Genomic DNA, 71470 nt, shown 5'->3' on the forward strand with positions numbered 1-71470 from the left:
CCAATGAATTAGTGAATTTATTGAGTCCTACAGAGTTTACTATAACAATGGCTGTGATAATGGCTTCTTTGGCTATCATCAACTTGGCTGTGGCAAGGTTAAAAGTGGTTAAGCCTTACTGCACAGGAATGGGAAGCCCATTTCCCTCCAGATGTTGTTAGAGGCCAACTCCCAGCAGCCCCAGCTAGCATGGCCAAGGGACCTAGGGATGATGGGAGTTGGGAGTCCAGAACTATTTAGAGGGGCACAAGTTCCCCATTCCTGTTCTGTAGGCTCAAAGCCCTTCCTCTCCAGGGCTCCAAAGTGCTGGGAGCTGAACTGACGTATGAGGGGAGGGGAGAAGGATTTGTCCTCTCATCAGTTAAGTTGGAGGGGACAAAATAGACCTACACAAATATAAAACTAGCATCTGAGATAAGTGAAAACAAAGTATGCATCAACTAAGATATACAAGACAGCATCTTAAAAAGCAGAGACATCACCTTGCCAACAAAGGTCCGTATAGTTAAAGCTATGGTTTTCCCAGTAGTGATGTATGGAAGTGAGAGCTGGACCATAAAGAAGGCTGATCGCCAAAGAATGGATGCTTTTGAATTATGGTGCTGGAGGAGACTCTTGAGAGTCCCATGGACTGCAAGAAGATCAAACCTCTCCATTCTGAAGGAAATCAGCCCTGAGTGCTCACTGGAAGGACAGATTGTGAAGCTGAGGCTTCAATACTTTGGCCACCTCAGGAGAAGAGAAGACTCCCTGGAAAAGACCCTGATGTTGGGAAAGATGGAGGGCACAAGGAGAAGGGGACGACAGAGGACGAGATGGTTGGACAGTGTTCTTGAAGCTACCAGCATGAGTTTGACCAAACTGCGGGAGGCAGTGGAAGACAGGAGTACCTGGCGTGCTCTGGTCCATGGGGTCACGAAGAGTCGGACACGACTAAACGACTAAACAACAACAAGAAGATATACAAATGTCACCACTTTATTTAGTAGAACCATTACATAAAAATACAAAAATTCCAGCATTTGGAAGAAAAACATTTGCTATGCAGAACTCAGATATACCCGATGATGCTCACATGCCTAAGGCAGGAGTATTTAATTTGATGCCCTCCAGAAGTTGTTGGACTACAACACCCATCATCCCCGATCACTGGCTAGGCTGGATGGAGCCAATGGGGAGTCCAGCAACATTTTGAGGGCACTGCGCTAGCTACCCCGGCCTAAGAGACAAGTCTCTCCTACATTCCTTTCCTACGTAGATCAGGGGGAAAGTTACACAAACCAGATGGGTGTGGGGTGAATGATTCTTCTTCAACATGGCTGGGTGGGAAATGGGGTTGCATGATGGCTCCACTGTTCTCCGCTCACCTATCAGCACACGGTGAGTCAAGTCAAAAGCTCACAAGGCTGTCGTTGCAGGACAGGCAAACCCCCAAAGTGCCAGAGCCTAACAAAGGCTTTCACACATTCTGTAACTTAAAAAGGAAAAGCGACAAAGAAGTAGTGGAAAACAGAAGGTCAGAAGAACAGTGTCAAGCAGGAACAGTGGGCATCTATGGAACGGACTCTCTGCCTTTTCTCCTTGGCCATAGCCGCTTTCTACTGCCATGGTGCAGTCCCAAAGGAAACACGGTGCACTATTGAAATAACAGGTCTCATGCCAGGAATATTTGGATTTGGCTTACTGGGACCAACTAAATGTGTGGCATGACATAAAAAGGGCAACACCTGTTTGGAGGCTGGTTCAAACAATAGGTTAAAGTTAACCCACAAGGTACCCTTAGAAAAGCACAAGCTGGTTTATCTCTGCTTAAAGGCAAATGCTGATAGCTTTGCGATGGCAGACTCCTGAATGGAACTGGGTTTTGTGACCGAGCTTGTGTCCTCCTTTGATTTTTTCCCTTGGCCTTCTTGCCCATCACTGTTAACAACTTCCAAGCGCTTCCGCTTTTTCCCTTCCGACGAATCGCCAGCTTCTTTTCCTTTGGCTTTCTCGGTCCAAACCTAGGGCAGGGGAGGAAACCAATTAACTAATGTAGCAGGGATTTGCCATTATTCAGCTATTCAGAGGTAAAGTGCAGTGTCACTGAATTCTGTGGAATGGGATACTTCTTCACCAGCACTGAATCCTAACAAAATAAGATCAGAAGAGCCTGGCTGCTGCATCCTGGCTTCTCTCAAGGCATCACCCCTAGACCAGATTTCCAACTGCAGCAAAGATGGGGAGATGTTGATCAGGGGGTGCAGTGCAAATATTATAGTTAGCATGTTGTAGTGATTAGCACTGAACTAGACCTGGAGAGACACAGGTTCAGATCTCTACTATGAAAGCTCACTGGGTGATTTCACACTGTTGACTCATGTTAAGCTTGTGGTCTGCCAAGACCCCAATATCTTTTTCACATTTACTAGTGGCAAGCCAGGTGTCCCCCATCTTTTATTTGTGTAGCTGGTTCTTCATGCCTTACAGTTGTTCCTACTGAAATTCATTTGGTTAGCTTAGGCCCAGTTCTCCATTCTGCTAAAGTCACATTGAATCCCGATTACGTCTTCTGCGACATTAGCTACCCCACCCCCATGCCTGCAGGGGCTGATGGGAGTTGTAGTTCAGCAACATCTGAAGGGTCTGAGCTTCTACACACCTGGCATGGCACAACATAGGCCATACTGTGCCAAACATGCAGATTAATGCTTCACGCAGCTACCTCCGAGTTCATTCATTCTGGGGCATGGTAACAATGCTGGAGCAGGCAATGGAAAAGCCGCAGAACCCAGGAATGGGGAAAGGAAACAGGGGGGCGGGGGAAGGATTTCTATAGAAGAAGCAAATGAACATTCCATGGGGGAACTCCATTACCATCCTTTCTTCAGCAGACAGATTTCTGAATCGACTCATGCCTTCTTTTATTATCTCAGTTTCTTCAAAATGAGGATTATCTGCCCCAATGCAGCTTCTGTTCTCATCTAGCCACATCTGGAACCCAGTCTTTGGCCTTGAAAAAAGGAGGAAGAAGAAGAAGAAGAAGAAGAAGAAGAGGAGAAAGGGATTCTGAAATGTTCTGCAGTGGAACTTTTGGAACGCCCAGGGAGCTTTCTGGATTAGCCACCCCACAATGGCAACGGGAAAGACAGGGACTGCCTTCCTGGGACACTGACCTTTTATTGTCACTGCTCTCAGTCGGAGTTTGAGGTGGTTCAGGTGGGGGTACTTCAGTTCCCCCTCCTCTCTCATCTATGTTCTTCTTTTCAGTGCTAGGTTTTCGGGGTTGGAAAAATGCAGCTGCTGCAGCCTATACAATTAGATACAGATTCCTAAAATTCACAGTGAACATGTATTATTTATGCATTTCAGACTGTAAAATACTCTGGGCGCCCATCTCTTGATGTTAAAACATTTCCCTTGAAAGGGTGTCTTTATAGATAATTTTTTCTCCCAGTCAACAGTTTTAAATGCATTATTAACTACGACAGAAGAAGTTAGTGAGACAGCATTTCTTTTGCTTTGTGTGTGTGTGCATTTATTGTTTGTTTGTATGTATTTTATCTTCACCTACTTCCTGTTTCTTTGTATTGAAAAGCAAAACAATAGGCGTGCCAGGGTCTTAGCTTTTTGACCACGCAACTATAAGTCAACACGAAGCTCACCTGCTTTGACTTCGGCTTAGGAACCAGCGGTTTTATAACTGGACTCTTCTTGTTTGGAGCAACTCGGCTGTTTGGCATGGAATTTTTCTTGCCCTGTTTGGTCATGTTGTCTATGATATTAGCCAGCTGAACCAGTTGATCCTTTTGGCTACTGGATACCTAGTGGAGCAAAACATTAAAAAAAAACCCTTACTTTCCATCGCTCAGGATTTCTGACAATCTTCACACATTTTACTTAAAATTTGAAGTGAACTAAAACCACCAAATTCTCACCTTGAAGGGATTGACTCGCTTTTGACTGCTGGAAACAACTGCAGCTTTTGTTACTGGAGAGAGAAGCGATAGGGGAGAAGACCACCAATGAAAACCTTTAGGAAACACTGTGTATGCCTTTTGGGAAAAGGAACTACAGTAATTGTTTTCATTTACAATAGTTAATTGGGCCTGCTTATACAGAAGTGCTTTATTAATTAATGTTATGTGTTTTTTATTTTTAGGGTTGTATTCAATGCTGTATACATGCGATTCTATTTATAAGCACACCTCAGCGATATTGCAGGTTCGGTTCCAGACCATCGCAATAAAGCTAATATTGCAATAAAACCCAGCTCCAGCCATAGTCTAGTCCTATGGCCAGAAGAGGGGCAGCAGCGGGGAGCTTCCTTCCCCTGGCTGGGCTGCCTGAAGTGGCACCCATGTCCCGGTAAGGAGCAATATCCACAAAACACAATAAAACAAAACACAATAAAACGAGGTTTGCCTGAAGCCGCCTCTCCCCATGCTCCACACAACCCCCCAACTCCTCATAGCTGATTTGGGGTGCAAAGTGGGAGCTGGAGAGGAACTGTTCCAATTTATTACATCAGAATTAAGTGATGCAAGCATGCTGTTTGACAAAAGGAGAGGAATTGCAGTTGAGCAGCTGACACCAAAAGTTGCACAAACAGGCACAACCATGAATATCTTTTCCTTGCCTAGAAAATAATAATCCTTTTGACTCACCAGATTTGGGAGTAGACACCTTTTCAGAGATTGGCGGAGGTCCTTCAGAAAGATATGACAAATGGTGTATATGTAAGTGCAAACACGAGAAGAGGAGTGAAATTTGAGGCATCTTCCAGGTTAACCATGAATAAGTGCTGTACAGTGGTGCCCCGCAATACGAATGCCTCGCAAGACGAAAAACTCGCTAGACGAAAGGGTTTTGCGTTGAGTTGTTCCGCAAGACGAATTTCCCTATGGGCTTGCTTCACAAGACGAAACATCTTGCGAGTTTGTTTCCTTTTTCTTAAAGCCGCTAAGCCGTTAATAGCCGCTAAGCCGTTAATAGCTGCTAAGCCGCTAAGCCGCTAATAGCCGTGCTTCGCAAGACGAAAAAACCGCAAGACGAAGAGACTCGCGGAACGGATTAATTTCGTCTTGCGAAGCACCACTGTATTATAGTCCTAGTTAAGAACATCAGCTAAGCAAAATAGATGGTAAGTGAGCTACAAAATGCTAAAAGCTAGAAAACACAGAAGACAGACCCTACTTGCTACTTTGATTACTGAGGGAAAGGAGAAGCAAGCTTTTCCTTCCTTGAAAAGGAAAATGAATCAAGAAAAATAAGCCCCAGAAAATAGTTCTTCTTTGAGGAGCCTGTCATGCATTATTTGTCTGCTCTTATCAACAACCCATCCTCAGGACCTGGGAAATATGACAACTATACAGCCTTCTGCCCTGAATACTTGTGTGCATCTGTCAGTCTTACTAGGTTTTGTCACTTCAGATGTGCCTTCCTCCTCCTCCTCCTCCTTCTCCTGCTCCTCTTCCTCGTAGGTCTCCATACTTTGCTGACGTTGAAGGTTTCTGATCCGGGCCTGACCTGATTCTGTGGGGGTGCTACTGTAACTGAAAGCAGATAAATGAACTCAGCAGTCTACTCATTTAGCTAGATATTTAGATAAACAGATAGATAAGAGGCAGCTGCCACACATGTAACACACTGGGCCATTAGTAAGATTAAAACAACAACTGATTTAGGTCACATGCTAGAAAATATCTTAAAACTGCATACCTAGGTAAAAAGAAGAAGATAACTACACACCCTGCCACCAAAATAAAGGAATAGACAGTGCTGTACCACTGATGAATCTAAGTGTGTGTGGTTGGAAGAACATATCAATCACTCTGAGGTTTCTAAAAGGACGGAGAGGATACAGGGAAAATATAAAGAAGAGTAACATATGTTGCACAGCACCTTAATGGACTGTCCTAGAGCTAACAACAAGTCTCTGGTTAAAAGCACACTCTAGCGAAGGTCACTGCCAACACACAACCCTTATCTACTATTAAGGAAAATGGTGAATAGTGAAGAAAATTCATGTGAGAAAGGAGGAAAGAGTGCAGGCAATGGGTTAAGAGTGGTATATTCACACAGTCCCTTGGTAAATGTGTGTGTATGTGTGTGTGTCTGTGTGTGTTCAAACCTTTACACTCAAAATGCTATTCTGTCCTAGGAGAGAAAGATAAGCTTAACTCTTGCTTCCAGAACATCCCCAGTCTGTGAAACATCCCAGTCTCCGCAAGAATCAACTTCAAGCCATAAAAAGATGGCCGTATCTCACTTTATATAGAAAATTTGTTCCTCATAGAAGAAGAAGAAGAGTAGTAGTTTGGATTTGATATCCCGCTTTATCACTACCCTAAGAGTCTCAAAGAGGCTAACAATCTCCTTTCCCTTCCTCCCCCACAACAAACACTCTGTGAGGTGAGTGAGGCTGAGAGACTTCAGAGAAGTGTGACTAGCCCAAGGTCACCCAGCAGCTGCATGTGGAGGAGCGGGGAAGCGAACCCGGTTCACCAGATTACGAGTCCACTGCTCTTAACCAGTACAGCACACTGGCTCTCAAATGGTGCCTGTTCCCTTTTTAAGCATTGTTTCAGTCCAGGGGCTGAGGACCAGTATAAAGGCTCCCCATTATCCACGATACTGACAGGGAAGGAACACCACCAAACTTCAGGCACTGGCAGATAGAATATGGGACTGCAAGCCACACAAATGCCCACACTCACTATCTGTCACTAGTACATGCCTACGTGATGAATGAGGTCCCTGCAACTCCTTCACTGCAAAAGTCTGCCAACTGTAGTGTCACTCTGGAATTTCTTTTTACCCAGCATTCAGATGGTTTTGGAAATCTTCTTCCTCCTCCTCTTCCTCTTGAATGCCGTTCGCTTCAGCAGCTGCCAACTCAGCTGCTCTCTCTGCTGCCAGTTCACTGAGCCGCTGGGCGAGATTCAGCCTCCGAGAGCGAGAGGCGTACTTGATAGCTAAGCTCCTGGCATTCTGAGTCATAAGCTCTGCAAGTTCCATGCAGCGAAACTCGAGTTCCAGGGTACAGGAAAGCTATTCGTACGAAAGGGGAAAAGAGAAACAAAGTCCCGTGGTGTTTAGCAACGGAAGGTTCTCTTGTAAAATCAAGAGAACAAAAGCTATACAGTAGTACCTCCGGTTAAGTAACCCTCTGGTTACATAAACTTCGGGATGCGAAAGCGGCAAATCCGGAAGCATTTTATCGGGTTTTGCTGTGCGCGCATGCGCAGAAGCGGTCCTCAGGTTGTGGAAACCTCGGGATCCGACCAGACCTCCAGAACGGATCCCGTCCGCAACCGGAGGTACCACTGTACTCATATCCTCCTCCCTGTCACTGGGAAAGCCACCTGCCTGTGGTCATTCTTTTAAAAAGCAGTAACTTTGGTGGGAACCAGCCTGCTACTGGAGTTACACTGCCTTTGAAAACTGTTAATTTAGGAAGTAGAACTCAACATTTTAAAACTGTACAGGAGACAAGACAGTAATGGGCAGTGCAAAGTTCTGGTGCTATGACACTGCAGACCAAGGAACTATGGCGTATTGGGGTTAGTTTACTGAGGCTTCACCAGCAAAGGGTGGGGCAGTTGTCATGACACTTTCCTCTCTTGGCATAGCTTTCTCCTGGCTCAGCAAGGCTCCTCTCTTAAAAGCCTCCTGCTCTTAGGCATTAGCTACTCGCACTTTAGCCCCCAGGTACATTCTTCCTCTCTGATCCAGCCCCTCCTTACCCTTCTCCATTCTCCTCCCATTCCACATAGTTTGCGCTGTGCCTTGCCCCCATCCCTGACACCTCTGGTTCCACCCACTGCAGCAGCTGTGGCTACAGTCACAGCCAGCCCACCTGGGACTTCGCAGCAGCCTGGGAATAGCAGAGGTGTTGGCACTGCCCAGCCACAAGATTGGTGTGTTGATTAAGCAGATCTATCTGCGTTATCTACCCACGCTCAGACCACACAATGTGTGTTGGCAAGCTGTTGTTGTTGTTGTTGTTTAGTCATTTAGTCGTGTCTGACTCTTCGTGACTCCCTGGACTAGAGCACGCCAGGCACTCCTCTCTTCCACTGCCTCCCCGCAGTTTGGTCAAACTCATGCTGGTAGCTTCGAGAACACTGTCCCACCATCTCGTCCTCTGTCGTCCCCTTCTCCTTGTGCCCTCCATCTTTCCCAGCATCAGGGTCTTTTCCAGGAAGTCTTCTCTTCTCCTGAGGTGGCCAAAGTCTTGGAGCCTCAGCTTCAGGATCTGTCCTTCCAGTGAGCACTCAGGGCTGATTTCCTTCAGAATGGATCGGTTTGATCTTCTTGCAGTCCATGGGACTCTCAAGAGTCTCCTCCAGCACCATAATTCAAAAGCATCAATTCTTCAGCGATCAGCCTTCTTGGCAAGCTAGATCTTGAAATAGTGCGTGCTCAAGCCTAAACGCCCTTTGTATGTTTCAGGGGTTAATAAAGGGTCACAACCAAATTCCCAAGCTGCAAAGAAATAATGCTATTTTGCTAAGCAGCGTGACATCAAAATGCTTCGAGAGCTGTAGTTGCTTTTTGAATTGAGAACCTCCCTCACTTACTGCAAACATTTTCATCAAGAGATTCTGCTGTTCTTGGGTTGCCTGGCTTTTCACACTTTCATCGTGTTCATATCCATTTTGGGATAAGTAGTCCAGGTAGCGGTGAAACAAGACAGAGCGCCAAAATTGCTCCTGAAGCATGCAGGAAAAAGAAAGGGGGGGAAACACAGTTCAACACGTTGCTGTTTAATCAGGACCATTTGTAGGTCCTGATATTTGCAGGAATTTAACAAGGTCCTGAGATTGCTCTAGTACTTACAATAAACAAGCACACAAATGCATGGCCTCCACATGCGATGCATGTAAACCGCTTTGAGGGTTTTTACAACACAGTGGTGTATTAAATGAACGAATGAATGCAAACACACACATATACAACTACGGGCAGAGCTTCTGCACATTTTCTGGTCAATACATGCAATTTAAACATGAATTCAACAAATGTTTCTGACGAGCCCCACAGATAAGACCAAGGGGTTCTGCAGTGCTTTTCTTCACAACAGAGATAATTTGCATCAGAGGTGTTTTATATTAAACGACGTGTCAGATAAACTACTCAAGGAACTCACGTGCTCCACTTCCATGCAATACAGACAAAGCAAAAACCATACAAAATGGGTCTGAGAAAAGGAAGCAAACTGCAATCCCTTATTTAGGTCTTCAGTCTTCTGGCTCCAAATAAAGATGTATTGTTTTCCCTTCAGTTTTTGGTGCTTGGTATTATTTTGAGTCCAGCATTTGTTATGTGTGGCTGCTGCAAGGAATTTGTCTATGACCGCAATCGGTTTTTATGTTAATATTTATCATATGACGTATGTGTTTTATGCGGTTATTATTTTTCACCTGGGATCCAAACGTATGAAGGGTGAAAAGTGCAATAAATAACAACAACCATAATGTTGCTTTCATTAATAACACTGTCGTTGTTAACAAACCCCCTTTTCCAATATGGATCTATGGACCAAATCCCAAGTTCTGACTACATACACGCTGCAAAGGCTGCTTTAATAATCTGGACACACATGTCAAGAGGGCACAGACGCAGGACAGCCAGCAAACCAAACCAATGTTGACTTTCCCTACCTCCATCTGGCCCTTATCTGTTGCTGTCTGACAAAAAGGAAGCTTGAATGGCAGCACTGCTACTGCCGGACGGGGAAGGGTAGCGGGGAAACGGGCTCCTTTACAAGGGATGCACCTGCAAGGAGGGAAGCACAGAATTAAGATGCACACCTAAAAGCAGTGTCTCTCTCCCCACACCAGCAGGCTCTGTCTAAAGGAGCAATTCATGCACTCACAGCACAATAAATAAAAGGTACAGCTTTTCTTGCATTTTACCACTTCAGTCTACAGGTCAGGGAGGGACAGTTTCTGCACTCTCCCACATCAGAGGGGAGAAAAATGGCATGCATTAGTTTTTATTTTTAAAAAGTAACATATTACAAAGAGTAGAACAAAACTCCAAAAAAGCATTTGCTAAATCTAAAATTTTAGCCCCATTCAATTACACTAGTACAATCAAATCCTTCATACATCCATTCTCATATTTTAAAAATATAAATATAAAGAGAAACCCTGTATTTAAATAACACACTTTCTGTCTTTTTCTTTCTTGGAAGAGGAAGGAAAACCACAATGACTGTGACTTGCATTCATCAACCCAGACGTATCCTGGGGCTTTTCATTAGTTTCCCTAGAAATGAATGACTCGATGGGGGAAGCAGAAGAACGTGCCGTTTCTGTACAATTGGCCAAGTCCACAGATAACAGCAAGATGCCTCCCTGAGTGGCTGCAGTGAGCCCAAGCTTAGCTTTATCAGGGGGAAATAACGCAACCATTGGAAGAAAAAGATAAAAGTATCGAGACCATGTACGGCTGCGCTCTATATCTGCAGGGTGTCTGCAGTAAAAGAGGAGATTCAGGGCAGCCCTAAGGTGATGGTAGTTGTGGCAATACCATCACTGAAGGCAAGAGCAGCCTGGGGCAGTAAGATCTGCTTCTCCAGCAGCTGGAGCTTTGTTTATTAACTGTATTTCCACTTTGAAGGTACATAAGTCTGGATTATTTCTTCTGTAATAGTGAATTTATTCTGCCTACCAAACTGTTGAGGTTTTTGTTTTACTTAAATTTATTAACATACTTTGTTAGCTAGCTGCTGTTAGAAGGTCACTGCTGGGGACAGCTCACTGTGGAAAGGTAGCAAAAAATACAGTGGTACCTTGGGTTAAGTACTTAATTCGTTCCGGAGGTCCGTTCTTAACCTGAAACTGTTCTTAACCTGAAGAACCACTTTAGCTAATGAGGCCTCCCACTGCTGCCGCGCCGCCGGAGCACGATTTCTGTTCTCATCCTGAAGCAAAGTTCTTAACCCAAGGTACTATTTCTGGGTTAGCGGAGTCTGTAACGTGAAGCGTATGTAACCCGAGGTACCACTGTAAACCAAAGCAAGTCAATTAAGGGCAGCCTTAGTTGCACAGCTGGCTGTTTAAAGGGGAAGAGACGCTTTCATTGCTAGCAGCTCCACACAGAGCTCTTCCCACCTAAGAAATTTAAGCTGGAGGGGCCTGGACTAAACAGGCAGCAATGGAGAAGGTGTAGACAGAAAGCAGCAGAGGATAAACGAGCAGGTGGCTTTGGACAAAACCACCTGAATATTCACGTGCTTTTCTGTTGTATAGCCATGCAAACTCTAACTTCCTACCTGAGCTGCTGTGGGTTTTCATGAATGCCCACAATCCAGTAGTGATCTGACTTCCCTTTACAGTGCTCCCTTGTGTCACAGACTGGGGTCCAGGTATTACCAAGTCCTCGGTTCAGCATGCGCACGACACCCTCTGAATCCGCGTAACAAGGGGTACCTACAAAATCAGGAACACACACACACACAGTGTAGTTTTGAGGGTTCTCTCAGAAGCAGATGCATGAGCTACAGGTAGGATGTTAAGTACAGCACTCCTCTCTGCCTTACTGAATAAAAAAAGTGTGGCACATTTTGAAGATAATCAGGGGCTGTTAACTTTGGAAATGGCACCACCTTCTGGTAGTTTGTAGTAACTAAGTTGTTGAAATTCAGTTTTAACAGCCACGTCCCCTTGCAATCTTCAAGAGCAAGCAAGTGCACAAGTATCAGTGACCCTTTTAAGCTGGTAGACAGCGACAATGATGTTACTCTTGCAGGATAGCCACCTGTCATTCACAAAGGAGCAGTGCTTGGTCCCCTTCCCCACCCTGGTATCCTCCTCAAGTTTAGAGATGCTCTTGAAAAGCTCCTTGCCCAGATCCATCTCCACAGATCTGGGTGTTCACTAATAATGCTGAACTTCCCTGCCTAGGACGTTGCAGGCATCTCCACCTCTTAGGGCAGGCATAGGCAAACTCAGCCCTCCAAAAGTTTTGGGACTACAACTCCCATCATCCCTGACCACTGGGTCCTGCTAGCTAGGGATGATGGGAGTTGTAGTCCAAAACATCTGGTGGGCCGCGTTTGCCTATGCCTGTCTTAGGAGGCTGCAGGCATCTTCAACAACACCAGTGACCAATTTAGCTTGTAAACCAGCCCTTAGGGATAACAACTTGCACCCTAATTTCCCTTTCACTCATCAGTATCGTTATTTTATTCAGATTTTTGCCTGCCCTTCACCATCAGGTCCAAGGGCTGCAGTCATTCAAAACTCAATATTAAAAACTGCTATAACAAATTACAGTTGCAGAAATAGGGTCTGAACATTAAGGAGTTCACATTCATGGACCAGGGCTTTGGGCTTTCCCTCCCGCCCCCCTTCCCACTTGTCCTGGGGGCTGGGAAGCCTTTGGGAATGATTTGGAATATAGTACAGCTGGCTGCAGAGGAGGTGGTGGAAACTGGCTCCTCTCACTTTCATGAAGAGAAACTTAGGATCCAAACCGGTGAGCAGTGGTACCTCGGGTTACATACGCTTCAGGTTACATACGCTTCAGGTTACAGACTCCACTAACCCAGAAATAGTACCTCGGGTTAAGAACTTTGCTTCAGGATGAGAACAGAAATCGCACGGCGGCGGCAGTGGGAAGCCCCATTAGCTAAAGTGGTGCTTCAGGTTAAGAACCGTTTCAGGTTAAGAACGGACCTCCAGAACGAATTAAGTACGTAACCAGAGGTAACACTGTATCCTGTTATGTCTATCCACTAACAGAACAAACTTTCACTTGTGCAATGGGACTTCCTCTTCTGCTTGCAAACCCCCTTGTACCCACCCACCCCCTCAATATAAAGGATCATAGGAACTTCTAGAATAGAATTGATGGGGCGTGAGTAGAGGAATGGGAAGTCTGTCACACAATGCTGCACATCCCCTCCCCCCCGCCAGGAAAATGATATCAACACATCTCAGAATAAAGGAGAGAAGCGAACCATCCTACCTTCTGCTGAAAATCCTAGCCATGTGAGATAGGATTTCCTGGAAAGAGGAAGTGGGTCACCGTGCAAAAGCTGCCTCTTCTTCCTTCCCAGCTCTAGCAGCTGCACCCCAAGACACTGATCCCCATCAAAACCAGTACCTATAAAAGCAAGAGGGGTGGGGGGAATTAATTCTAGACCGAAGGAAGTTGCAGAAAAGGAGCTGCTGCTGGTGGGTGAAGATAGCTGGAAGTTGCTCTGTCGGTGTGCCATTTTCTGGGCACCTGAAGGATCTGGCTGAATTTCTATCCCCTGGATAATTTTTAAGCATTCACAGAAATATCTAAGTTCTTAAGTCTCGGTTATTCCTTTTATAATATTGAATTTATTCTGTCTGCTAAATTGTTGGTGTCAGGGAACTGCCATCAGCTCAGAGGCGAGAAATAGAAGGGCAGTTGTGTTACAGGGAGCCTCCGGAAATCTTGCCACGCAGTTCCTCTTCTGGGGAGGAGGAAAGCCCCACCTCCAGTGGGGAAGAGGTGCAAGGGGCAGAGGACGCTAGTGAGAGCCTAAACACTGCTTCTGGGCAGGCCGGACAGGAGGGAAACACGCCCTTGCCATCACCCATCCTGCGCAGTAGTTTGAGGCGCAGAGAGGGGAGGAGACATTTGGGGGTAATGAAATTCTTATGTTGGGGGAAGGTCCAAAAAGAGACCACTCCCGGATTCTGCTAGCGACTGAGCCAGACATGAGCTTTGGGGCTCTTCACTGTAAATAGTTTGCACCAAAATAAAGCCTGTAAAACACAGGTTGGGAGTCCTGCCTGGTTACTCTTGAGCAACCGCAACAGCCATCTGACATCTGGTTTTTGTCTTACTTAGAATCATAGAATCATAGAGTTGGAAGAGACCACAAGGGCCATCGAGTCCAACCCCCTGCCAAGCAGGAAACACCATCAGAGCACTCCTGACATATGGTTGTCAAGCCTCTGCTTAAAGACCTCCAAAGAAGGAGACTCCACCACACTCCTTGGCAGCAAATTCCACTGTCGAACAGCTCTTACTGTCAGGAAGTTCTTCCTAATGTTTAGGTGGAATCTTCTTTCTTGTAGTTTGGATCCATTGCTCCGTGTCCGCTTCTCTGGAGCAGCAGAAAACAACCTTTCTCCCTCCTCTATGTGACATCCTTTTATATATTTGAACATGGCTATCATATCACCCCTTAACCTCCTCTTCTCCAGGCTAAACATGCCCAGCTCCCTTAGCCGTTCCTCATAAGGCATCGTTTCCAGGCCTTTGACCATTTTGGTTGCCCTCCTCTGGACACGTTCCAGTTTGTCAGTGTCCTTCTTGAACTGTGGTGCCCAGAGTTAATTTAATTTACTTGAATTAAATGATATATTTTGTTAAGTGGCTGTTTGTGGCAGGACTTCTCTTTCCTCTCTCCTCTTCCCCCCAACACCACAGCCTTCCATCCTCCCACCCCATTCTCCCCCAAGTCTGCTAAGGAGGGTTCCCCAACCTGAAGGGTGGGGTCTGTGCAGGAGAAGAGAATTCATCCTGTCAACCGTGTCTGTTCAGCTAGCAGATGGATACTGTCAGCTTTCACCCTCATTATCCTAAAACAATTCCAATGAATCCTAAACTTCATTGTGGCAAGACAGGGGTGTCAAGAGAGACGGGTGGTGTAAAGCCGGTAGTAAAATTACAAACAAATGGAAGTCGTTGGGCATGTGATGACGGCTCACTTTAGAAATGCAACAAAATTAACATACTCAACATTTTCCCATCAAAATCAAAGCATGGTGCTTCTATGGCATTTTTTGAAACATTTTTTGCAGTGAAAAAGGAGGTGGGGAGGAAACAAACATATTTAAACAGGAAAAAGAAGCCTGCCAGGGAAATCACCTTTGTGAAAAGCCACCAACAGCTGCTCTCCGTGTCCCGCCACGGACACCACAGGGCCAGGGAGGCTGAAGATGTCTTTCTGAACTCCCCCATTCGTGAAGAGGCGGAGGAGAAGGGTGCTTGTGGCACACGCAGCCCAGCCCTGGCCCAAACAAACCGCTTCAATCTCTTCATTCTGCAGCATGTCAACTGTCCACTCCTTGTTGGAATCCCAGGAGTTAAAATGTATGCAGTGAAGCTTGCTGAAAATGGGAAAAAGCGAGGGGGGAATGGGGAAGAAAAAACAAGAAGTAATTAGGGATGTTCAGACTAGAGTCTTTCTGCTGAACATGTTTTTCAGGGTGGGGGGGACTTCACGCAATAGTAGCAGTTTTGTTGGAGACTAAATTAAACCAGAATGCTGTTTTTGTACTGTTTGTACGCTAGGAAAACTGATAACCAATTCATTAATTAGTAAGTCTTCTTTCATTTATCAGCTCCACCTTTTCTTCATTCCTCAGCTGTTTCCTTGAGGTTTTGCACGAAACGAACGGTAACAGTATCTCCAAGAGATGTTGCACTAACAACAGCTCTGAGATCCATTCATCCTGATCATGACCACTACAGGTAAACCCATGTCATGCCAAAAATAGGTTTGGTAATGGGTGTTTTTTTTTAACAAGTTGTGTTCTTCACAGAAACATTAAAATAAGTTTTACCTCGCTAGCTCCTCTGTGCTCTCGCAGGCTAGCAAAATAGCGTCACTGGAAAGGGCTGCCATTGTGTGATTCAAAGAATTTGGCAAGTGCATTGCGTGATGAATGGCCGTGTCATGGAATTCCACATCAATGGCGTTGTCCTGCTCATCATTATAGCAGCGAATAATACCAATAGAGTTCCACACCTATGGGAGGAACGTCAACAGTAACACTACTTTCAAAAAAGCAACATATAGCCTTCAACATATAGCCTGCTTTCTACTCTGAATGGATCCCAGGTCACTTGGTCTAACTCTAGCAGAGGCTACTACTCTATTCCGAACTTAAAAATGGAACACATAATGCTAGTGGTCAACACAAGAGGTTTAAAGACTGTCTCAAGGCAAATCTAAAAAAATGTAGTATAAACACTGACAACTGGGAAACACTGGCCTGAAAGTGTTCCAGTTGGAGAACAGCCTTTACCAAAGGTGTCATGAACTTTGAAGACGCTCAAACTCAGGACGCAACGGAGAAACGTGCTAAGAGGAAGGCACGCTTGGCAAACACTCACCATTATCAACTCCCGCCCGGAAACCAATGTCCCCACTATGGAAGGATGTGTGGATCCAGAATTGGCCTCCACAGTCACTTACGGACTCATTGTTAAAACCGTGTTTATGGAAGACAATCTTACTCGGCTACGAGGGATCGCCAAAGAAGAAGAAGAAGAATGTTCACACAAATATCAGGCAGGCAGGGTATAAATAATAAAATATTTCTGTTATTATTATTAAACATTATTGCTGGATTTTTGGAAACCGCTTTGCAATCCTTTTCTTGAAAGGCAGCATACAAAAACTTAAATAAAAATTATACTCTCTCCATTTCCCCCTTAATTAGATGGGGACAACTGGCTGATTATTTTGACATGTTTGGTTTAAAGGGCTGAGGGCAGAAGAAATTTCAAAAAGCAAAGGGGGATGACAATACCACATGCCCAAGAGAGGACTCCAATGTCTGCTGTGAAATGATCTGATAAATGCTGGCCAATATTATACACAGAGAGTTTAGGCTGCAGGTTTATTACTCCAAACAGCAAGACAGGGGCAATGTCTGAGAGACCAGGCAAGTTGCTTGCTGCTGTGACATTTCTTTTTTCATTTCTCTCCTTGTAAAGAGAGGCAATGGTACCTTATTTACTGAAATCTGTTTATTTACCTTCCCTCACTTCTCTGTGGAATAACACCCATCACCTTGTTTCATGGAAGAGGCAGGGAAGAGTCATTCCTACTCACAAAGAAATCTTAAGCCACATTTACACCCCCATTCAGGCATTGTGAGGTGCGCACACATACCCTTTCTGGGAGGTTTTTTTGTGCAACAGCAGCCTATGTAGATATACACTGCTTTCAAAAAGAAAAGAAAAAAGAACTCAGACCGCTCCCCCTCCTGCTCCCCCTTAAAAGGAGGCAACAATTGATCAAGGGACCAATTGATCTGGGAACTGGTACTGTTTTGGGTGGCATCACACTCCCTTGCAAGATCAGCTGCATAGCCTGGGGGTACTTCTCGGTTCAGTATCACTCTTGGATCCTGAGGTGGGACCGATGGCCAAGAGTGCCTTTTCCCAACTTTATTATTATTATTATTATTTTAAATCAGCCAAAGAAATGAAACTCACCATGAAGCGGTGAGTGAGGTGAACCGGAGTGGAGCCAGGCTGGAAGGGCTTTTGCTGAGGAGTTGGCACTGGCCCATCGTAGAAAGGCCTCTGGGTTGATGACAGCGGCAGCAGCGGCGCAAGGCTTTCCTGGTCGTCCTCTTCTTCCTCCTTATCAAGGGCAGAGTTAGCTTTCAGCAATCCAGTATCTATGCAAGATAGATAGCTTTGTATCAGTGGCTTAGGAAGGCAAGAGCTTTTAAAAAAAATCTTGCAACATCCACCCCCCCAACCAAAGGATATTGTGAGCCAAGTTGGCAGCATCCACAATGTGTCTGCAGTTCCTGCAGTGTTCGTCCCCTCTGGCCCCCACTCAATGCTTTGCGAAATTCAAACCTAGGGAGTTCTCATCATCCTCTATTATTGCCCCTCGGTTTCTGGGACGGCCTGATGCCATCATGGGGTTGTCGTCGTCATCTTCATCGTTCCTCGCTGCTTTGGAACCCCAGTCATCCCCAACCGAGTCTCTGTTCAGGAAGTCCTCGCCGTCATCCTCATCAAAAAGTTTGTCGTAATCTTTGACACCAGGCGCAGATGCCTAAAGCCATGGTTTAAAAGTTACTGTCATAAAATCCACATAGTGCCATCAAGAAAACATCATGTTTTATCCTGAAGCCTGCCAAACTCCAGGTTTACATGAGTGGATAAAGATTACCATCCATGATGGGAAAGGATACCGAAAAAGCCAAGAAAGCTTCCGGTTTGTATTACCTTGTGGTCTGATTTCTTTCCATCTACATCACAAACGTTCTCAAGTAGTCCCAGATTGCCTTCCATGTCCGTATAAGCAACCTGCCCGCCTTTTGGGTGCCAAGCCAGACCACAGATGGTATAACTTTTGTCATGCTTCACCCTAAAAAATAATGAAAAACCAGTGTTCTGTGCAGGTTTAAAATCACAATCTGTTAAACCCTCGCTACAGAAAAAAATTGTTTGGCTCACAGGACTTGGACAAATCATTCTTGGCTTAGCAAAGATCACTACAGCAGAACACAAGAACCCTGTGAAAAAACCCTGTGCCATGTATGAGTCCTAATACTGTAATTGTAATCAATTAAGTGAGAAACATACACACTAGTCCTCCTGAGCTCATCAAATCTTCTCAATGTGCTATGTCCTTCTGAATCATATGTAGTTAAGAACAATTCTAATTGGTTCTTACTAAGACAGATGAATCACATGTGGTCTGTGCAACTCACACCACTATGCCCAAGCAGGCCCAACACCCAGCTAAAAATTAATGTGGGCCGTTTGCAGTTTGCATGGCTGATATATACAGAGGAATGTCTTAGGTCCATGGGCCTGACATTCCACATTCCTGCTCTAGGGCATCGGGATTTTTCACCCAATGCAAGTTGCCCTAATTTACATAGGATTTTTTCTCCCAAAAGCAATCCCAGTTCAAAATTTTCCAGAAAATCCACACCACTGAGCACTGCAGTACAAAGAGACTAACAGTTATGGTTGCATGGAATGGACAGAGATGGCCCAACGAAAACAAGGCAGGCATCTGTCCTGTCATAAGCTGCTTCACCTCTAAATTAAACCAAAGGTAAGCAAAATAATAATAATAATAATAATAATAATAATAATAATAATTTTTATTTATACCCTGCCCTCCCCAGCCAAGGCCGGGCTCAGGGCAGCTAACAAGCAATAATAAAAACAAGTTGAATGAATACAACTTAAAAACAAGATTAAAATACAACAATTAAAATATTGAAACATTGAAATATTAAAATGCAGCCTCATCACAGGAGGACAAAGGAAAAAGAAAAAAGAAAGAGGGGGAGGGAATCAAATTGGCTCCAAGCCAAAGGCCAGGAAGAACAACTCTGTCTTACAGGCCCTGTGGAAAGAAATCAGATCCCGCAGGGCCCTGGTCTCATGAGGCAGAGCGTTCCACCAGACCGGAGCCAGTGTTGAAAAGGCCCTGGCTCTGGTTGAAGCCAATCTAACTTCCTTAGGGCCCGGTACCACTAGGGTGTTGCTATTTATGGACCTTGAGGCTCTCCGTGGGGCATACCGGGAGAGGCGGTCCCGTAGGTACGAGGGTCCTAGGCTATTAAGAGGGCCAAATGTTCATTTTATAGACCTGTGGCTCCCAATTGCTCTCTTAATAATTGTTCCGCTTTGTGGAAGCTCATCTGTACAAGACACATTATGAAAACTACAGGCACCTCTCTAAGCACTCCTGGGTCTCCACATTCCAAATGACTATCCAGCCACCAACACTTCCTGCTGCCAGATACTGTCCACACGGAGACCAGGCTACAACATTGAAGGGCTGGTAGGGGGTGGGGGTAGACAAAGGAAAAAATAAAGATGCGTCATTAACCGCAGAACACATTGAACAATCTCACTTTCATTTTGGGCACCAAGCAACTGTACTGATTGTTAATTCTTTGTGGGAAAAGAAAGCATCTATATTGGGATTTTCTAAGCAAACCGAAAGACAAAACAGATGTATGAAGATACTGGGCACTCGTTTCAACTTTACATTTATCATCCTTGCGAGGGATGAGGAGCCTTGTATTTAAGGGAAAAAACCACCCTGTATCTTATATAAATATGAAAGTTGAGAAACTATTTCCAGTTGCCACAGCCACTGCCCAGTCCTATGAAATGTCAGGTCCTATTTTACAATTCTAACATTTGGAAAGAAAATTAATATCCCAGAGTAATAATAATAATTATTTATTATTTATACCCCACCCATCTGGCTGGGTCCCCCCAGCCACTCTGGGCGGCTTCCAACAAAACACTAAAATACAATAACCTATTAAACATTAAAAGCTTCCCTAAACAGGGCTGCCTTTAGATGTCTTCTAAAAGTTTGGTAGTTATTTTTCTCTTTGACATCTGGTGGGAGGGTGTTCCACAGGGCGGGTGCCACTACCGAGAAGGCCCTCTGCCTGGTTCCCTGTAACTTGGCTTCTTGCAGCGAGGGAACCGCCAGAAGGCCCTCGGCGCTGGACCTCAGTGTCCGGGCAGAACGATGGAGGTGGAGATGCTCCATCAGGTATACTGAGACGAGGCCGTTTAGGGCTTTAAAGGTCAGCACCAACACATTCCATTGTTCTGCTCTGCACTCTGTGCTTACCTGAACAATGATGCATCTATCTGTAGGAAGGACTATTGGGCCTCGTTTCCTTTGGTTAAGAGTCAATGCCTGAGTGCACTTGAAACTGAACAGTACCTTTGCAATGAACTGTTTATACATATGCACAGGATATTGAGAGCAAGTAGACTCCTTTCAGCAAGCGGTACAACCACTAATACTGTATCAGATTTCCAAAGAGGAACTGCTATATCCCAAGGATGTTTGCAGCACAATATTATACAGGTCTGCACAGAAGTAAGTTTCACTGAATTCAATGAGACTTACTCTCCCAGGTAAGGAGATACAGGATTCCCTGCAGGTAGACTGCTCATTTAGAAAAGCATATCATAGCCATCCGGGAGCGATCAGTTTAACAATGGATAGCCAGCACTTCCTTCATGTGTCAGGAAAGCCCTCTTCTTACAATATGTACAGAATGAATAGCAAGCACCTGGCGGATACCAACCTGTGTGACGGACTTATCCAACAGATCTAGTTGATGATCCCAGGTTTCTCGTCTGTATAGTTTAACCACTTTCTCTACTGGAACAGCAAGCAACTATTCAGAGGGGGAAATGTTTTGTTTTTAATAATAATAGTTTTATTATTTATACCCCGCCCATCTGACTAGGTTTCCCAGCAAATCTCAGTTGTAAAATGAGTTCGTTTTGTGGCTTTAGTTATAAAAGTATTTTTAAGCCACAGTGTCATAAAATATCAAGGCAGAGTAAAACAATAAAAGAACACCGTTAAAAACAATATGATGTTTGATAAGCAAGCACTGATGCATCGTTCATTTTGGAAGGAACTCACTAGACACAGAGCATTGTACACAGAACACAGAATGCATTGTATGGGTTCCGTCCTGTTGCAACAATCTGAGTCAGAAAAAGCAGGACAGCTCTCATGGCTAAGACTGCAAACCCTCAGAAGCAATGGAGACTGATCCAACAAATGTCTGAAATCAGCCAAGCACATGCATACTACAGCAGAAATACCGAGTACCAGTCTTCCACAATGCTGCTTGCCATGAGAAGCGTGGCACTGCTCTCTGGCAAACATGACAAGTAGCCACCCTTCCTCCCAAATTTGAAGCTACAGAGGTGGCCAGAGATTTTTCTGAGCAAAAGATTAGCAAGAGTTATAAGTTACTTTTGGTTGCCCTTTTTGCTTTGTGAAAAGAGCAACCAATAAATGTAATTAATCGTGACCATCTATTGTATGGGAAGAGGTTCTTGTGCCATTTCATATGTTGCCCACTCTCTGCATCTGCATTACTTAGAAGACACAGCATTTATGATTACGACAGCAGCACCTTCACCAACATTCGCCATCCTTAATCCTGAGCAGGGCTCTGCCATTGTTCCACATGTTGGATTTCTAAACACTCAGCTGCTACATCTCCACTGCACAGTGGCATCAGGGCAGGCTGATTTTCAGAGGAACAACAATTTGAAAAGAAGAGATTCTAACACATTTCCCTACCCATTGCTTTTCCAAATTTGCACACACACACACGGATTAAAACACATAAAGACAACTTGTTACCTTTCCTGTTTTGGGTTGCCACGCGTGTCTACATATTGTTTTTGCATTCACCACATCATTACACTTCTGCAGCAATGGCCAGTTTGTCTCACAACTCTGGAAGCAAAATAAGTTAATAGTGGTTATCCATCTTGAGATGAACTTTTTCTAAATATGATGAGATTCAGGTAGATAGCTGTGTTGGTCTGACACAGTCGAAATAAATAATAAAATAAAATAAAAGTCCAGTAGCACCTTAGAGACCAACTAAGTTTGTTCTGGGTATAAGCTTTCATGTGCATGCACACTTCTTCAGATCCTTAGCTGGTCTCTAAGGTGCTACTGGACATTTATTTTATTTTTTATTTAAAAGTGATGAGTTTTAGATGAAGGGGGGTGCAATATAAGTCCCCACCCAAGGAAGGACAGATAGCCACTGTGGATCCACAGCCTGGGAGAATCAAAAAAAAGGTCTTCAACTATGCCAGTTAAGTATCTCTACATACTGCTACTCAAACTTTGAGCTCATTAGGAACTTTGAGAAGTGAAATGGAGACACTTCCATCCCTTAACTGGAATGTTTCTTTAAAATGTCTGAACAGGGCTGGTGCGGAAAATGGTATGTAGGACAAGCCATAAATTTGAATGATTTGGTAAATATGTACTCTATGAACCTGCTGTCTTCACAGTATAGGTTCTTGGTTGCCTGAGTAGCCTGTGACCATTTTTCCTGTAAAGAAACACTCTCTTCCAGAAGGCATGGGCCCTCTTGCACTAAACACAGAACGGGGCAGTTTTTCTAAGAGCACGAAAACGTTAATATCTGAATACAGACAATGGGAGTTGGTATGAGGTCAATGCAGACATGAGAGAAATAAAATTTAAAAACCTACTTAAGCATCTCTTGTGGTGAAATTCCTGCTTTAACTCCAAGAAGTGGCATTTTACCTGCTCTGAAATTTTCCATACTCTGACCGACCCGTCACAGCTTGCTGATGCCTGTGCAAGGAAACATTTTTAGAGTCACTAGCCTCTGACCAACCAGCAAAGTACTACTGCATTAAGGTTTACATTGAAAACAGCAGCAAACAGTATCCTAAACATATTATGCAATCAAACATTCATGGACATACTGGTCTTCAAATGCATTAGCCTTTAAGGTGCGCTTGATGTTTTCCTATCAAGTGTTGGAAAGAATAGTTGAAAAAATCAAGCCTGAATTTGATTTTCATATTATCTTTTCTACTTTTTAGCATAGTTACAATTTCATGAAGTCACTTCGCCAGTGCCACACCATATATATATATATATATACACACACACACACACACACACACATATATATATATACACATATATATATATGAGAGAAGTATTTTGTTTGAAGGCACTCTTAAAAGAAATGGTTGAGTATTTACAAAGCCATGACAAAATCTCATTTTTAAAAAGTGATAATGAACACTATAAACTTTTTATTAACATCTGACTGTCGTGTCTCTCCCCAAAGAATGCTGAAAGTCATAGTTATATAGCTTTGCAGGTTATTCTGTGCTCTATATATGTCACAAAGTAATTTTAGTTTTGAATTTTTAAATTATTAATTTATTTCATTAAGGAGGTTTTACAAAAACCACCTTAATTAAAATGTGTGATCCACTTTTAAGAGACAAGAGAAGAAAAAGTCCACTGGAAAAGTTGTTACCAGAAAAGTGTTCTTTGGATCGAATGACACACTTAAAACAGGTGCGTCATGTCCTCGAAATGTCTTTTGCTGGCTGCTGTCAGTTACTTCCACAATCTTCACCAGGAAGTCACTAGGGATAAGCATAATACTACTATTAGGAGCTGTGCTATATAATGAAAAATTGAAAATCTAACTTTTATTGGAATAAATGAAGCTGTATTTCTTCCATTTAGAAATGATTCAATTACAATTACAGTGCAGATGTACTTTTTAAAAGGCACTGCATGGTTTCTACGCAAGTGTGGGCACACTTAACACAATCACACACAATTATTCTACCAGAGAAAAAGTTAACCTCTGTTGAATCTCTGCAATTCAGAGATTCATTTGTGTTATCAAACATTATAGACATAAAAACCATTTTCATAATGCATATTAAAACTGTTGATTATGATGAACTACTAACTCTGACAAATTGTCTTCCTGCCATGAGCCCCTCAAGGCAATTACAACAAATTGTTCTAATTTAAAATGACAATTAAGGACTCTTGAGAACCACCTCCACAAATATCACCTGCAAATGCTTATAACAAGAGCAAGAGGTAGAAAAATGGCAGTAAAAGTCAGCTGGAGTGCTTTAAGCTAACCTTCAGAAACTCAGTAAAGTGATAACCTATATTGTACACACTCTTCTGCAGCCTGCATTAAATTAGGTACAGCCAGACTCACTTCTCCACCAGATCAGTGCAAGAATGTAGACAGCTACCTATGAGCAAAGCTGATGTGTTTTTCTCAAGGGAAAGCCAATTATATGTAGAGAGAATATACAATGTTCTTGCAACAATCCCAACATTAAATACAATCAGCAGAGCATGCCAACTTTTTTCCTATCATACATGAACAGAATATTAAAACAATGTCTTCTATCCAAGGTTGCTGGTATTCAAAAGTCATAGGGAAAGCCGTTTGTGTGTCTTTTCCTTCTACTTCAGAGTCAAATTACCTGGATCCAGCAGCTACTTTGCTCCCATCAGCACTGAAAACTACATGGTTTGCATTCATTGTGAAGCGTGTCAGGATACCATCTGGAGCACCCTCTGGGAATGTATGGATCTGGACAGTATTGTTAGAGACTGCCGTAATCAATCTTCCATTCTACAAATAAAGCAATGGGAGGGTCAGGTGATTTAAATAAACATCTACTGACTCCAGGAGCAGTTCATTCCACTTCAACCGGCTCCCACATAACCATCCAGCCACAGCTTCCAAATATCTGATCAGTGTGTCTGGGGCCGAGTCAGGATGGCCATCCATCAACAGATAGAGTTGGGTGTCATCAGCATACTCATGGCAGTCCAACCCAAAACTCCGGACAAACTGGGCTAGGGGGCACATTAAGATGTTGAAAAGCATCGGGGAGAGTATCGCACCCTGCGGCACTCCACACACCAAGGAGTGGCACGATGACAGTTCCCCCCCCCAGCGCCACCTTCTGTCCCCAACCAGAGAGAAACGAGTGCAGCCATTGAAGGACTGTGCCCTGGATCTCCACGTCAGCGAGGCAGGTGGTCCAGGAGTTCGTGATCGACCATGTCGAAGGCTGCTGACAGGTCTAAAAGAATCAGCAGCCCCGACCCGCCTCGATTCAGCTGCCTACGGAGATCATCTGTTAGGGCGACCAGAGCTGTCTCGGTCCCATGACCAAAGCGGAAGCCGGATTGGAATGGATCCAGAGCCGATGTTTCATCCAGAAACCCACCAAGCTGTTCAGCAACCGCTCTCTCAATCACCTTACCCAGGAACGGAAGATTCAAAACCGGGCAGTAATTGGATAGATCTAAAGGATCTAACGATGTTTTCTTTAAGAGCGGGCTCACCACTGCCTCCTTCAATTCCCCTGGGAATGTCCCGGTGTCAAGGGACAAATTGATGGTATCCCCTTTTCAGTACTAATAAAGTTGTCAATACACTTCAGGGTGAATATCCGTATTACTCAGCTGGGCTCAAAGACTGGCCAGGGTGGAGACTGGGGAGAGGCCATTCCTCCTCCCCCATTTATGTTCCCTTGGCAAATATGGGCTTGGGAATGTCCTTGCATGGATTACAAATTACAGTTAAATCTATTTCTAGGGAAATCCATATATATATATGCACAATTGTAAAATTAACAACCATTGTAAAATTACCTCTTCAAAATACTTTCCATGTAAGAATAGCAAGCATCAGTCTAGTACAGGCATAGGCAAACTCAGCCCTCCAGATGTTTTGGGACTACAACTCCCATCATCCCTAGCTAACAGGACCAGTGGTCAGGGATGATGGGAACTGTAGTCCCAAAACATCTGGAGGGCCAAGTTTGCCTATGCCTGGTCTAGTTACGTACTATAATTGGATGCTGTATCAGATTAGCCACTAAAGCACAAATTCAGTAACGACATGAGGTTGGGGGCAGCAAACATGAGTCCCAGGGCCAAAATGGTAAGAGGGAAATGGTAAAACTGTCACAGCAAACACATAACAGCACAATAACTTTAATGCTGACAGTGTTATAAGTAGCCAGGTAAATTCACAAGCACAGCAAAAGCAACCTTTAATGAAAGATAAAGATTTGAAAAATTTAGGGGGTGATTTTCTTATAATAGCAGTCTCGTTTGAGGCTTATAATAATAATCTCAATTATAAGTATCAATTGAGTTGCTTTAACTTGCTGTATTCACAAGAGGGCAGACTTGGGCAAGGTTTCACGAATAAAATACTGTTATTAAAAACTGCAGTCTGAGTATCAAATTTAACAAAATGATAATACTGCAATGAAGAAAGTCTTGTTAAACTCTGAAACAAGAGCCCAACTTAAATTAGCAAAATAAAATGTAGTGCAAATATTGTTTCAGAAAGGAGTTGCTGATGCCAAACATATGGATTTGTATTGCTAATGTTTTACTCACCTTCTTCTATTTTTCCATCAAAACAAGAAACATAAAATAATTATTTTGTTTCAAGAAACATTCCGCCCAACTCTAAATACATCTACTGTCTGCTAATGTTAAAATAGAAGACGAGGGGTCAGCAAACTTTTTCAGCAGGGGGCTGGTCCACTGTCCCTCAGACCTTGTGTGGGGTCGGACTATATTGGGGGGGGGGGGGGAATGAACTAATTCCTATGCCCCACGAATAACCCAGAGATGCATTTTAAATAAAAGCATACATTCTACTCATGTAAAAATCCGTGGGCCGGATTGAGAAGGCGATTGGGCCGGATCTGGCCCCTGGGCCTTAGTTTGCCTAGCCATGCAGAAGACGATACAAATGATAAGTGTTACCTCTTTCAATCAAGTTAGCAGTTTTGAACACCCTGCACAACACTGAAAAGAAAGTTGCTACACCAGAAGTTTTTACTTGTCTAACGAGTTCACACAAACAATTTGTAGCACAGACAGCCTAGGCGAATGAAGAGAACCAGCTGTTCCAATTTACAAAAGCTTTTGTGCCTAGTCATAATTCTCACGTCACAGGTAATCAAGTCAGTGACTATATTCAATCCTAACATAATAGACTGCATAGAAGCAACAGGTTGCTCAAAGGTTGCTGACTTCCAATCAGAATAAAGCACAGCTGTGAAAATGACCTCACTGTAGGTATTGCCTAATGCACAAGGCCTATCTGATGACACCACTTTTACAAAGGAGCCCTGCACACATACTGGAAGAACCAGAATATCTCCACGTTCCCGCTGTATAGTTCATAACTGCAGTACCTTGAGAGCAAACGAGTAGGCCTTTTCTCCCACGTTAATTGACTTGGGGTCATTGTCATCCAAGCTTTCCCAAATCCTGACATCTCCATCACTGCCGCATGTTACAATACAGCTATTCAAAGAAACAAGATCAATCTTACACAAACATGTATGAAACTGTATCAAAATTCTTCACAGTTTTCACTAAAGTAAAACAGTGGTGGAAGTTTCTCTGCAAACGCTTTCATTCCTCAGAAACAATATACAGTGGTACCTCGGAAGTTGAATGGAATCCGTTCTGGAAGTCCGTTCGACTTCCACAACATTCGGAATCTAAGGCGCGGCTTCCGATTGGCTGCAGGAAGCTCCTGCAGCCAATCAGAAGCTGCGGAGGTCGCGTCAGGACATTTGGGTTCCAAAGGATGCTCGCAAACCAGAGCACTCACTTCCCGGTTTGCGGCGTTTGGGAGCCAAAACATTCAACTCGCAAGGCATTCGGAATCCAAAGTACGACTGTAAATTGATCACAAGAGGAAGGTGCTAGCTTTGGTGTCAACAGTCACTATGGATGACACTGTAAAAAGATGAGGTGTCCTACTAAATTTCAGGTGACTACTTCACATCTCAACCTTATAGATTATGGTGATAAAACAAGGCATAAGGAAAGAGGCAATCTCTTGAATACATGCAAAAAACCCAACCTTGGGCAGCAAGACCATACAATTAAACCACATGACTTCCCCCAAAGAATCCTGGGAAACCCTCACAGAACTACAATTCCCAACAAACTGCAGTCCCCGGGATTCTTTAGCTGAAGTCATGTGGTTTAAACGAATGGTGCATAGTAGGCAAATTGCTTCCTCCCTCATGAATTTAACTATCAGTGGTTACTTGCCACAATGGGTATGTGCTGCCTCCACAGTCTGAGGCAGTATGCTTCTAAATAACAGCTGCTGGAAACTACAAAGGCGAAACTGCTGTTGTGCTCGGGTCCTGCTTACGGATTTCCTACAGTCATCTGGTCAGTCACTCTGAGAACAGGATGATGAACTAAACGAGCCATGAGCCTGATCCAGGAGGGCAGTTCTTATAAATTTGGCACCAATGAAATCCATTTTTGCAGAGTTCAAACTACATCACTCTAAAAAAGGACAGCACCCTGGCTAAGTGCATCTGTTTTGGCCACCAGACCATGACAGTTTGTCCTCATTCCTCTGTTGCTCTTCACTACTGTGCCACCTGGCAGAAAAGATGAATGTAGAATCTGCTTGCACTGAGATCATGCAAATCCATCTGTGCATGACTGTACTATTCCTAGTTGTCAATGGAGTATTCAGTTCCACACAATGCTGGAGTTCCCTTGTAATTTGGCAGCAGTCATTCAGATGGGATAGGCAATAAAGGCACAACATCACTTTGACCCATAGCATAAACAAAAATCTTCGGGTCTTAAGAATTATGAAGTCATTTATTTGTTCTTCACATGAAACAAACACTGTGGGAAGCCAATAACAATCACTTCCTGCCATCTATGCCAGGAATGGGGGACCTATGATCCTTCAGATGTTGCAGGACTCCAAACCCCACCAGTCTTAGCCAGCATTGCCAATGGCTAGTGATGTTCTAGATTCAGGTAGGTAGCCATGTTGGTCTGATGCAGTAGAAATATATATAAAAATGTAAAAAATGTCTAGTAGCACCACCTTGTTGTTTAGTCGTGTCCAACTCTTCATGACCCCATGGACCAGAGCACGCCAGGCACTCCTGTCTTCCACTGCCTCCCGCAGTTTGGTCAAACTCATGCTGGTCGCTTCGAGAACACTGTCCCACCGTCTCATCCTCTTGTCGTCCCCTTCTCCTTGTGCCCTCCATCTTTCCCAACATCAGAGTCTTTTCCAGGGAGTCTTCTCTTCTCATGAGGTGGCCAAAGTACTGGCGCCTCAGCTTCAGGATCTGTCCTTCCAGTGAGCACTCAGGGCTGATTTCCTTAAGAATGGATAGGTTTGATCTTCTTGCAGTCCATGGGACTGCACACGAAAGCTCATACCAAGAACAAACTTAGTTGGTCTCTAAGGTGCTACTAGACAATTTTTATATTTTTATATATATGGCTAGTGATGTTGTGAGTCATCCGGAGGGCCACAGGTTACCTATCCCCAACATATACATACATTGTGTGTGTGTACATTAATCACATGCAACTGGGCCCTCAGTCACTTACCTCCCAATGTCATCAAAGCAAACATCTGTGTGACCTTCTGTGTGGCCGTATCTCATTGGCTTTTGTGACAAAGGCATATTCTTTATCTAGGTTACAAAGTTAAAAAGGGCTTCAAGCAAAACAATTACAAGTGATTAACAGGTTTTTGAGTTCAAAAATCACCAAATCTACAATTACGTTCAAACTATTTTTATTTTTTAATATAACGTCATTAACCTGCATGAAATTTTACAGTGTAACACAGCCAAAAGATTACCTGTAGAAGCTTACTACCTAATTTTAGGCTGGGGGTGTGTGAATGGGGAAGTGGAGAGGCAATAGTAGTATGTAAAGGTAAAAGTAAAGGGACCCCTGACCATTAGGCCCAGTCACGGACGACTCTAGGGTTGCGGGGCTCATCTCGGTAACATATACAGTAATGCCTACAGACTGCAATGTCATTATAAAGAATCTCAGTTACTATACTATGGACAACTGTATTAGTCCTTTTTCATCATTTTGCCACAGACACAATTCTTTAGGATAGGAAAAAGTCAATAACTTATTCCGTATGTTATGAAGGCTTGGCTATTATTAGACTCCTTTCCTTCCTTTGTCTTGTTATGCTTACGTTTTCTTCCGTCAGCAGCCCCTCGACAAAATCTCCAAATGGGCGGTTTCCTAATCGGTGCCAGTGATTTGAGGTAGAGGTAAAAGCAGTGCAATTCCAGATTCAGTGACCTGCAGTGAAAGCGTATAGTCCTGTAAATGCAAAAACCACAGTGGGACATACATGCAAGGCGATAAATCATCATCATCATCACCATCATCACAACATTAGGAGGGTTTCTTTCACAAAGAAGACAAGAAACAATGACATGGGTAGTGCAAATACTTTGGATTACACTGTTTAGAAGCACACCTTTTGTAAAGGTATCAGCCATACAGGTGACTCTTCACTCAAGGAGTTGCCAGGCTCCTGCTTACTCTCTCTTAGGAGAGCACCAAATTCCTGGGATCCCAGCTTGGCTGCCACTTAATCCGAAACAACCTGCACCCAATGATGCCTCATAATGTTTTGTTTGAAGGGGGGGCGGATATGGCCTTGCATACCTTCTTTCCCCACAAAGTTTGCTACTTGGAGAGGTGAAGAATGGAGAGAGAGAGAAAGGAAGTCAGAGAGACAGCAGTCATCTCTTCTCTTCTCCCCCCCCCCCACCTTTTCCCACAAAAAAGGGAAAAGGAGCAGCGGGGAAGCAGTGGAGACACCAAGAAATAGGAGTGGGGTGGGAGGCCACTTCTAGGCAGGCAAGAAAGAAAAATAGCAGCACACATGTCAATGGCAGGAGTTGAGAAATAGAGGGGGAAGTGGGGCAAGTGGGGGTAGCTGCTCTTCTCTTTAGCTGTAAGCCGCCTTGAGTCCCTGTCTGGGGAAAAGGTGGGGTAACAACAAAATAATAATAGCAGGTCCTTGTTTTTGGGGGGGGGGGTTGCTTGCACCTCACCATAATAATAATAGCAGGTCCTTGTATGGGGGGGTCGCTTGCCCCTCACCAAATTAATAATAATAATAATAATAATAATAGCAAGTCCTTGTTTGGGGGGGTCGCTTGCCCCTCACCAAATTAATAATAATAATAATAATAATAATAATAATAATAGCAAGTCCTTGTTTGGGGGGGGGTCGCTTGCCCCTCACCAAATAAATAACAATAACAGGTCCTTGTTTTTGGGGGGGTCGCTTGCCCCTCTCTGCAAAATAATAATAATAATAATAATAATAATAATAATAATAATAAAAATTATATCAGGTCCTTGTTTGGGGGGGTGTCGCTTGCCCCTCTGTGCAAAATAATAATAATAATAATAATAATAATAATAATAATATAAATTATATCAGGTCCTTGTTTGGGGGGGGGTGTCGCTTGCCCCTCTCTGCAAAATAATAATAATAATAATAATATAAATTATATCAGGTCCTTGTTTGGGGGGGGGGTCGCTTGCCCCTCTCTGCAAAATAATAATAATAATATAAATTATATCAGGTCCTTGTTTGGGGGGGTGTCGCTTGCCCCTCTCTCCACAAAAATAATAATAATAACCCCTTGTTCAGGGGGGTTGCTTGCCCCTCTCCACAAATGAAAAATCAGGTCCTTGTTTGGTGGGGTCGCTTGCCCCTCTCCACAGATGATAATAATAATAGGTCCTTGTTCAGGGGGTCGCTTGCCCCTCACCACAAAATAAAACAATAATAATAGTAATAGTAGTAGGTCCTTGTTTGTGGGGGGGGGGGATCGCTTGCCCCTCACCCCCCGACCCCCTCGTGGCGCCGCCTATGGGGGCAGCCTGAGGTAACAAATCTTCCCCCCCCCCTTTTTTCTTCCTCCTCGGCTTCTCTTTTGGGGGGCTGAGGAGAGAAAAACAGGGCCGAAGCAGGCGCCCCCCCAACACAGCCCCCCCTCCTCACCGCGACACGGAGACCTCCGGCCTCTCCTCCTCCTTCTTCCCGCGCTCTGGGCCTGAGGCGGAGCCGGCGTGAGGCGTCAGAGGCCCGGCCTCCCTCTGCTCTCCGCCTCCCGCTCCTCCTCCTTCCCGGGCCGGCCGGATCCTCCGAGACCATGATGGGGGCCGGAGGAGGCGCCTGAGGTGACCGGGCCGCCTGGCACCGAGCGAGGGAGGAGAAGACGAAGAGGCGGCAGGGAAAGAAGCGCCTCTGCGCGGCCGGGAGACGGACGAGGGCGGCGGGCAGCAGCTGGCCGGGCCTCTCGGCTGCTCCTCTTCCCTTCTCCCTTCTCCTCTCCACCCTGTGGTGCTAAAAGGACATCTCTGTGTGGAGCTGGATAGGATATATACACTTTCCTCTTTTTCAGCACTTTCTGCCTCACGGTTTCCTCTCTCCCCATTAATCTCTTTATTTCGGAGCTCCCACCTCCCTCTCTCTCTTCTATTTATTTATTTTTAATTCCCCCCCCCCGCGTTTATTTCTCATTTCTTCTCGCCTTTCCTTCCTCAAATAACCCCTTCTCCATTGGCATTTTTCCTTCCCCATTGGGGAGGAAGGGGGCTCCTTTCTTCCTTCTTTTCTTCCTAGGGGAGTAAGTTTTAGGACGGCACCCCCCCCAAAAAACGTGCCTCCTATTCCCGTGTATAAGACTTACTATATTCCCCCCCCCCAATTTTTTAAAGTTTAAAAACCGGGGGTCGTCGTCTACACGGTTGCAATTCATTATTTCTTAATTTGGGGCTCCAAAAAAGGGGTCGTCTTATGCATGGGGGGCGTCTTATACATGGAAAAATACAGGAATTAAAATTCCCCTGCACTCAGTTCTGCCCACCTTCCCTTTTCCGCTGCCTCCATCCTTCCCCCTTTCCCGATGCTTTTCCCCTCTCAACCTTCCCCATTCCCTTTTCCTTCCTCCTCTTTCCTTTTAAACTCTCCTTCCTTGCCCCCCCCCACTTTCTTTCCTTCCTCCCTCCCCATCTCCTGCTTCCTCAGCCCAGCCCACCTCCCCCCCCCCCCAGTTCCAGCTGTGCAGTTAATCCAGTCTGGCTTTGTGTCTGATGGGGAGCGGATGTGCCTGTCCTTGCTGGGGTGAAGCCCCTCTTGGACCCCTTCTTTTTGGGTGCCAGACCTCCGCCCCCCCCCCACCAACAAAATGCCTCTTCTGGTAAGCGGCAGGTAAGCATGCTCAATGGGGGTGGGGGCAGCATCCCCTTCATTATGGAAATTGCTTTTTTATCATTATTATTAACTGCTAAAGGCTTTCCGATTGCCATCTTCAAGGCATGTTTCTTAACATTCTGGGAAATTTAATGAATCATAATATTCTTCCTTAACATCAGTGCTTTTTTCTGGGGGGACGCAGGGGTGCGCATACCCCTAAACATTTTGTGAATCTAAGTTTGGCCTCATCAAGGAGCAGTATTTCAATATGAGTAGGAAAATGAGAGTACCCCTAAACATTTTTTTTAAAGGAAAAAAAGCACTGCTTAACATTATGGGGAAAGTGTATCTGGGGGGTTATTGGAACTGGAGTTGGGGGGTCTGTTACTTGCATTGGCCGGGTATCTTTCTGGTGGGAAGAGGAGTAGGCTGTATTCTGACAAAATCTGGCTCGCTGTTGGTTTCATAACTGCCGTCGCAGAAATGTAACTTCTTTTTTAGAAAACAGCTGAAGGCAAAACTTTTAAATGAGTCTGTGCCTTTAAGGTTGGAATTGGTGCTCGGTAATAAATTTTGATTCAAGAAGTTCCCAGTTTTAACCCGCTCTAGGGATGTGTATTAAAAAATGGATAGGCAAATAAATGTTTAGGATCCTTGACTGCATTTCTCAAGGTTTTTCTGGACAGCATCTACTAGTGAGTAACCAAGCATTTGACTGTGTTACGGGTCACTTCAGTATCTTATATCCACCCATGGCAGAAAGTGATACTCGGCTGACATGCTGTCCTTATTTCAAAGGATTTCCCTTTATTCTGGAATATCCCCATCTCAAAACCAAGCACTGCACTTATTTTTAAAAACTTTGATATGCCCATCACACTTTGGATGCCCACCACACTTTTCAAAAGTTAAAAAGCGAGGCTTTCTTCTCTTTCAGATGACATTTCCAAGTGTAGCTGCTTCTAGCTCTACTTCATACATGCACGCATTTTACATCTCATGTCTTGAAACATGCATGGAAATGCCACTTAAGAATGACTAAAATTCCGGTCTGATTCACTGCCACCTTCTATTCTGGAAATATTCCGGAAGCGATTCGTTCAAAGCCAAACCTAGGTCTTAAGATGTGTGTCCTTTATTATAATGATAATTATAATAATAGATAATGATGCTTATAATAATACTATAGCGGCAACACTAGTTGTGTGTGTCTTATGGAGAAACCACAAGGAACTAAAATGCTTGTTCTTGCCTTTTAATGGTAGCTCAGTAGCTGTTGAGATCTAGGCTGACAAAATACATGAAATAGCTCTGGATTGTTTGTTTGGCCCTGCTTACAATACATGTGTGAATATTTCTGGTCTCATATTGACACGTGTGTGTACTATTATTATTGTTACTATTATTAATCTATATGCTACCCATCTGACTGGGTTCCAACAGATTAAAGCACAATACCACATCAAACATTAAAAACTTCCCCGAACAGGACTGCCTTCAGATGTTTTCTAAAAGTCAGATAGTTGTTTATTTCCTTGACATCTGACGGGAGGGTGTGACTACCAAGAAGGCCCTCTGCCTCACTAGATGTTTCAGGATATGGCAATATACTTTGGACACAAATAGGTGCCTTCTTCTGTTTCTAGAAATACAGCTATTAGACTGTCCTTAGCTAGAATATAATTTTTACGAGATGACATTTAAAAATAAGCAACTGAATATCCACTTTGTTGTATTTAAGGAAACATTTTAAATAGAATTGGTGTTTTCATTTTACTCTTTTATTTTTGGAGTGTTAACAGGGCTTCTTTTTTAAAATGAAATTATGATAAATACCTATTGAGGATCTCAATTCTGGTTGAATTTCAGATCCATAATTAAGCTAAATATATTTCTGTGTAGGGGGAGAAACAAATTGTGGATATTTAAATGGGAGCTGCACAAGAGTAATATTTTTTCTTCAGTTTCCATTCATTTGAATGAGCCTTGCAAAGGAGAACCCAAGGCATTCTGTCCCCTTTCATGCCTGGAGATGACAATGGATTGAATAAACTGAGGCTTAACCCAGATAAGATAGAGAGGCAGTAGGTGGATGGTTTGTCTGCCAAGTTGAGTGGGTGGTTTTTGTTTTTATTTTTATTATGAATTTTGTGGTTTTATCTTGTGAACCACCCTGACACCTGCGGGAATAGGGCAGTATACAAAATTAATAATAATAATAATAATAATAATAATAATAATAAAAAACCTATTCTGGATGTGGTTGCACTCCCCTTAAATCATGGGTAGGCAAACTAAGGCCTGGGGGCCTTCTAAACCCGGCCCAGAGATGGTCCAGGAATCAGCGTGTTTTTACATGAGTAGAATGTGTGCTTTTATTTAAAATGCGTCTCTGGGTTATTTGTGGGACATAGGAATTCGTTCATCCCCCCCCCCAAAAAAAATACAGTCCGCCCCCCAAGGTCTGAGGGACAGTGGACTGGCCCCCTGCTGAAAAAGTTTGCTGACCCCTGCCCTAAGTGATCCAATTTGCAGTTTGGAGGTAAAGTGGTACCTCGGGTTAAGAACTTAATTCGTTCTGGAGGTCCGTTCTTAACCTGAAACTGTTCTTAACCTGAAGCACCACTTTAGCTAATGGGGCCTCTCACTGCCGCCGCACCGCTGCTGTGCGATTTCTGTTCTCATCCTGAAGCAAAGTTCTTAACCCGAGGTACTATTTCTGGGTTAGCGGAGTCTGTAACCTGAAGCGTCTGTAACCTGAGATACCACTGTACTCAGCATCCAATATTGTCATGACCAGAGGCACAGGTGTCCTCGGGGGCTGAAAATGTCCTGCCTTTTATCGACTTCTGGTGAGAAATCGGCTACAATCTTACTTGGACAGAGATAGCTTGGCTACGGTACGGTCAGCCATGCTCTGATAACCTCCCTTTAGATTATTGTGTTATGTATGTAGCTGCCTTTGAAAACAATTACCTTGTTAGTCCAAAATGGGGCAGTGAGGTTGTTGACCAGGACTAGGCAACTGAAACATATTATGCTAGTACATTATCAGATATTCTGGCTTCTTGTTTATTTCCAGGCAGTTTTGGGCCAGGTTACCTGTAGGATTGCATCCTCCCACATATACCCAGACGTTGAGTCCATGATCTCTGAGTACTACCGCCAGGTGTGATCCAACTAGTAGTGATAAGGCCTTCTCAGTAATATCACCCTGGTTGTGGAATGCCCTCCCCAGAGAGCCTCACCTGACCCCTGTTGTGTATTTTTTTCTGGTGCCAGGTGAATACATTCTTATCCTTCCAGGATTCTGAGGGAGGTTTTGGCTTTTAAGGTACCAATTTTATTGATTTTTCTCTGGCATTATGTGTTTTATAAGGGATTTGTACCAAGAAAGAAAAGAAAGAAAGAAAGAAGATATTTGTACTTTGTATTGCTGAATTTTAGTAGTATTTATGTATTACACCTGAAAGTGAGGTCCTTCAGTTCACCACCCAGAGAAATGCCATAAATAAATAAGCAATATTGATTAACGTATGGAAGGATGCAGTTTGAATTTTCTGCCTCTGGCACCAAAGCAGGTCTAGCACAGTTTAGTACTCTTCACACTTCTTATGTCTTACGTGCTGGTGACTAAGAATCATTTGCCAAAAACAGCAACTGATAAAACAAAGTTTTTGCATGAAGTAATTTCCCCACCCCATGGCACTATCTCACTATCACAGTGTGATGCAGGAGCAAAAAAAAGCAAAAAAAGGCTGCATCAGTAGAAGTATAGTGTCCAGATCAAGGGAAGTAATAGTACCACTCTATTCTGCCTTGGTCAGACCACACCTGGAATATTGTGTCCAGTTTTGGGCACCACAATTTTAAGAAGGATGTTGACAAGCAGGAAGGTGTGCGGAGGAGGGTGACCAAGATGATCAGAGGTCTGGAAATGAAGCCTTATGAGGAGTTCTTGAAGGAGCTGGGTATGTTTAGCCTGAAAAAGAGGAGACTGAGAGGAGATAGGAGAGCCATCTTCAAATATCTTAAGGGCTGTCGCATGGAAGAGGGAGCATGCTTGTTTTCTCCTGCTCTGGAGGGTAGGACTCGAACCCATGGCTTCAAGTTGCAAGAAAGGAGATTCCGACTAAACATTCGGAAAAACTTTCTGACAGTAAGAACTGTTTAGCAGTTGAACAGACTCCCACTGGAGGTGGTGGACTCTCCTTCCTTGGAGATTTCTAAGCATCTTTCATGGATGCTTTAGCTGAGATTCTTGCATTGCAGGGCATTGGACTAGATGACCCTCGAGGTCGCTTCTAACTCTTAAGATTCTATGATTCTCACAACTCATGTGACCAGGCACACAAATAATGGTACCTAATGCCTCTTTACTGAAACAATGGGTTGGATTTTGCTGGTCTTGCATTCTGGGAGTACTCAAATAGGGCTTGCTTTAACCAGACATATATAGGATTGCACTGTGAGTCTCCAAATGACAAAAAATACAACACTGCACAGTCCCCTCTTAAGTCTGCTGAAGAGCTGGCAGCCTGTTTTCTCAACACTTTGTAGTTCAAGCCCAATATATTTACTACATTTTGAGCGCATGTTAACATCTGCAGAATTGGGGCTACTATAAGTACAATTGTAGTCAGTTGTGCTTCAATGAGTACCTGCATTAAAATACAACCAATCTTTGAAACAATATTTTATACATACTGTTTTTAAAGAGAAAATGTCTTCTGCACACAGGTTACAAAATACCTGAACTGAAAAGAGAATTTCCGCTTGCCATTTCTGCAGCTGAAGCTAGCTTTTAATTTCACTACTAGGCCAACAACAGTAATCACTCCCGGGCAGAAATCTTTTTAAAAACAAAACAAACTTGCAAGCAGTTTTCACAACATATTTGCTTATAGTGTATGGTAACTTTCATAGAATGTGTGTCCTTGATCTGCTTTATAGTCTAAATGGTGCTCTGGTAGGTTTTATTCTGATGCCTATTTTGAGTTAAGCTGAGAGAGCCATCTCTTGAGTGGTAGGAGGGAGGAACGAATTGCCCTTAACAACAGAAGAGTGCTGATGGGCTGCAGCTTTTGGTATTTGTCTGGTTTCTTACCAACAGCACAACCTTAACCATGTCTACTCAAATGTAAATCCTGTTGAAGTGTAGGGACGCAGTGGCGCTGTGGTCTAAACTATGGGTTGGCAAACAGGCCCGGGGGCCGGATCCGGCTCAATCGCCTTCTAAATCCAGCGTCTGGAAATCAGCGTGTTTTTACATGAGTAGAATGTGTGCTTTTATTTAAAAGGCATCTCTGGATTATTTGTGGGGCGTAGGAATTCATTCATTCCCCCCCCCCAAAAATATAGTCCACCACCACCCCCACAAGGTCTGAGGGACAGTGGACCGGCTGAAAAAGTTTGCTGACCCCCGACTGAGCCTCTTGGGTTTGCCAACCGTTGCTCTGTCCTAGCTTCTGCCAACCTAGCAGTTGAATTCAACCCTGAGCAAATGGAACTAAGATTGCAGTTTAAATTACACTGGGATAGCAAATACTATTTGTTTGCAGCCTGCATTTATGCGGTTATAACACATTCATTGCTCCTATGGATTTATTACTGGAGATAGAATTTCTCTCTTTAGGGAAATACAGGCTTATGGATTCCCTGGTCTTTATCAGCCACCTGGAGGTTATCCATACTTCCACTTGCCCAGTGCCTAGAAAGCATGGGTCCGGGCAGTTTTCCACATGTCCCATACTTTCTAGGCAAGGGTCATAAAATCATAGAATTGTAGAGTTGGAAGGGACCCCGAGGATCATCTAGTCCAACCCCCTGCTGTGCAGGAATCTCAGTGGTTTTGCCCTTGCCCTTCCACTTTCCCATGGAAAACCCGCTCTTTGGCAATAAATCAGAGCAAACGTCAATCTGGAGAGAACCCAATTGACATTTGCTCTGATTCAGCAGTAAATATTGGATTTTCCCAGGGGAAAGCAGTGGTGCAAGGGCAAGTCTGGATATGATCTTAGTCTCAGAAGAAGAGTATTATTCTGGGCCTCTTATATCTGTCCACACATGATGCAGGGTCCAAAGTAACTGGTTTCAGACTTCTCCAATCTTCTGCTGTCCTTCCTGTTGTTGTGAAGATCAGTCAAATTTCTCCTAGTTGCTAGTCCAGGGGTGTCCAAACTTTTTTAAAAGAGGGCCAGATTTGATGAAGTGAACATGCATGAGGGCTGAACAAAGTTGTTGACCCTTTTTTTAGGATTTTACCCCAAAGTTGAGTTGTTGACCTTTTTTTTAGAACCACAGAAAGGAACTGTCTATGAGGGCCGGATTAGAACGGACTTTGGATATGCCTGATCTACTCACTAGCTGTATGAGAGAAGTGAAAAGGAACAATGTTGGCTTCCATTCTCTCCCTGAGATAAGTGTCCATTGCGATTGCAACCAACAAAAGAGACAGTCCTGTGTCAAAGAACAACGAATCAAACTCCTCCGCAGTATTTTTCATGCTCTGATTACTTCCCTGTGGCGGAATCATATGGTCCAAAAGGAAGCCTTTATTTTATTGTCTGTGTGTGGGAGCTAGCTGCGTGCTTAAGTGTTTTGTCAAAGGCAGGATGCTTTTAAAAGGCTTTCAGTGTGTGCCCACTAACAAGTAAATTGTACATGAAAGACGTGAGCATCCTTTCTGCTGAGACCTATGTCACATCCGCTCTGTTTCTTAGTGAAAATAAAACCTACAAAGCAGATGCTCATAATGTGGCTTATCAAATGGCCCATTCCATCAGTGTTGCCCTCTGGGTGAAAATATACTTAATATCTACGTGGTCTTTTGTTCTTATCTTTGTTGCTGGCATTAGTGAACATAAAGCTATATGCATTTATTTGGTTCAGATATCCTTGGGTTATGAAGATGTCGTTAAAGTCTGATTTGTGGGGGGTTGGGATGGAGACTTAGGGGAAGGAGAACAAGTTAAAGCATGATATTAAGCAAATCTGTACAGCTGGCGTGAATCCCAATTTATGTGAGTGTTCCTCGTCTAAACCAAGGGTGATTGGGAATTTTCTGTTGTCTTGCTGTGTTGTTAAAATGGAAATGTCCTTACATTAAGTTACTGAGGTTACGCTGGCGATCTTGTACATTTAGAATTTTGTATTTGCATAAGACCTTGTTCTGGTTTTTTGGACCTCCTTTTTGTGTTAATGTACTATTAGGTTCCTCTAGCCTTCAAAATGGTGCTGGCTAAGCATAACATTAATAAATAGCCCCTTTCTCTTGCTCATTTGAAGAGGAGGAGACAATGTCTGAGAAATCAGTGGTATCTACCCTCGGGGAATAGGACACAGACACTGGGTGTCTCTCAGTAGCAATATTGTGAGGGTAAATATAATGAAGAGAATAGATTAATTAAATGGAGAGAAGACCCGAGAGCTGCTTTTTTCAGTCATCTCAGTCCATTTAAGAAGAAGAGGTGGAGAGCTGAGCTGGGAGAAATAGAAATGTAAGCGTGATGTAAAATGGTTGCTCCAAAGGTCTGGTGGAAAGCCCTGTTTCTGTGCGTACAGATGAGCTCCTTCCTCTTTATCTTCAGCTGGGCAGGGGAAATATGCTTTGAGTTATAAACATGGAGAAGAATGTGTGTGCGCGCGCTTAGATTTCTCCAAAGGTTATGGCATGTGTAAGATAATATTTCTCTGCAGAAGAATGTTTATTGTTAAGAAAGAGGGTTTATTGCTTTTGATTTATAGTCCAACATATCCCAACCGCGCAAGGTGATAAACATTATGTTTGTTTAAATAAATCTTTATCAGCAATGGAAGTGACACTGTTTTTCATACCATTTACAGATGAGGCACCAGATTTGTGTCTTGGGCTGCAATGTGAACACTAGGGAGTAAGCCCCACTGAACACAGTGGGACTTAGAGTAAGCCTACATAGGATTGCTTAGTCCAGGCATCCCCAACCTTCAGCCCTCCAGATGTTTTGGACTACAATTCCCATCATCCCTGACCACTGGTCCTGTTAGCTAGGGATCATGGGAGTTGTAGGCCAAAACATCTGGAGGGCCACAGGTTGGGGATGCCTGGTTAGTCTATCATCAGAGATCAACAAGGAAAAGATTTCTCTGTTGAGGTTTTTCTACCCTTGACCTCTCAGTGGCTTTTGATATGACATAAAAGAAAAGATTAACGGGTTGTTGTTTTTTAAGTGCCCTGATTTTCTTCTAAAAATGGCATTCAAGTCTTGAAACAACCGTAAGCATCATAACATAAAATACTGTATTATAATTAACAGCAGGTTCAAGCAGTTTAAAACCAAGAGAACAAAGTCCCAAAGACATAACCTCAAACAGTTAACAAACAAAAGCACTCAAGCTAGCAGAAAAAACCCACTGGTCACCATTAGAACAGTGTTAGCAGTCACCAAAGGCTCACATAAACAGAGACAGGCTTTTCCTGATGCCTAAAAGATAATAAGGACAGCTCCAGGTGAACATCCATCTAGAGGGAATTCTATAATCAAAGCTTTCTATCTCCAGTGGTGGCATTTCCATTTCCAGGGGCCAGCTGCTTAACTTCAGACTAGGGGGTTGCCTGAAGAAGGCCTCCAGTCACTATCTCATCTGTCCAGGAGAAGAAAGCACTTAAAGTACCTTGTTCCCAGGTCATGTAAATTTATGGCTATCAAAACTAGACCTTTGGCAACACATGAAATAGGAGAAGGCAACTTTTGAGTAAACATGCATAGAAATCACTTGAAATTTTTGAAGACATTTCAGAAGAAGTTTGGCGTAGAACACATTGTGTTAATTGTGATTTCTTTTGGACCTCCTGCTGGAGTCAATAGGAATAAGCTGGGCAGCTTTATGCTGGTTCTAATGCTCTCCAGGCAGTTGAGGGTTTACTCCTTTGTGGACACTTGTGAGCTGTTCTGTAAAGTTTCATAGCCCTCTTTCTGTCTGTATAATAGCTGTATAAAATCACCAAGTGAAATCATTTCGTGTGCGGATGATGCCTGACTCCATTTTCCCTTTAGAACAGACCCAAAAGCAGCAGCTTCGGCTGCAAACAAGCTTGTGGAGACCATAATTACCGTATTTTTCGCTCTATTGGATGCACTATAGGAGGGGGAGTACAGGGGGGGAATTTTTTTTTCTTGTTCTCCCCCTCTAAGTCAAGGTGCGTTCTGTGCGTTCAAGGTGCGTTCACCCGAAGCCTCCGGAGCCCAGCGGGAGTTCCCGCTGGGCTCCGGAGGCTTTGGGTTCCTTTCAACCTGCTCTTTGGGGCTGGCGGGGGGGGGAGCGCTGCTTTCCCCACCGCCAGCCTCCAAACCAGGTCGGGTTTGGAGGCTGCTATCCGCAAGCCTTGGGAGCCTGGCGAGCATTCTCACCGAGCTCCCAAGGCTTGCGGATAGCTTCCTGAAGCCTGGAGAGCGAGAGGGGTCAGTGTGCACCGACCCCTCTCTCTCTCCAGGCTTCAGCGAAAGCCTCCATTCGCTCCATAGGACGCACACACATTTCCCCTTCATTTTTGGAGGGGGGAAAGTGCATCCTATAGAGCGAAAAATACGGTAGATGGATTTACAAAATGCTGCCAATGCCAGCTAGTAGTCCCTTTTCTCCAGGGGTCAGTTTCCACTTGATGAATAATAGTCTTTCTCTTTTGGTGAACCAAGTTCATGGTCTTGCTGTGCTCCAGCATCTACTGAAGGTGTGGAGGAACCTTTGGGCCCTGTAGATGTCGTTGAACTACAACTCCCATCATCTCTGGCCATTGGCCAGGTTTACTAGTGCTGATGTGAACTGTAGTTCAGCAACAGCTGGAGGGCCAAAGGTTCCCCACTCCTGGTCTGCCATTAGAAGCAGAGCTGAAACAGAGCGGTGGCTAAGGGCAGGTTCCACCAACTGGTCATTTGGACGGCAGTCTCACTGTATCTCTTATCCATTCTTCTTCAGTAACTTCCAGGCTAGACTCTCTGATGCAGTCTGAGAGGCGCAGAGAAGCCCACCCACCAAAAGTATTTGGAAACATTCGTTGGTGTGCAATGCAGGCGTCTGGCTTTTTGTGAAGGCTAGTCACCAAAATTGTGTGACATTGCATCTGTTCTAAACTACACTGGCTTCTTGTTGGTTTCCAGACAGACTTCACGCAAAGTGTGGAAGAGGCTGTCCTCTTAATCTCTAGCACAGGGCTGTGGCCTTTTCAATTGTAGGCCCTCTAGGGAATCTAAGCGTTGTAAAAAGGTAGAAGGTAAAGGACCCCTGGATAGTTAAGTCCAGTCACAGGCGACTATGGAGTTGCGGTACTCATCTCCCTTTTCAGGCCGAGGGAGCGGGCGTTTGTCCACAGGCAGCTTTCCGGGTCATGTGGCCAGCAGGACTAAACTGCTTCAGGCACAACGGGACCCTGTGATGAGTGCCAGAGTGCACAGAAACACTGTTTATCTTCCCACCACAGTGGTACCCATTTATTTACTAGCACTGGTGTGCTTTCGAACTGCTAGGTTGGCAGAAGCTGGGACAGAGCAACGGGAGCTTACACCATCACGCAGATTCGAACCACCAGCTTTCCAATCAGCAAACCCAAGAGGCTCAGTGGTTTAGACCACAGAGCCACCCACTCCCCTAAGCATAGTGCTACCATCTTTTAAGAGAGGTTAAAACATCTTGTAGTTTTGATACAGTACTTTGTTTTATTTGTGTGTAAACCACATTGAGTTAAAATATTTGCCTTAAAGGTAGCTTGTATGTGGCTTAATAATAAGTAATATTAAAATACTCGTTTAAAAATGCCTCAGAGGTTCAAGTACCCTTGCTCCATATTATAAATGTATTATGTTCCATTTGCATGTTTCTTATTCCCTGGGGCCAGCAGTGTGTTTAGATAAACATTAAACTGTAGGGGAGGCAAACAAAGGCATGTGTTGTGCATGAGTTGAATCTTGAAGAAGGCTTAATTTTGGTAGTGTCATTTCCCCCCCTCTTGCAATCCCTTAAAAAAAAAAAAGCCATCCATCATGGTCTTTCAAAATTGCTTTCATGAAAGGAACTGGATTTTATATAATCCTCTTCAATATGTAAAGCCCTAGATACTTCAAGTGCCTTGGGGGTGTCCCTTAAAAAGAAAAAGAGAAAACCCTTCATCTTGAAAAGCAAGTGACAAGAGTACCAAGAGATTCCCAGTATGTAACTTATGTATTTTTAATTAATTTCTGTCTTGAGTGTGACCTGAAAGTGTCAGTATAGAATAACATCTCTTAACATCACACTTATGTGAACTAATATTGAACAAGCATAACGTGAATCTTTTGAGCATGTAATATTTCTTGGCCTACTTTGCCTCTCTTCTGGGGGTTTTGCTCTTGAATGACTCACTGGCATGAATATATATATAGCATTTGTCTAAAAAGGACAGGCAAAGCAAAATCCTCTCCAACAGCTCTCAGCTACCTGGTGCCCTCCAGATGTTTTTGACCACAATTCCCATCACCACCAGTCACTATGAAGGGGGCGGACATCTGGGGGGAAAGCGTTTGGCAACCCCACCCGCCATTGAACCCAATGTGTTTTGACTTTATATGATTTTGGCCTGTGTAAGTTGCAGGTTTACTGTACAGCACTTGTCCCAACGGCGTGGTGGTGGTCCTGGAAGTATGCCCTCTTCCAGCGATGACGTTAAGCCGTCTCTGCAGTTTATCTCTCATAACATGATCATGGAGGAAGTCCTTGAGAGCTAATTAAGTTAGAATTGTGTTTCAGGTAATACAGAGGTCCATCAGCCGCAGTTCCATTTGTCTGGAAGCACTGGAAGTCACACCTATTTACCATGGCCTTTTGCACTTAAGTTGTACATTTTTAGGACCCTTTGTTACTCTATTATTTGTAGTTGTTTCCCCAGCTGTTGTTGGACTACAACTCCCATCACCCCTAGCTAGCAGGACCAGCGATCAGGGATGATGAGAGTTGTAGTCCAGCAACAGCTGGGGACCCAAGTTTGAGAAACACAGATTTAAAATACCGTATTTTTCGCCCTATAGGACGCACTGGCCTATAGGACGCACCTAGTTTTTTGGGGTGGAAATAAAGAAAAAAAATAATTATTTCCCCCCCAGCCGCGGCTTCAGCGCGCCCCACACTCCTGGCAGCAGGCTGCTATCCGCAGCCTAGGGAGCCCTGCGGGAACTCCCGCAGGCTCCCCAGGCTTGCTGATAGCTTCCTGAAGCCTGGAGAGCGAGAGGGGTCGGTGCGCACTGACCCCTCTCGCCCTCCAAGCTTCAGCAAAAGCCTGCATTCACCCCATAGGACGCACACAGATTTCCCCTTCATTTTTGGAGGGGAAAAAGTGTGTCCTATAGGGCAAAAAATACGATAATAAAGAATTTGGAATTCTGGTAGTTGTTCTTTTTTTAATAAAAAAACAACATTAAGCAACAGATGGGTAGCCGTGTTGGTCTGCCATAGTCGAAATAAAAAAATTCCTTCCTGTAGCACCTTAAAGACCAACTAAGTTAGTTCTTGGTATAAGCTTTCGTGTGCATGCACACTTCTTCAGATACACTGAAACAGAAGTTACCAGATCCTTCTATATATTGAGAAGGTGGGGAGGGGTATTACTTAGAAGGGTGGTGGGAATCGGAGATTGGCAGATAGCTGAGATGAGCCTGTTGACGACTCTTAACGACTGTAATAGGTCTTACAGGAAAAGGCAAGGGGTGAGAAGGTGAGAAATGGCTTAGTCATGTATAATGAGATAAGAATCCGATGTCTCTGTTCAGACCAGGTTTCTCCATTGTTTTAAGTTTGGTAATGAGTTGTAATTCAGCAGCTTCTCTTTCCAGTCTATTTCTGAAATTCCTTTGTAGTAAAACAGCTACTTTGAGATCTTGTATAGAATGTCCTGGGAGATTGAAGTGTTCTCCTACTGGTTTCTCTGTTTTGTGATAAACAGAGAAACCAGTAGGAGAACACTTCAATCTCCCAGGACATTCTATACAAGATCTCAAAGTAGCTGTTTTACTACAAAGGAATTTCAGAAATAGACTGGAAAGAGAAGCTGCTGAATTACAACTCATTACCAAACTTAAAACAATGGAGAAACCTGGTCTGAACAGAGACATCGGATTCTTATCTCATTATACATGACTAAGCCATTTCTCACCTTCTCACCCCTTGCCTTTTCCTGTAAGACCTATTACAGTCGTTAAGAGTCGTCAACAGGCTCATCTCAGCTATCTGCCAATCTCCGATTCCCACCACCCTTCTAAGTAATACCCCTCCCCACCTTCTCAATATATAGAAGGATCTGGTAACTTCTGTTTCAGTGTATCTGAAGAAGTGTGCATGCACACGAAAGCTTATACCAAGAACTAACTTAGTTGGTCTTTAAGGTGCTACAGGAAGGAATTTTTTTATTTCAACATTAAGCAAGTAACTATGGGTATTCCAGTAGCTGGCACAAATGCTAATATTTATAGTTCCATAGGTAAAAAGGATCTTGCATGAATATGGTGTCCATGTGATCTAATCGCCTTGATCTGAATATCAGTGGAATAAGCTAGCAAGATATAACTTGGAGTTTAGCTTTGATTTGCATTTCCACCCACAAACGTTTCAAAATATCAAATAAAATACGATTGTCCTGATTCTGTGGCAGATATAGATTATCTGATTCAACCTCTCCCTCCAATTAATTAATAACGCTTTCCTAAGTGGATATCTGCCAGCCAAGGCTTGATTCTTGGAAACAAGTTAACCCCTTAATTCCCAAACCACACCACATACAGGATTTTTAAAGCAGCAGAATGCCTCCACGCAATGTCTGCCACATTGAGCTCCTGAAGGAAGTATGGGATAACAAAAGAGGAAGAATATACGGTATTTAGTGCTTGTCTCAGTATGAACTTAATGGATTAAGTACAATTCTAATCACCCCACAGAAACCAGTGTAGTCCTTTCCTTTCCAATAGAGCTTCTGTTGTGCTGCTGGGCACACGAGCACTGTGGCCGGGCCCTTTATGTCAAGATGCTCTTCAAAGCCTCCCCTAGGAACATGCAGCAGCGTGCACTATCCTTGCTCCTTGTTTTCAGCTCTACTGCTTTTCCTGGAAGTAGTTTGCAGCTTTACTGCTTTTCCTGGGGAAGGACAAGCCACCAGATATTCCTAGGGAGGGTGCAGAAAGGCTGTGAACAGCCGGGCTCTGACGCTTTGTGTCTGGGTGATGGAAGCCTGAGTGTATGCTTGGGTTTATCACACATGTACTCATAATGTAAAGGGACGCAGGTGGCACTGTGGGTTAAACCACAGAGCCTAGGGCTTGCCGATCAGAAGGTCGGCGGTTCGAATCCCCGCGATGGGGTGAGCTCCCGTTGTTCGGTCCCTGCTCCTGCCAACCTAGCAGTTCAAAAGTACGTCAAAGTGCAAGTAGATAAATAGGTACCACTTCGGTGGGAAGGTAAATGGCATTTCTGTGTGCTGCTCTGGTTCTCCAGAAGCGGCTTAGTCATGCTGGCCACACGACCCGGAAGCTGTACGCCGGCTCCCTCAACCAATAAAGCAAGATGAGTGCCGCGACCCCAGAGTCGTCTGCGACTAGACCTAACCCTTTACCTTTCACTAATAACGTAAGCTGAGGACTGTCTTTTTTGTTTTCGTAGGTACATCCGAAAAGCACCTGATGGAAGCTTTCTGAGCTAGAAACTGGCTCCAGAGGATTTGGCAACGGTAGCCTTGGAACTTTTGTGAATCCGGTTGCATTTGTGGGGAAATGGCCGAAAATAAAGAAAGGAGTCCTAAAAATCCAGATGTGAGGCCTAAAACCAGCCGGAGTAGAAGCGCAGACAGAAAGGATGGCTATGTGTGGAGCGGAAAGAAGCTTTCCTGGTCAAAAAGGAGTGAAGGCAGTGCTGACGCTGAAACAGCCAGCACCTCAGGGAAATCCATGTTTAGTTTAAGGAACCAGGAGAGGAAACACAGCTGTTCCTCTACTGAGCTAGACTTGGAGCGTTCCTGCGGCCACAGACTCCTAGGCCGCTCCCTTAAGCAGAAACTGCAGGATGCTGTGGGCCAGTGCTTTCCCATAAAGAACTGCAGCAGTCGACATTCTTCGGTGCTTCCATCAAAGAGAAAGATCCATATCAGCGAGCTCATGCTGGACAAGTGTCCTTTCCCGCCACGATCCGAACTGGCCTTCCGGTGGCATTTAATCAAACGGCACACTGCCCCTGTAAGACAGGCGTCCGAAAGTTGGTTAAGTATGGAGCCGTCACAAGGTGAAGGGAGGAACGGGGAACTCAGGGGCGTTGAGAGTGCCGAAGGAGGAGAGTCAGCGGTTTTGCAGGCATGCAGCGTTCCTGACGTTGCAGCCTGCAGGTGCGACCCTCAAGGTGACCCTGCTGCAGGCAAGCAGCTAAGGAACAGCAGAGAGGAAAGTGACATGGACTCCGACGATGAGGTGGTGACACTCTGCACTAGCTCCAGGAAGAGAAACAAGCCACGGTGGGAAACGGATGACGAGCTGCTGCAGCTGGAAACCCCTCCTAAATATCACACCCAGATAGATTATGTTCATTGTCTTGTCCCTGACCTCCTTCAGATCAATAATAATCCCTGCTACTGGGGAGTGATGGATAAATACGCTGCAGAAGCACTTTTAGATGGGAAGCCAGAAGGGACTTTTTTGCTGCGAGACTCTGCCCAGGAAGATTACTTGTTCTCGGTCAGTTTTAGGCGTTACAGCCGGTCCCTTCATGCCAGGATCGAGCAGTGGAATCACAACTTCAGCTTCGATGCTCACGACCCCTGCGTCTTCCATTCTCCCGACATCACTGGACTCCTGGAACATTACAAAGATCCAAGCTCTTGCATGTTCTTTGAGCCACTTCTTTCGACTCCCTTAAACAGGACTTTCCCCTTTTCCCTTCAACATATATGCAGGACAGTTATTTGCAACAACACGACTTACGATGGCATAGACGCCCTTCCCGTTCCGCCCTCTGTGAAGTTGTATCTGAAAGAATATCACTATAAGTCCAAAGTTAGAGTCCTCAGGATTGATGTACCAGACCAGCAACTCTAGAAGACTTTCTGAGAGACCTTTGGGAGTCTCTGTCCTTTTCCCTCTAAATAATTGTTTTCCCCTGGAAAAAAATTATTTATAGTCTCAACTGAACTCTGCCTGAGCCTTATGGTCCAAATAGATTTTTATTCTGCAGCTCCAACAGGCAGATTTTTTGGGTGAAGACACAAAATCTGTGCTTTTATTGGTAATAATATTCTATAGGGTTTTATGGAATTTCAAGTAGATTTTTTTTAAGTTTTCACTCAAGCCTAACCTTTTAGATTGAAGCTAAGTCAAAATGAATTTTGACTTGTCTTTTATATACTGTGATTTATATGCAGTACGGGCATGTTTGAAACACTGTATGCAATGTCTACTCAAGAGTGACTAATTTGTATTTTATACCTTTCTTTGAAAATTAGTACTTGGTCCTCTCTATAAAAAGTAAAATTAATGTCTATTTATGATGCTGCTGCTGCTACTGTGTGGCTTCTTAATTTCGGTCATAACAAAAATATATTATCTGTCTTTTGAGTCCATGTGACCATAATCTGGTATATGGCACAACATAATTTGGTCTTCTGATCATTTTTTACTTGTTTTAAAACTATTTACTGAGCTTAGATTGCCTCGTTTGGAAATATCTACCAAGAACCCAGAACAATAATGCACCATATTAAGCGATGCCAGTGTAAAAAGTTAGTAAATATTTTACAAGGAATTAAATAATGGGCAGGGCATCTGATTGGGTGCAGACCTCACAAGCTATTAACTATATGTGCTAAAACAAATATGATTAAAATGTGCTGAAGGGGGCACATCTAAGTTCACCAAATCCACTCTTTACTCTTCCCTGCTCACCCATTCCTTTTACCTTCCTTTCTTCCCAAATAAGACAACACTGGGATAGCTCAGTAGGTAGAACACGAGGTGCTTAACCTCAAGGTTGCAGGTTTGAGCCCCACGTTGGGCAAAAGATTCAGGCATTGCAGAGGGCTGAACTAGATGACCCTCGTGGTTCCTTCCAACTCTTCAGTTCTAAGAAAGAGAGATGTGGACCTCCTGCCCCTCTCACACACACAACTCAGTCTTGCGTAGCGTTGCCATCTTTCAAAAAGTGAAAATCCGGACACAAAAGTTGCTGAGCTTTTTTTTGGCACAGCTGTTGAGCTTTTTTTCTTGGTTTTTGAGCAGTTTTTAAGGACATTTGCCAAAAAAGTCAACACTTCCAACATGCGTTGCCATACTTCTGGGTTTCCCTGGACATTTTCGGAAATTTCACCCAAACGCAATTCACGGGTATGTCTGGGGAAACCAGGGCGTATGGCAGCCCTAGTCTTGCTTAGATAAGCGCTCTCTTGTCATTTTCCCACCTCCAAAACTGCCCAGCTCTAACCATTGTAGTTTTACATGGTTAAAACTACAGTAACCTTTCTCCAAAAGCGTGGACAGTACCTGGTTGGACAGATGTATTATATCTGCATTCTTCAGGCCCGTTGCATAGTTAATACGGGAGAGTATTTTCACTGCAGACATCGGGGGTTCTCTGTGAGCAGAGACGAGCAGGTAGCCTGAAGACCGAAGTTTATAGGAAAACACCATCCTCTTTCAGGCATGCGTCTCTCAAACAAAGTATAAATTGAACTAGATATGCGCTTTGTCCTCCCATCTCAAGGACAGCAATGTGTCCCCTCAGGACTAAGAAGTAGATTATTAGGCTTTTTCCTCACTTGCTATTTTAAAATAGCTTTCGAACTCCAGAGGTCTCCCTGGAGAGTCAAGAGGGCATTGGGTCCTCGTAAAGCAAGTGCCAGACACTCACTTAGAAATTTATGAATAGGTCTTGGTGAATTATCTATTCTGGAGGCACACTTTTTAGTATTGCTTCCCTGTCGATTAGTTCCTTCTGTTCCAGTCATAAAACTACCTAGTTTTCAGCTTTAATAATATCAATGGGAAGGGTCTTTTTAAAAAAAAATCAAACCCCAGGCAGTGGTGTAGCTTTCTCTTCTTCCTCCCACCCTGAATGTACCTTCCCCCCACGGGATTAATATTTTTGGATTAATCTTGTTTCATTTAAAAAGAAGGAATCCCAATTTTCACTTTTAAAAGTTCTCAAGACGACCTATATCTGTCCCTGTAGTTGCTTCTTTTAGCTTTTATTTCATCTGCATTCTGATACTATTCCTCCTCTCCTAATTGCTTTGTATTTACATTTGCTTCTCCCTTGTAGCACTGTGAGTAAAGGTAAAGGGTAAAGGGACCCCTGACCATTAGGTCCAGTCGTGACCAACTCTGGAGTTGCGGCACTCATCTCACTTTACTGGCCGAGGGAGCCGGCGTACAGCTTCCGGGTCATGTGGCCAGCATGACTAAGCCGCTTCTGGCAAACCAGAGCAGCGCACGGAAACGCCATTTACCTTCCCGCCAGAGCGGTACCTATTTATCTACTTGCACTTTGACATGCTTTCGAACTGCTAGGTTGGCAGGAGCAGGGACCGAGCAACGGGAGCTCACCCCGTCGCGCGGATTTGAACCACTGACCTTCTGATAGGGAAGGGCTAACTCCCACCCCACCCCATTTCATTGCAGTACAAAAGGAGAAACACTCTGTTTCACAAGGCTTTTAAGTGTGGAATCCAATAAAGCTAGCGTTTTCCTAGAGGCAATGTAAGGACCACGTCTCAGACTATGTGCAGGGGTCAGCAGACTTTTTCAGCAGAGGGCAGGTTCACTGTCCCTCAGACCTTGTGGGGGGCCGGATTCTATTTGGGGGGGGGGGAGAATGAATTCCTATGCCCCACAAATAACCCAGAGATGCATTTTAAATAAAAGGACACATTCTACTCATGTAAAAACATGCTGATTCCTGGACCATCCACGGGCTGGATTTAGAAGGTGACTGGGCCGGATCCAGCCCCTGGGTCTTAGTTTGCCTACCCATGGACTATGGAAAACATGTTTGCAGCGGGTGATATCCAGGTAGGTGCTGCCACTAGCACAAGAACATTTGACTGTGCAACAGAAATTCCTCTCCCTCTTCTCTCCCTGCTCCCTAAATTTGTTCTGGGGCTTCCCAGGATAGTACTTTTTTATATTTTAAACTACAATGAAAGCAACTTATTTTTTAAAAAACGTTTAAGGAAAATCACATGGCATATGTGCAAAGATAGAACCTGCACGTCTGGCGGGGTGTGTGTGTGTGTGTGTGTGTGTGTGCGGGAAATAATGGTACACAGGGTTTTGGTTTCTGGAACATGGCAACTGCACTTACTAATGTTCATCGCTTGTTACTGTGTGTTGATGAAGGGGAGTATAGAAAGCCTTTTGTCGGAGCCAGAACAAAGGAATGTTATTCCCACCTGCCTTCTCTCTCTCACTGTCTCTCTCGCTCTCGCTGTGACCAGAGAGAGCCACAGAGCTCCTTCCACCATCTTTTATGCGTCTCTGCAGGAATGTGCTTTAAGTATACCCTGACGCATGAGCAAGCTTGAGAAAGCACCTTTCATGTTGAGGGAACCAGCTGGCAAGAGAGCCGACAGTCTCTGCTGTCCGTCTGCAGATTTCCCCAGAGAAGCCCTAATTCCCCATTTTCATTTTTCTTAGAAAAGAAGCCTAGTCCGTGCACAGCCTGACACAAGAGGGGGAATGCACAGGTTCCGTTCATTGGTTTTGTCAGAAACTAGCCTGCTCCTGCCTCCCAGTGTTTCTTGGCCAATGAACGAGGTCGTAATAACGACTGACATTAATGAAAGCACATCTAGTCAAAGCGAAGGCTGAAGTCACAACACCCACTGAAGGAGTTTCTGGGTTCATTTTCAAGTCTTCTGCTGGGCGTATTTGCAGCATTTTTAGTCAACTCTAGAGCTGGCCGGCACTGCAAATTCCATTCAGAAAAACGGCTGAATAGCTAGCTCCTGAGAAAGTCTCGGGAGGACAAAACCCAGAAAACACTTGGCTTGCAATGCTGCAACAGCAGCAACATCCTCCTTACTAACATGAATGAAAAATGACCCTAGCTGGGGGAAATGGCTATCATGGAAGCCACCGTCGTTCTGAGCCAGAGAAAACCAGGATCGTTTAGTTAAAAGCAGAAGGTCAAGGGATAATCTTACAACTTGCTGCAATATTTATGTTTTCTTCTTAGATGTAGCATTCCTTCCTGCGGTGTCTTGTTTCCACAACAGAAGCCCTTTTTCTCCGCCGAACTTTACTATCTCGGCAGGCAAAACAGCTCATCTCATTGGCCACTGCGTGAGCAAAAATAGGGACTGTCCACTCCTTCCGCCCTGCTAGTGACCGCAGCTCTTTTTAGTTGCAGCATGCGACATTTAGGGCCCTCAAGGGTAGAGAGATTCCACATTAGCCAACCAAATGCCAAGCCAGAAAGAAGGTGAGTTGGTGGGGTTATCTTATAAAAACTGCACTCTTCTGTAAAGAAGAGACTTTACAGTTAAATTATGTGTCATCAACCAGGAAAGACAGGCTACTCAAAGCCTATCATAATAAAAGCATCCAGTAGGAAAATAGTGCCCAAAAGTAGCTGGGAATGGAAGAAAGTGAAGTTATAACAATGACGGCTTTTATTGTTGTATCCAGCCCAGTAGTCAGGGATGGTAGGTGTCGTCCGAAACATCTGGCAACCTCCCCAACCTGCTGCCCTCCAGATGTTTAGGATACAAGATCCATCAGCCCCAGCTGCATGGCCAATGGCCAGGGGCAATGAGAAGTGTAGTCCCAAACAGGTTGGGGGAGGCTGATATACAGAATTGAATCGGTGTGTGTATTTTATGTATCTGTGGTGAGTTGCCTGGGTTTTGAGTCTGCCACTGTGGTTCCCTTAGTTCCCAGCAGAGTACAGTCATACCTCGGGTTGAATATGCTTCAGGCTGAGCGTTTTCAGGTTACACTCGACGGCAACCTGGAAGTAACGGAACGTGTTACTTCCGGGTTTCGCCGCATGCGCAGACGCTCAAAATGACATCATGCGCAGAAGCAGCGAATTGCAACTCGCGCAGACGCGGGTTGCGTTCGCTTCAGGATGCGAACAGGGCTCCGGAACGGATCCCATTCACATCCAGAAGTACCACTGTACCCTGTTTGGGTTGGTGGTGTAATCCTACAAGTATTAACCCTTGCAGAAGAAGAGCTCCAGCGATCCGCTTAAGCCTCCAAAATAGACTCCAGTTCTCCAGCTTTTTATAGTAGGGCAGATAATAATAATAATAATAATAATAATAATAATAATAATAATAAATTTTATTTATACCCCGCCCTCCCCGGCAAGAGCCGGGTTCATGGCGGCTAACACCAGTAAAATTATAATAAAAATATAATCAGGGGGAATCCAATTTAAAATACAGGTTAAAATGCAATTTAAAAAGCAGCCTCATTTTAAAAGTAGCCCACAGATCAAAACCGTAAGGGGAGGGAAACATAAGGGTCAGACTGAGTCCAAACCGAAGGCCAGGCGGAACAGCTCAGTCTTGAAGGCCCTGCGGAAAGATGCCAAGTCCTGCAGGACCCTGGTCTCTTGTGACAGAGCGTTCCACCAAGTCGGGGCCAGTACTGAAAAGGCCCTGGCCCTAGTTGAGACCAATCTACTTTTAAAATGGGCTACTTTTAAAATGAGGCTGCATTTTAAATGGCATTTTAACCTGTATTTTAAATTGGTTCCCCCCCCCCCATTATGATTCTACCGTAATTTTACTGGTGTTAGCCGCCCTGCGCCTGGCTCTGGCTGGGGAGGGCAGGGTATAAATAAAAAATATTATTATTATTACCCTATGGTTGGAGCAGTGGCATAGCGTGGGGGGTGCAGGGGGGGCTGGCCGCACCGAGCGCAACATCTGGGGGGGGGGCGCTCGCACTCGCAGCTCTCTGCCCCTACTAAAATCCACGGGTTAGGGGGCGCAAATTACTTGCCTTGCCCCGGGTGCTGACAACCCACGCTACGCCACTGGGTTGGAGGCAGCAGTGCTTCTGAACTCCCGTTGTTGGAAACCACAGGAGGGGAGGGGTCTCTTACGCTCGGACCCTTCTTATGTGTTGGGGCACCTAGTTGACCATTGTGAGAGCAGCATTAGCCTGACCCAGCAAGCTCTTAGTACGTTCCCATGTTCCTTAGTCCACCAGAAGACAGGCAGGTGGTCATCTGTAGCAGCCAAAGCTTCTGAACTATTTTTAAGGGTGTTCCACATTGATTACTAGAGCGCAGCCAATCACTGTGATGGCAAACGACTGTGCCTGCGGCAAGCTCCTTTCTCTTCCAGGAAAGGTTGTGAGCAGCAAATCCGATGCAGCTGATAAAATGCACTCTAGGCCTGTTGCCTGATATGCAGGGCTAAGGTGGCTTTCCCACGCATGGCCCAAAAACGAGGGCACAGATGTGCGTAGAATCTGCCGATCCGAATTTATATTTATAGCTGCAGAATTTAGAAATCATGGGAGGAGTTCAACGCCGGGCTCCTCTGATCGTTCCGCCATCTCCTCTTTCTTGCTTTGGGGGGGGGGGTTTCTCCTGGCCCTCCAGGGCAGAATTGGGGCATGCGGAGAGTGCGCATTGTGCTTCTGCTGGCATGGCAGCTTAGCTGAATCCCGCCCCATTTCCGTAGCCAACATCAACAGTGTAAATTAAATAGAAATGCAAAACATCACTGTACAGGAGAATACACCTGTATGGCAAGTGACCTGTGCACAGTTCTGCTGCCCAGTTGCTCACTGTTGAGGGGCAACCTCACGACCCCTGTGGGTCTCCTTTCTTAGGGAAAGAGCACCTCAGAAGAACAGTAAGAAAAAGAGGGAACAGCCCTGGGGCTCCACAAGGCAAAATTCATTATTACAGCTCAGGGCCAGCACACCCATAAGGCAAGGTGAGGCGACTACCTCGGGCGACAGGATCCACAGAGGCAGCAAAGCCTGGTGGAGACCTTTATTCAGCCCTTCTTCCTGATATAGATCTTCACTCACCCCTTCTTCCCTGGCAGGGAGAATGGCATCTTGTGGTTTGCCTCAGGTGTCAAAATCTCTTGCGCCAGCCCTCTTACAGCTCATGGCAATAATTTTGAGTGCCTTATTTATTGAATACCAGGACTTTCTCTCCACCACCCTATTTTCTCTCATTCTTTAGAACAGTCTAGGACAGGGGTCAGCAAACTTTTTCAGCAGGGGGCCGGTCCGATGTCCCTCAGACCTTGTGGGGGGCCGGACTCTATTTTGGAAAAAAAAATGAACGAATTCCTATGCCCTACAAATAACCCAGAGATGTATTTTCAATAAAAGGACACATTCTACTCATGTGAAAATACGCTGATTCCCAGACTGTCTGTGGGCCGGATTGAGAAGACGATTGGGCCGGATCCAGCCCCCGGGCCTTCGTTTGCCTGCCCATGGTCTGGGACTAGACTGCCCCTCAGACAGAAGGCAGCTTCAAGCAGGAATGTCCACTGTAAAGAAGAACCACTTTGGTAGTAACAAGCAGCTCAAGACATTTTGGTGCCTGAAGCAAAGGACAAGAAGGTGTCTTTCCCCAAACCAACTGGACTGGTAGTTGAAATTTACTCCAATATTGGGAGCATCCTGCACTGCACTCGAGGGCAGCAGGCTAGCATAGCAGTTAGATGGCACTCACAGCTCTGTCCGCTCTGCAGCTTGCATATAATAGTAACTGGTTTTTTCCCTTCTCTACTCTCTCACTTGGAAAACTGTAGTTGCTATGTGGGACAGTCATGACTCATAATGACCATTAGGCATCACTGACCTGTTTCCCAGCTCTGCATGCTAATTAAAATGGAAACAATGTCACTAGATGATGATGATGAGCAGCCTTGGATGCAACAAACCACATGATGTTCTGCATGTTTGTAACACAGACTTGCAAGACAGAGCTGTTCCGCCTGGCCTTTGGTTTGGACTCAGTCTGACCCTTATGTTTCCCTCCCCTTATGGTTTTGATCTATGGGCTACTTTTAAAATGAGGCTGCATTTTAAATTGTATTTTAACCTGTATTTTAAATTGGATCCCCCCATTATATTTTTATTATAATTTTACTGGTGTTAGCCTCCCTGAGCCTGGCCAGGGAGGGTGGGGTATAAATAGTAAGTATTATTATTACTACTACTACTATTATTATTATTCCTTCGCCAGTGGTCGGAATTTCTTTTTTTGTCATTCGGATCCATTGATTCAGGCCCTACCCTCCAGAGCAGGAGAAAACAAGCTTTCTCCATATTCCATGTGACAGCCCCTCAGATATTTGTGGGGCACGGGTGGCGCTGTGGTCTAAACCACTGAGCCTAGGGCTTGCCAATCAGAAGGTTGACAGTTCGAATCCCCACGAAGGGGTGAGCTCCCGTTGCTCGGTCCCTGCTCCTGCCAACCTAGCAGTTCGAAAGCACAGCAAAGTGCAAGTAGATAAATAAGTACCGCTCTGGCGGGAAGGTAAACGGCGTTTCCGTGTGCTGCTCTGGTTCGCCAGAAGCGGCTTAGTCATGCTGGCCACATGACCCAGAAAAACTGTCTGCAGACAAACGCCGGCTCCCTCAGCCAGTAAAACGAGATGAGCGCCACAACCCCAGAGTCGTTCGCTACTGGACTTAACTGTCAGGGGTCCTTTGCCTTTTTTATCCTGTCACCTCTCAGTCTCCTCTTCCAGGCTAAGCATACTCAGCTCCCTCGACCATTCCTCATAAGGCTGGGTTTCCAGACCCTTGATCATCTCAGTCACCCTCCTCTGCACATGTTCCAGCTTGTCAATACCCTTCTTAAACCGTGGTACCCAGACTACATGACTCCAGGCAGGGCCTGACCAAGGCAGAATAGAGGTACTGTCATACCTCGGGTTACAGACGCTTCAGGTTGTGCGTTTCCGGGTTACGGACGCACCGGAACCTGGAAGTACCGGAACGGGTTACTTCTGGGTTTCGGTGCTCGCGCATGCGCAGAAGTGCCAAATCGCAACCCGTGCGTGCACAGACACAGCGCTGCGGGTTGTGGACACTGCGGGTTGCAAACGTGCCTCCAGCACGGATCACGTTCGCAATCCGAGCGTCCACTGTACTCTTACTTTCCTTGATCTGTTAATGAATGTTAATGAATTGTTCTGTGGTTTCTTATTATTTTGGGCAGCTTTTAATAATAGGATAGCCTCTCAAGAGTGGTTAGCCTGTCCCCTGCCCATGCCTCAGTTTAACAGGACTCTTAAAACTGCTTTGTTCCAGCAAACATCTTTTAGTTAAATCCTGTTGACTATCCTTTTTTATCAGTTGCTCACACAGGTTTTTTTATGGCTGTGTTTTGGCTACTGTTAGTTTTATTGTGAGGTTTCTTGGGGCTGCTTTTCATTTTCTTGTACTTTTTAGATTTGTAAGTCACCTTGACTTTTATAGAAAGGCTGGGTGTTGATGGCAAAAATAAATAACCAATCATTTTAGACACCTGGGAAGTGTGAGGTATAAATAAATAAAAGCACATCATTGTTTGATCGATGGTTTTATGTGTTTAGATACCACGTTCCTGCCAAGACATCTGTCTGCACAGGGCACTATGGGTCTTTGTGTGGCGGGGGGCAGTGTTTGGTATTTATATACCTCCCAATTAACCATAGGCTCTTGGTAGAGGGGATGCTCAGAAGCGGCAGCTAAGAAATATGTAAGAAATGGTGTTCAGAATTCCCAGCAAGTACAAAAAAGAGCCTGTTGTCTTTGTCCATGGAGTTTTCTTGGCAGGGATACTGGAGTGGCTTGCCGGTTCCTGCTCCAGGTGCATCACGTTCGGTCAAAACTCTCCACTATGACCTGTCCATCTTGGGTGGCCCTGCACAGCATAGCTCATAGCTTCTCTGAGTTATTCAACCCCTTCGCCATGGCAAGGCAAAATATGGTTTGAAGCTCAACATCAAAAAAATGAAGATCATGGCCACTGGTCCCATCACCTCCTGCCAATTAGAAGGGGGGGAATGGAGGCAGTGAGAGATTTTACTTTCTTGGGCTCCATGATCACTGTGATGGTGACAGCAGCCACAAAATTAAAAGACGCTTGCTTCTTGGGAGAAAAGCAATGACAAACCTAGACAGCATCTTAAAAAGCAGAGACATCACCTTGCCAACAAAGGTCCGTATAGTTAAAGGTATGGTTTTCCCAGTAGTGATGTATGGAAGTGAGAGCTGGACCATAAAGAAGGCTGATCGCCGAAAAATTGATGCTTTTGAATTATGGTGCTGGAGGAGACTCTTGAGAGTCCCATGGGCTGCAAGAAGATCCAACCTCTCCATTCTGAAGGAAATCAGCCCTGAGTGCTCACTGGAAGGACAGATCCTGAAGCTGAGGCTCCAATACTTTGGCCACCTCATGAGAAGAGAAGACTCCCTGGAAAATACCCTGATGTTGGGAAAGATGGAGGGCACAAGGAGAAGGGGACGACAGAGGACGAGATGGTGGGACAGTGTTCTCGAAGCTACCAGCATGAGTTTGACCAAACTGCGGGAGGCAGTGGAAGACAGGAGTGCCTGGCGTGCTCTGGTCCATGGGGTCACGAAGAGTCGGACACGACTAAACGATTAAACAACAACAACAACAAAAGAGCATACCAGCATGGGATTAAACATCCCACCACCCACTCTGTTCCTGAAAAAAAGAGTTATTGCTTTGGAGCAGGCATAGGAAAACTCAGCCCTCCAGATGTTTTGGGACTACAACTCCCATCATCCCTGACCACTGGTCCTGTTAGCTAGGGATGATGGGAGTTGTAGTCCCAAAACATCTGGAGGGCCGAGTTTGCCTGTGCCTGCTTTGGAGTGTCAGAAATTCTGGGTACCTCTGGGAATACTTATTTAATATATTATTTAATCCGTGGGTAGGCAAACTAAGGCCAAGGGCCAGATCTGGCCCAATTGCCTTCTAAATCCAGCCCGCGGATGGTTCGTGAATCAGCGTGTTTTTACATGAGTAAAATGTGTCGTTTATTTAAAATGCATCTCTGGGGTATTTGTGGGGTCTGCCTGGTGTTTTTACATGAGTAGAATGTGTGTTTTTATTTAAAATGCACCTCTGGGTTATTTGTGGGGCATAGGAATTCATTCATTCTCCCCACCCCCCAAAAAAATATAGTCCGGCCCTCCACAAGGTCTGAGGGACAGTGGACCGGCCCCTGGCTGAAAACATTTGCCTACTCCTCTTCCAAGGTGCTTATGCTAGTATAAGGTAAAGGTAAAGGGACCCCTGACCATTAGGTCCAGTCGTGACCGACTCTGGGGTTGCGGCGCTCATCTCGCTTTATTGGCCGAGGGAGCCGGCGTACAGCTTCTGGGTCATGTGGCCAGCATGACTAAGCCGCTTCTGGCGAACCAGAGCAGCACACGGAACGCCGTTTACCTTCCCGCTGGACCTAAGTAGACCTATTTATCTACTTGCACTTTGATGTGCTAGGTTGGCAGGAGCAGGAACCGAGCAACGGGAGCTCACCCTGTCGTGGGGATTCGAACCGCCGACCTTCTGATTGGCAAGTCCTAGGCTCTGTGGTTTAACCCACAGCGCCACCCGCGTCCCTTTATGCTAGCATACATTGACTCATTTCTGGTCACTACCAGGTTGGACTACTGCAATATGTTCTACATGGGGCAGCCCTTGAAGAGTTTTTCAGAAATGCCTTCTGATGCATATGCAGCGGTCAAAGTTTTCACTTTTCAGCACACATCACACCAGATTTCTATATGTTTTCCAATTTGTTTCAGGCACCCTTCCCAAATGCTTGCTATACCTTAAATGGCTGAGAATCAGCTCATGCAAAGCACTGCTTCGTCCTGCTGAAGTTGCTCACACAAAATGTTCAGCGGCTAAAGAGGTGCACTTGGTTGGGTGTTATGTTCTGAGTTGAATAGGATCCAAAAGGCAGCAGTCTGATTGGTCTTAGAACAATAGGATTCAAAATGCAGCAGTCTGATTGGTCCTAGAACAATAGGATTCAGAATGCAGCAGTCTGACTGGTCCACAGGAGCCACCCAATCCAGCTCCAGGTGGAAGTGAATCTGCAACCTGATTGGCCTACAGATGAATCCTGGAATTAGCCAATCACGTGGGGCCCATTGTGTAAATAATGTATATAAAGCAGACATTCTGGGGGAACTTCCATTCCTCCTCACCGCTATGAGCTGAATAAAGAGCATGAAATCCACTCTGGACTCTGAGTATATTTCATTGGGACACCATAGCTGTCAACGTTTCCCTTTTTTTAAGGGAAATCCCCTTATTCCGAATAGGATTTCTCGCAAGAAAAGGGAAAAGTTGACAGCAATGTGGGACACGAGAGAGGGTCTTCTCAGTGGCTGCACCCTGACTGTGGAACTCTTGCCCAATTGCACGTTGCCAAAAAAGAGGACAAAACAGGACAACGATTTGCATAAACTTTGCATGTGGCAATTTATATGTGTGGATGCAGGTTTTTGTTACTACAAATTTTACTGAAGAATAAAACTTATACAATCACACAATACAATTTATGCAACAATACAATAGTTTATACATGAAAATCCTCCCTTAAAAATAAATAAATGAAGTAACTTATTCATACGTACGCTCAAACACACACCTTTCCCCTGTTCTCACCAAAATTGGTTCTGCTTTCTTTTTCAAAGGAGTAAAGGAAGCAGTTATTAAGGCAAAGAATCTGGTAATATTTTTATTAACCGCTGCTCTTTGCAGCGCTGTTCAAATAGAGAAAACTTTAGCTGATATCAGTTTTATGAACCGGTGGAGCAATGCGTGGAATTTAGTCCTTCGAGAAACACTTACCGGGCACGTCAGATTTTTGAATAGGAAAGCGAAGTCAGACCCGTTTATTGTAGTCTGGTGAGAATTGACTGAATATATCAACAAGGAAAAGCTACGTACATCTTCCTCTCTCCACCAGTTTCACAAGACATTCGGGACAAATGAATCTCTCCATGAATAATCCATCACCTTCTGTTTATTACAAGTTATACTTTACATCTCCTAATGTGCATTGCATTCTCAACTAGTGTGCAACTGTGCTGTAATGCTTCTCTCTCATGCTTGATATTTTGCTTCACCTTAGTCACCATCAGAAGTCCATCTAAGTTCCTCCGGTTTTGATTTTATATTTATTGTATCATTGAAAATCCATAAAGAATTTTTTTTTTAATGACAAAACCCACAAACACCTTTCCCCATTCCTCATCTTTTCCATTCAGGGCTATGTTTTCTGAAACTTATTAATTTACTTAGAGCACAAAAGATAGTCATACCTCATGTTACGTTTGCTTCAGGTTGAGCATTTTCAGGTTGCGTCCCGCGGCGACCCGGAAGTACTGGAACGGGTTACTTCTGGGTTTAGCCGCTTGCGCATGCGCAGACGCGCAAAACGATGCTGTGCGCATGCGCAGAAGTGGCGAATCGCGACCTGCACATGTTGCATTTTTTTCAGGTTGTGAACGGGTCTCCGAAATGGATCCTGTTCGCAACCGGAGGTACCACTGTAGTCCGCTCCAACATCCAATCATAGATGTATAATTTTTTATACTTTTGTTTACTGCATTTATTTATCCTGCCTTTTCCTCTAACGACCTTGAGGTGGCGTACATGGCTCCCTCCTTCCTCACAACGACCCTGCGAAGTATGCTAGGCTGAGAGCCACTGCCTATCTCAGTAAGCTTCCTGGCTGAGTGGGAATTTGAACCCTGGTCCAGACCCTCCAAGTGTCCCTATTTTCCAGGGACAGTGCCGGATTTACAGAAGCCATCCCAGTTTTCTGATTTGATCCTGGCATGTCCCACTTTTCCTTAGGACATCCCTATTTTCATCAGGGAAATGTTGGAGAGTATGGAGTTATGTGACCCCTGAGCCAAGGAGATAAGTAACTACACAACCTTTAGAAGACATCTGAAGGCAGCCCTGGATAGAGAAGGTTTTTTTTAATGTTTAATATTTCATTACTAGTACGTTTCCGAGCACAATTCAAAGTGTTGGTGCTGACCTTTAAAGCCCTAAACGGCCTCAGTCCAGTATACCTGAAGGAGCGGCTCCACCCCCATCGTTCAGCCCGGACACAGAGGTCCAGCTCCAAGGGCCTTCTGGCGGTTCCCTCACTGTGAGAAGCCAAGTTACAGGGAACCAGGCAGAGGGCCTTTTTGGTAGTGGCTCCTGCGCTGTGGAACACCCTCCCACCAGATGTTAAAGAAAACAACAACTACTAGACTTTTAGAATTCATCTGAACACAGCCCTGTTTAGGGAAGCTTTTTTTTTTTTTTTTTTTCAAAAATATGGAACGCTTCACGAATTTGCGTGTCATCCTTGCGCAGGGGCCATGCTAATCTTCTCTGTATCGTTCCAATTTTAGTATATGTGCTGCCGAAGCGAGCACGTTTAGGGAAGCTTTTAATGTTTGATGCATTACTGTATTTTAATATTTTCTTGGAAGCCGCCCAGAGTGGCTGGGGAAGCCCAGTCAGATGGCCGGGGTATAAATAAATTATTATTATTACTATTATTATTATTATTATTATTATTATTATTATTAATGTTGGAAGCTGCCCAGAGTGGCTGGGGAAACCCAGTCAGATGGTCAGGGTACAAATAATAAAGTTGTTGTTGTTGTCCTTGAATAGGACTCCCCTATTTTCATCGGAAAAATGTCGGAGGGTATGCTGGTCTCCCAGATTGTAGTCCTATGCTCTAACCACTATGTAACACTGTCAAACCTAGAAACAATGGCTATGTCTTAAATAGAAAAATAGTGCCTCTTGCACTAGTAGGGAAGAGGGGAACTAAGTGAGTCCTTCTGAGTCTGCAGTTTCAAAGTCCCATATGATCTCCTCCATGGGGTTTTTTAAAAAATCTTTAAACCAGACAGCCCTTGAAGCAGAGGACGCCTTCAAAGAGAGCTGCCCTCCATAAAATGGGACACTCTGTGTACATCTCCCTCCTCAAATAAATTTGCCTGGCTTCCTCGAGTTTATTAAGGAGGGTGGCAAAGACTTATTCTGTCCTGCCCTGCCTTTAATCTGATTTAACCTCCTGCTGTGGTGATGCATTTTTAAACAGGCTCTGTTGCTTTATGCGCTTCCCATGCTGCCGTTTTAATTATTTAATTGATATGTTGCGTTTGCTGTCATTTTCATTGGGTTCTGTATTTCCCCCCCAATCGGATGCAGTGTGCTTGGACCAGGTGCCTCTGGGAAGCCTGCGAGCGGGAGCTGAACATCAAGATGCTTTCCCCAGCTTGTGTTTCTGGCCAACTGGTATTCTGAACATAGCTGTCAACTTACAGATTTGAAAATAAGGGACCAGCAGCCTTGAAAATAAGGGATCAGCAGCCAAAATAAGGGATTTTCCGGGCACAAGTATGTTCGACTTCTGAGCCCCTCCAAGCCAAAGGCAGAAAGCCCAGCCAGCAGCCAAACGAAGCCTCAAGCGGTGGTTCCCACAGCGCAGCAACCCGGCAAAGGGGATGCAGCAAGGAAAACCACCGTCACCTCTCCGCTGGGAAGCGCTGAGCAAAGGCGAGTCCCCAGGCAACGCGGCCGATTTGATCGGCACAAGGCATGCAAGCTCCACCTCCCAGTCATTCTTAGACTCCTTATTGGGTGAGCAACACAGCCAAGCAACACAGCTGGAGCCTCCCTCCTCCCTGGCCGGCAGGGAGGGAGGGAGAGGAGCTGCTTCCTTTGAAACCCGGGAAATTTAAGGGACATCATCAATAAGGGACAGCAGCGGGACACGGCGCTGGGATAAGGGACTTTCCTGCCAAATAAGGGATGGTTGACATCTATGATTCTGAAGCATCACTGGCGTGGAAGTAGACCATTGCCAGCAGGGCCAGCAGCCACTGGTAGTCTTAACCTCCACGAATCAGTCTGATCCTCTTTCAAAGCTATCCAAGTTGGTTACCCTCGCCTCCTCCAGTGGGAGAGAGTTTCACAGTTTAACACTGCGCTGCATTCAGAATTTGCTTTCTTCTGCCTGTTCTGAATCAGACATTCAGCTTCGTTGGATGTTCCCAAGTTCCCTATCCACTTTCTCCTCTATGTATCACACACACATACACAGAGCACACATTTATTATATAATATTGAGAGTCTTTTTTTTAAAAAAAAATCATTTTTATTGATTTTCCAATAAAAAAACATCCAATTAAATATCCAATCATAATACTTCTATTAAAATAAAAAAAACTAAAATAAAAAAGATCAAATTATAGTCCAAATTGTGTTTATTAATTTCTTGGGGCTCCCCACAGTCTGGATCTCTGGAGCATATCTCCGCATCTTAGGCCTGCTTCTGCTTGTTGTTTCCCTATTTTCCACATCTCGATAATAACGCTTCATAATTTTTTGTCCCTGGGTCCGGGATTCTCATTCATGTCAAACGTCATATACTTTCATCCGCCGAATACAGCTTTGTTAATATATATTTTTCCAACTGCCTTTTTATCAGCTCAGCTTCGTCTGATTCCGTTCCAGTTCCAAATCTGTTATCTTTGACGGCGCAGCAACACATTAATTGTCAAAACTTTCCTTTTGAACTTTATTAAACCAGTATCTTCCAAATTACGTTATTGGGCAAAACTGTTTGCAATATTGAACTGTGTTCCACAATATCAGTCATTTGGTGATCGATCGGCCTGTGGAGACCGCACTCTCCCCCCTCCGGGCCCTAGAGGGGGGGGCTGCTAGATATCCCTTAGCTTCTCTTTCACTCATAATGAATATAAAAAGCTTCTGCAAACAGCTGCACTGTATATTCTTCCAAATTACAGTGGTACCTCGGGTTAAGTACTTAATTCGTTCCGGAGATCCGTACTTAACCTGAAACTGTTCTTAACCTGAAGCACCACTTTAGCCAATGGGGCCTCCTGCTGCTGCCGCGCCGCCAGAGCACGATTTCTGTTCTCATCCTGAAGCAAAGTTCTTAACCTGAAGCACTATTTCTGGGTTAGCGGAGTCTGTAACCTGAAGCGTATGTAACCTGAAGCATATGTAACCCGAGGTACCACTGTATTGCCTTGATTCATCACAAAGTCAATCAGTGTGTGCTAATATTGAGAGTCAATGTGGTGTCAGGCTTGCCCCTGGGAGACTAGGGTTATGCGACCCCTGAGCCAAGGAGATAAGTAACTATACAGCCTTTAGAAGACATCTGAAGGCAGCCCCAGATAGGGAAGTTTTTCAATGTTTGATGTTTTATTATGTTTTTATATATGTTGGAAGCCGCCCAGAGTGGCTGGGGCAACCCAACCAGATTGGCGGTGTATAAATAATAAAATTATTATTAGTATTGTTATTATGGAATCGGAGGTCCCTATTTTCATCAGAGAAGAGTTGGAGGGTATGTTGTTGTATGCGTGGAATGGAGAGTGGGAGAACCATGTATGCCAGTTTCATCTCCTTGGAGGAAAAGGTGAGATAAGAAGAAGAGGAGGAGGAGGAGGAGGAGGAGGAAGAGGAAGAGGAGTTTGGATTTGATATCCCGCTTTATCACTACCCTAGGGAGTCTCAAAACGGCTAACATTCTCCTTTCCCTTCCTCACCCACAACAAACACTCTGTGAGGTGAGTGGGGCTGAGAGACTTCAGAGAAGTGTGACTAGCCCAAGGTCACTCAGCAACTGCATGTGGAGGAGCGGAGACGCGAACCCGGTTCACCAGATTACGAGTCTTAACCAGTACACTACACAACAAATAAATAAATGCACACAAACACTCATGCGCAAAAACCCTGATACATAAATGTTCTGTTTCTTTAAAAAGGTAAAGGGACCCCTGACTGTTAGGTCCAGTTGCGGACAACTCTGGGGTTGCGGTGCTCATCTCGCTTTACTGGCCGAGGGAGCTGGTGTACAGCTTCCAGGTCATGTGGCCAGCATGACTCAGCCACTTCTGGCGAACCAGAGCAGCGCACGGAAATGCTGTTTACCTTCCCGCCGGAGTGGTACCTATTTATCTACTTGCACTTTGACATGCTTTCAAACTGCTAGGTTGGCAGGAGCAGGGACCGAGCAACGGGAGCTCACCCCGTTGTGGGGATTCGAACCGCTGACCTTCCGATCGGCAAGTCCTAGGCTCTGTGGTTTAGACCACAGTGCCACCCACTGTTTCTTTACAGTGATATAAATTCTGCCTCAGTTCCTTTAAAATCTAACAGCCATCTGTCCTGGGTGCTTTAGCTTAGATTGCTATATTGCAGGGGGTTGGACTAGATGACCCTCAGGGTCCCCTCCAACTCTACCATTCAATGATTCTATGACTGTAGATACTGAATCACAGGGATTTTTAAAAATTTAAGAAGTTACACAAACTTGTTATGTGTTATAACGACTTTTGCATTTTTAAAACATTTTAAGTGATCTTGGGAGGATTAAGGCCGCAAGGCATCCTGTAAATGCTAAAATAAATAAACGAGGACTCCCGTTCTATCCTCACAACCAGCCTGCGTGGGATTGTTCTGTGAAACCTTCTCTTCCCTCCCCCTCCCCTTTTATGAAGATCACCCGGTCTGAGACCCCACAGCTAATTCTCCCCTGGCCTCCTCGCTGGCCCAAGTAGGACCAATTCAGCCAGCTAGCCCTGGGGATTATCTAATTGATTTTTGATTTTTATTGTTATTCATGTTTTTATACTGTATTTTATGCTGCTTTTATAATTAAGTGTTTTAAAGTGTTTTAAATTTGTTGTTAGCCACCCTGAGCCCTGTTTTTGAACTGGGAAGGGCGTGGTATAATTTTATTATTATTATTATTATTATTATTATTATTATTATTATTATGAGACAGCGCCTGGTCCAAAGTAATCACGTCAGCTATGAATTGTGTGAGCGTGAGAGAGAGAGTTAAGGTGGCTGTTTATAATTTAGTGAAAGTCAACAGGAACCTATTGACAATTCTCAGCCAAATTTTGCCAGTCTCCATCACATCGCAGCACGTTAAAACTGGCATGTGCTGAAAACCCGAGGACATACATGTCTATTTTTGGACATTCCCAAAATGAATCATGTGAACATCATGCCTCGGCGTCCCAGCAGACAGGTAAATAAATATATGTAGGCATCCGTATATTTGAGTGCTTCTGTTTCGAAAACCAAACCTGCGGTGCGTTTCTTTAAATAAACCGCCCCCCAGGTTCCAGTGCAAAGAAGTCACCCTTGTATGATCCATTCATATATGACCTTACTGTAAAGCAGACACATGCTCTTAAATAATTAAAAATATGGGGGGGCGGTTAACTCAGTTTTTTTGTGGTGGGGGGGACGTGCCCTGGGGTGGAGGTAGGGGCTTAGGAAAGAGGCACAAGGAAGCTTTTAGCCAGATCTTCGGCCAGGTTTATTGATGACCCGGTGATCAATTTCATGTTCTTTCCTGGATGTTAAAGCTAATGGGAAGTGAATGGCTTTTAGTTAAACGTGCGTTTTTTTCCCCAGGACTGGGGGAAATAAAACCGAGACCACGATCTGCGAAATGATGAGAAATAAGCTATTCCCTTAACCTTTTTTAAACAGGGCAAACGTGGCCCTGAATGTCACCCTGCCTGCCACTCATTAGAGAAATGGCTCTCGCTTTCGCCCCCCCTGTGTTTTTTTTTCATTTTACGAGAGATAACATAACCCGCCCTATTATTTATTCATGAATCGTAGCCATTAAGACGATAAATCAAATTATCAGCTTCCTGTCTCGCTCCGGGTTTAATCATTTTTTATGGCTGGCGTAATACAAAGACAGCTTCCTTCCTATGAAACAGGAGACCTCTGACGACCTATTTATTAGGACCCTGCATTTCCTCCCCATTTTAAAGTCTATCCCGGTCATTTTCTCTGTCAATCGCAGCTGTAATAAAAATCCAATAAGGAACTTGAACATTCATTGAATGGAGCAAAATTACCCATGAAACCAGGGGGCTTTCTAACCTTTCTTGAACATACAGTACTAATAAGTGACCTAGTATATTCAAGCTTTTCTCAAAATTACTGTATTTTTTGCTCTATAAGACTCACTTTTCCCTCCTAAAAAGTAAGGGGAAATGTGTGTGCGTCTTATGGAGCAAATGCAGGCTGCGCAGCTATCCCAGAAGCCAGAACAGCAAGAGGGATTGCTGCTTTCGCTGCGCAGCGATCCCACTTGCTGTTCTGGCTTCTGGGATTCAGAATATTTTTTTTCTTGTTTTCCTCCTCCAAAAACTAGGTGTGTCTTATGGTCTGGTGCGTCTTGTAGAGTGAAAAATACGGTAGTATGTAAGGGACAGGAAATATCAGCCAGTGGAGGTGTGTTCACATCTGAAGCAAAAACGTTATATATGTATGTGTGTTTTTTCAGATTGCTTCCTCTGTGAAACATCTTTAAGCGGTTTAACAATGAAAACAGCAGCAATAAACACAGAGAGCAACTGCAAACATAAACCCAGTTTCAAATATGATGAAGACTGGGGTAAAGCTGTCCGCTTAAAAGGTTTGTTGGGAAACCAAACCGGAGACGGTGACTGTCTGACATGTAAGAGGAGGATGTTTCAAAGTTAGGGGCCAGCACATTCAAGGCCCTGCAGCCTTACATCTTACAAAATGGGACTTCCAGGTGAGCATCTCATCAGGTATCGGCAGGATACCTTCTCCTGCACAGCGCAGGAATAATGAGAAGAGCCAGCCAGCAGTAGATCACACCAAGCAAGTTGGAGTTAACTTTTTATTAGCAAAAACAGGAGGGTCAGGCCTAATGAGCGCAGCATATCATCTCCGGCAGGTCTGGCCTCCATGAAGCCGTTGCTGAGGCTGAAGGTTGGTTCTCCCCAAGCTATCTGAGACTGCGCCTGAATGAAGCAAGCTTCTCCTATGCCCTTTTCATACCTCTTCTGGTTCTGGGAGACAAGGGGGAGGGGAGCTTCTTGCAGCAGGAGGGGGAGATATCCTTGCCTTCTCACCAGCCTGATTAATCTCTGCCTCTTGGCCTTCCTCTTCTCCTGCTTCAGCTTCTGCCTCTGATTCTGGACTGCTCTCTGCCACAGACTCTCTCCGCTCACAAAGCCTTGTTGCCTCTTCAGCTTCCAATACCTCCTCTCCCCAGTCTCCTCCCTCTGACCACTTCTTGTTGTCCCACCACCAATCCCTGGACTTTGAGCCTTCTTCCCTTTGTGGTTCCCCAGCTGGTTCCCCCCACCATTCATTCCTCTGTGTCCAACTAAAGGTAAAGGACCCCTGGATGGTTAAGTCCAGTCAAAGGCGACTATGGGGTTGCGGCGCTCATCTTGCTTTCAGGCCGAAGGAGCCGGCGTTTGTCCACAGACAGCTTTCCGGGTCATGTGGCCAGCAGGACTAAAACTCTTCTGGCGCAACGGGACACTGTGTGACGGAAACCAGAGTGCATGGAAACACTGTTTACCTTCCTGCCACAGCGTTACCTATTTATCTACTTACACTGAACTGCTAGGTTGGCAGGAGCTGGGACAGAGCAACGGGAGCTCACTCCTTTGCGGGGATTCGAACCGCCGACCTTTGATTGGCAAGCCCAGGAGGCTCAGTGGTTTACCTGTGTCCGACTAGTCCATGACAAATAACATAAATGCTGATACAGAAACAGGGATGGGGTGGGTTCAGCCTTATGCCTTCTATTTCCCCCTCCACTTTTTATTTATTTACTATACAGCGGTACCTCGGGTTACAAACACTTTGGGTTACAGCCTCCGCTAACCCGGAAGTAGTACCTCGGGTTAAGAACTTTGTCTCAGGATGAGAGCAGAAATCGCACACTGGTGGCTCGGTGGCAGCGGGAGGCCCCATTAGCTAAAGTGGTACCTCAGGTTAAGAACAGTTTCAGGTTAAGAACGGACCTCCAGAACGAATTAAGTTTGTAACCAGAGGTAATCCCTGGGTTCCACTTCTGTGTCTTGAATTCACAAAGCTCAAGTGGAAACTTGGGATTTCTTCGGAGCAGAGCTGGGGGAGCCTGATGCCCTCCAGATGTTGTTGAACCCCCAACACTCATCATCACCGGACAACATGGATCCAACTGTCAGGGGCAATAAGAGCTGCAGTCCCTGAAAAGCAGCCTCTGCACAAAACCTTGATAAGGCAGCTGCGGTCAAAAAGCCACCTTTTTTTGTTTTTGTTATGTGTTTATAAAAGATGTAGATCAACAGAGCGACAGCTCAAAGCATCACATCACCTGACTGACAATAACAACCTTCTCAGGTTTTTCCTCCTCCAGGCTTGTGAGGAAAACAAGGTTGCGCAGAAAGGGAAACAGCGGGGAAGTATTTTCACTTTAG

The 71470-nt window shown here is 44.6% G+C and overlaps 2 protein-coding genes across 6 annotated transcripts; one reads left to right on the top strand and one right to left on the bottom strand.

The window, feature by feature from the left end:
• Window positions 1-962: 962 nt before the first annotated feature.
• WDHD1 (WD repeat and HMG-box DNA binding protein 1) lies at window positions 963-32094 on the bottom strand. 4 transcript variants are annotated; one of them, XM_081012887.1, is made up of 27 exons: window positions 31962-32093; window positions 30126-30235; window positions 29516-29601; window positions 27316-27427; window positions 24565-24716; window positions 23580-23691; window positions 22826-22876; window positions 21899-21994; window positions 20817-20909; window positions 19428-19534; window positions 17959-18100; window positions 17584-17785; window positions 17209-17396; window positions 15546-15730; window positions 14848-15089; window positions 12964-13101; window positions 11267-11423; window positions 9648-9762; window positions 8565-8696; window positions 6800-7032; window positions 5395-5534; window positions 4647-4688; window positions 3918-3970; window positions 3645-3803; window positions 3156-3289; window positions 2857-2992; window positions 963-2003 (listed from the first exon to the last, which is right to left on the bottom strand). In XM_081012887.1, the coding sequence occupies exons 3-27, from the start codon at window positions 29590-29592 to the stop codon at window positions 1800-1802; spliced, it is 3402 nt and encodes a 1133-aa protein (XP_080869013.1). In that variant the 5' UTR covers window positions 29593-29601; window positions 30126-30235; window positions 31962-32093; the 3' UTR covers window positions 963-1799. The 4 variants fall into 4 exon arrangements, with proteins under 4 accessions (XP_080869013.1, XP_080869014.1, XP_080869015.1 ...); XM_081012888.1 differs by having other exon boundaries at window positions 30126-30256; window positions 31962-32065; XM_081012889.1 differs by lacking the exon at window positions 31962-32093 and adding an exon at window positions 30417-30520.
• A 650-nt stretch (window positions 32095-32744) lies between these two features.
• On the top strand, window positions 32745-49682 carry SOCS4 (suppressor of cytokine signaling 4). Of its 2 annotated transcripts, none has more exons than XM_080989319.1 (2): window positions 32745-33173; window positions 47811-49682. In XM_080989319.1, the coding sequence occupies exon 2, from the start codon at window positions 47921-47923 to the stop codon at window positions 49229-49231; it is 1311 nt and encodes a 436-aa protein (XP_080845445.1). In that variant the 5' UTR covers window positions 32745-33173; window positions 47811-47920; the 3' UTR covers window positions 49232-49682. The 2 variants fall into 2 exon arrangements, with proteins under 2 accessions (XP_080845445.1, XP_080845446.1); XM_080989320.1 differs by lacking the exon at window positions 32745-33173 and adding an exon at window positions 36472-36492.
• The last annotated feature ends 21788 nt before the right edge of the window (window positions 49683-71470 follow it).

This window comes from Podarcis pityusensis (genome assembly GCF_964106645.2).
Source record: "Podarcis pityusensis genome assembly, chromosome: 1".
NCBI classification, from domain to species: Eukaryota; Metazoa; Chordata; class Lepidosauria; order Squamata; family Lacertidae; genus Podarcis; species Podarcis pityusensis.

Bases quoted from the DNA above. Each gene is read 5' to 3' on its own strand.
- WDHD1 (XM_081012887.1), bottom strand. From the start codon at position 29,592: ATGCCTTTGTCACAAAAGCCAATGAGATACGGCCACACAGAAGGTCAC. The intron at 22,877-23,579 runs GTAACAACTTTT...TTCCTTGCACAG, and splicing joins ATCCAAAGAACACTTTTCTG to GCATCAGCAAGCTGTGACGG. The intron at 21,995-22,825 runs GTAAAATGCCAC...TTTTGCTTCCAG, and splicing joins TATGGAAAATTTCAGAGCAG to AGTTGTGAGACAAACTGGCC.
- SOCS4 (XM_080989319.1), top strand. From the start codon at position 47,921: ATGGCCGAAAATAAAGAAAGGAGTCCTAAAAATCCAGATGTGAGGCCT.